The sequence below is a fragment of the Amblyomma americanum genome, chromosome 1 (genome assembly GCF_052857255.1).
Source record: "Amblyomma americanum isolate KBUSLIRL-KWMA chromosome 1, ASM5285725v1, whole genome shotgun sequence".
NCBI classification, from domain to species: Eukaryota; Metazoa; Arthropoda; class Arachnida; order Ixodida; family Ixodidae; genus Amblyomma; species Amblyomma americanum.
The window spans coordinates 157703250-157775338 of NC_135497.1; the positions used below are offsets into that span (position 1 = coordinate 157703250).

General features: G+C 47.9%; 2 protein-coding genes across 2 annotated transcripts; both read left to right on the plus strand.

The window, feature by feature from the left end:
• The first annotated feature begins 5207 nt into the window (after positions 1–5207).
• On the plus strand, positions 5208–6128 carry LOC144114451 (alpha-(1,3)-fucosyltransferase fut-1-like). The gene has a single exon (XM_077648198.1). The coding sequence runs from the start codon at positions 5208–5210 to the stop codon at positions 6126–6128; it is 921 nt and encodes a 306-aa protein (XP_077504324.1).
• A 28778-nt stretch (positions 6129–34906) lies between these two features.
• LOC144114460 (alpha-(1,3)-fucosyltransferase C-like) lies at positions 34907–39266 on the plus strand. The gene is made up of 2 exons (XM_077648209.1): positions 34907–36002; positions 39187–39266. The coding sequence occupies exons 1-2, from the start codon at positions 34907–34909 to the stop codon at positions 39264–39266; spliced, it is 1176 nt and encodes a 391-aa protein (XP_077504335.1).
• Positions 39267–72089: the final 32823 nt, after the last annotated feature.

Consider the following 72089-nt stretch of genomic DNA (forward strand, 5'->3'; position numbering starts at 1 on the left):
AGCCATCACGTGCTCATCCAACTTTGCCAATGATGTTGCCAGTCATGTTTCGTTGTGTTAACACTTGCTCACCGAAATATATGTACCCAATCCTTATGCAATACCGCTCGTGGTTCTTTAAGGTAATAAAATGAAATGAAATGAAAAAGACGGGAACGTTCTATTACACCCTGAATTCTACATATTAATAAGCATTCACTGTTGCAGTAGAACTACGGTTATATATAGGTACTATACTACGGCTTTATTTTTCGAAAATTCGGCGGTGTTTATTTCAGAACGCAGGTTTCGTTTTTTTTTTTTTCGGCGGATATTATTTTCCATGATTCCATGCGGCAATTGGCAATACTTTGTGTTCAAAGTTCACTTAGAGTCTGCCAGCATGAACAGTTTGATCTACCAGTAATGAACGTGCAAATGGTTGTACTTGGAATTTAGCTTGTCGAAGGAATTGCTATCGTCATTAAAAAAGTAACGCAAGTTAAATGAGGTAGCCAGCAGATAAAAATGCAAGCGGAAGTTTACTTCTAAGATCTAGGTTCACATGCTATCGTTGGGTTGTCGCGCAGGGTTGAGCGAGAGGGCGGGGCAGCACGCGGCGTGCATGCTGATGGCAGCGTTGGGACTGCCGCTCAACTGTCGCTGTAGCCACTGCTTCGTGACGCCCATGCACGGTTCCGAGTCAGTGTCCTACACGCAGTTGATGAACCAACTTAACCCACTAACTTCTCTAAGCGGGTGAGGATAGTGAACGAACCAACAGTGATTAGCTAGCAGGCGGCGAGGAGGTGTGGCTTCACGGCCTGCAGAGCCATTTAATCTAGCGGGTCAGTACCTCAAATTGAACAACTGCGCTGCTTATCCAACCATACCACATTCATGATGCGACGTTACTTGGTTAATTTTTACACTTTGACCAGGTGTAACTTGTACTCAGCAGCCAGCTAGCTATGTCTTGCATACCAAGAATACTGACTTTTTTCGGTTAAAACCAAATTTTGAAAACTGAATTCGGCGTACTTTTATCGTTAGTTTTTTTTTTCGGTTTACACCGTAAAGTCAAACCCCTAATTTATAGCAGACAAAGCTCCTCTACGCAGGCAGAATAGCAGACACTCATTCTGAAGTGGCATCCATGCCCTAGCTGTAAGCTCGTTACACGAGTGACCGAATGAGTGCCTTGTTCGATGGGCAGGCGATGAGGCCCTTGAACGGTCCCGCCACTTGCGTAAGAAAGAGGTGGTCGGCATGCAGCGTGGTTACTGGTTACTCTTTCGCTTCGTAGGTGGCGCCACGAACTCACACAAGTAGAACCAGTGTACATTTTACGGAATTCAGGTCCGTTCGAGGCGCTGGGCGCCGGGACCAGTATCGCCCCCCCCCCCCCCCCCCTTCATAGCACCAACCACCACCACCACCACCAGTTGTGTAGGGGATGTTGGGAGTGAAGCAGGCTGCCTTCTTTTGACCGGCTAAAGCCGGATGCCTTACAGGCTGTGCATTTGTGGAGTCTCACTAAAACAATTAAGGCGCAACGGGGGTGGAGGGGGGTGGTGTATTTGTCGCCGGTGGGAAGGGGGACTGGTCAATTCTGAAACATTTACAATCAAGATATCATTAAGCGAAAAACGGTGTTAATTTATTCGCCCGCAGTAATCATCTGTTGATCCTTCAACACGACTAACTGTATTCAAATTTATTAACGGCTTTAGGTGGGCAGAAGGAGCTTCTGTACGGACTTTTTGTCACTCTACCAAAATCACACTGTCATTGTAACACTTACCCCTAAGCCTCTAACTGACCACCACGATTATTAGCAATTCGTTTCCACTAACCCGTCTCATTACTCTGCACTACGTCAGCGACACCTGTCGTGGGCTTCTGGCAGACTTGTCCTTATTGCGTTACAAGCAATTGATTACTTGCAATACATTGAGTTTTCATCGAGTCTTGCAATGCATTGATTTCTTCTTGTAAGGTGCAACTTTCTTGGTAAAACAATTTTTTTTTTTGTAGTGGATTACGAGTAAGTAATCTGTAGCATTTCTTTTTCCGGAAACAAGTTGTAACCAGTGGTATAACTTATAAAACCTGAACTCGGTGGCAAACTCGGGTGTAGCACGGAGTTGCCGCACGTTAGAGCGACAACGGCCGAGCTGCGGAGAAACCGCGGGCATGCGCACATGCAAGCCCAAGCGGCTTCCAACTAACTAGCCCAGTGTTCCGCGCTCCACATTTTGCGTTTCGCCTCTACGGCACACAACGGTATGTCGTGTCTTGTGAGGTCGGGCTTTGTCCCCTCAGAGCGCAAACAACAGCGAAGCGCAGCGCTTGGCGTAACTGCGAGGTGGTACGTAACGCCACCGTATGCTAAAGCCATGCACTTCCCTCCTACACGTAAGTACACTATTCAGAGGCGCTACTAATGTGTTCACAAGGAAACATGCAAAACAATGCAGGTGAAAACATCGAAAAGCCACTGTAGGCGAAATTACCAACTTTTGTACTGCAACAGACTAAAGACCAAGGAAGCTTGTCCAGCTCATTCTCGTCCGTGTATATTTGTGCTATGCTAATAAAAGATCGATGGATGGAAAATAACGTAGTAGTAATCGGTTGCTTCTCTGCAAATGTTCAGTTACTTTTCGTGGTCTGTAATTGAACTCGGAAGACAGTTATATTTCAGACGAAGTAATTGCAATAGGTTGCTCATTTGTTTCTATAACGTGTACAAGACTGGCTCCGACAGCTTACCTCTGGGCGTGCACGGAGTGTGCAGCGCTTTCGTTCTCGTTCGGCAGGTTGAATTTCTCGGCGTGCCGCTCACTGCCTGATGCGCTGTTTCTAGCTGTGGGTGACAGCGGTTGTGCCCAACAAGTCTGCTCACCACAATGAGCGCACAAGTCATGGCGCCTCGTTTCCGCCGTCCCTTGCGACTTGCGACGAACTTGCGACTTGTTAGCATGAACCGGTAAGCCTGCACACTCAGGTCGCGCTCATGCATAAGCTGTCTCTCACACAGAGGCCGAGGCAGGAAATAGCTAACAAGCGCGTATTGATTTTGTATTGTCTCATATTTTATTACCTGTTATGTTCTTTCAGTGGGCCATTCTATATAATTTTATATACCAGCACTGATTAAGTCAGACCACAAGCTTGTAGTACGCAATCATAATAGCAAAAACACGAACACGAGCAAAATACCCACCACGGTGGCTCAGTAACAGTAGTTTTGGCGTTCGGCTGCTGATCCCAAGGTCGAAAGTTCGACCCCGGACGCGACGGCCATATTTCGATGGGCGAGATGAAAAATGGCCGCGTATTTTGCAACGCCAGCGTACAGCACACACCAACGTACGCTAAAGAGCCCCAGGTGGTCTATTTCAACCCGGAGCCCTCCACTACGGCGTCTCTCATATCCCATGCGTTGCTTCGGGACGTTAAACCTCACATACCACCAGAAAGAGATGATTAACTTTTGCTCTTTCAACTACCGATCATGAACCCTCTATTGTGTTAAATATGGCCGTGAAAAAAGCGCAGAAAAAAATTTTATAACGGAAGAAGCTTAATAAAGGATATCGATTCTAGCATTCGGCTTTCATTTGCAGCGCGAAAACATTTACGAAAACATTCGAGACCTGCGTTGAAATGTCAAGAATGACAATGAAGTTCTCGCGTGGCTGAACTGTTTGATCTTGGATAAGGGCACGGCATCGACAAGGGCCCTTGCAAGGAACAGACAACGCCTGCACTGTCATATGAGCTCCTTTGATTACATAGAAGAGGGTGCTTATCCACAAGGGGTACGCGTAAGTAGATAGCATGGCACCGCATCTGCATGCTGTCCCCTGCATGCGGTCTTTCGTTTCCAAGCGCTTAAAACAGCAGGCATCCATAAAATAGTGTCGTCAACGTGTGCGCCGTGAGTGCCGTAAATTGGCCGTTTGAAGCTTAGCAGACATCTAAAGGTGCGAATATTTATTCTGTTTCGTCGAATCCCATATTATTGAAGTGAGATTTTACGATACAAGTCGCACAAATACCCCGAGCAGTAGATATTGCGTGATGTATCGTGCACTTGATAGCGTTTCGCTCCTGTTTTCAGCTGCAAAGCAAATATCGTTTAATGTTATGTGCGTATGGTAATATCACAATCCGAGCTTTAAGCCTTTAACAGAGAAGCCAGACTGCCTATCAAGCGGTAAAAAAAAAAGACTAGAATGCCTTCCGATCAGTTACACAGACAAGCATTGAAGACAGTGACTGCTTACATTTTTCCTATATTGTTTCTTACTTTTTCTTTCTTACGGGCGCATTGATACAAATATAAAATAAAGATGAACACGTGACACGTCACGCCTTCTGAACAAGGAATAAGAGCCCCTTGCAATCGCAGGGTAGCCGCTAGTTCAGTGTCTGACGCAAGACAGACCACATCGGCTAGACCGCGTTGGATTGCAAGGATACCATAGCTAAGTGGGTGCTTACTGTGCTCTCGCACTGCTTCGGCCTGTCAGATATGATGTCAGTAAATCTCTTAGCGTCCCGCTTGATCTTGTATTGGAGGGTAACGCTGCATTGCACCAATAACAATCCTCATGAAATGCTCGCCCTCCTAATGTCTGTTTCCTTTTCGCTGTTCTCCAGGCCCACCAGCGGAAGAGGCTGCGCCTTCCCACAGCACCATGCACGAGCCTGGCAATCTTCGGAGCGACCCTGCTGCCCACCGCCCCGCTGCAGTGGAGCAGCAGTCGTGCTGCAGATCCCTCTTGAAAGCCATCGGAATCGTCATGTTGTTCGCATTGACTTCAGCGGTGGCCTTCTACTGTCTCTTGCTTCCGTCTACTCGCCAGGAGTTTCTCGGCGAATGGTTTCCCTGGCGACATCGCCCTCCCACCCTGGGCCACATTTATCCTCGCATCCTGCTCTGGACGCCTCCTGAGGACAATGACTGGCCGCCCACGGAACAGCGATTGTTCACGGAGTGCATGACAAGGCCAGAGCGAAAGCCGTGCTATATCACAAAGTACGACGTTTTCCTGTCAGTAAGCGACGCCGTTCTCTTTGACGCTTCTCGCATAGACCCATACAAACTGCCGAGGCGGCGGCATCCAGATCAGACATGGGTCTTCTCTACGCTGGAAGGGCCGCCAAAGCCACCATCGCCGGCCTTTCGAGCAATTTCTCATCTATTCAATTGGACAATGTCGCTCCGACGAGACGCGGACGTCGTCGCCCCGTACAAAAACTTCACCTCTTACGATGAAGAGCGGGTTTTGCCTGTTAACTACCTTGCCACGGCCATTCTGAGGAAACCGAAGACTGCCGCCTTGTTCGTAAGCGGGTGTGAGGAGCCTCTGCGTAATAACACGGATGGAATATATGTCTGGGATACACCCCACAGCACGGAGAACTACTTGAAGCACATCAATCACACCCTCGATGTCTACATTTTCTCGGACTGCGGTCGCCCGCTCTGCAATTCCCGAATGGATTGTATCGAAATGGCTGCTCGGGAATTCTATTTCATATTCGTGCTCGAAAGCTCCCCTTGTTTTGATCACCCCTTAGAACTTATATACGACTCGTTCGCATGGGACATAGTCCCGGTCTACTTTGGTCAGTCCAGCCTCGGGGACGTCGTTCCCCCCGGGTCCGTATACGACACAACGCCTGAAAGAACATCATTTCATATCGTCGACAAGCTGAACATCTTGCGCGACAACATAACAGAGTATTTGCCCTACTTGACATGGAAAGAAGTCTACTACCCCACGGAAGTGGAAAACCCGCTTTGCGCCCTCTGTGACGCTTTGTACCGAACCCCCGAAGCACACTCTTCCCATCACAAGGACGTTATGGAGTGGTGGGACCACCGCCAGAACTGCGGCTACGTCTATCCTAGCCCGGGCCACCCCATGATTGTAGTGGAGTACACCCAAGACGGTGCGTCTGTTGAGCCAGACGAGATCGCGGATATTCCGGGACGCATACGAAGAACTCCGCCTCCACCAAGGCCGCCTGTAACTACAAAATACTGCTGCGAGTATGAGGACAGCAGCCCCAAGAATGAAGAGAACAGCGCCGGGAACGCCGTCGAACACCCTCCTCACGAAATGCTCTGAAGTTGTGTATCGGAGCGAATGCGTCAGGGTCCACTTCTTGCTTCTTTTTCATCCTACTGTGGTGCAAACTGCTGACTACACCCTGTGCTGTAATAAGTTAATGCCTAAATAAACTCGCGCCTTGAAGTGCCCATACTACGAATTTATGCACGTCCTCCCCTATGTTAGTTTTCCGAGCTCTGCGTGCACCTTTTTCCTTCTTGCGTTTCGGTTGTCTAACCCGCGCTCTTGACCCACTGAGCGTCGATTATAGCGCAAGTGCCAGCGCTGCTTTAATCGCTCCACAAAAAATTTCAGCTGCGTGGCCCAAAAACTTGCCTTGCAGTTCGCATTCGAGCGTGTGTGTGCCTGCTATATATAACGTCCTTTCTTCTGCCGTGCGCCGTACTACGAGAACATTCGCAGCTAGCCTGTCACTAACACTGCAGGCAGTCGCGGCGGTTGTTCGAGCCAATACGAAAGAAAATTAGCCAGGGCGTTCAAAAGCAAGCACGGCATTTCTTTGGCGCAGAGGATATCGTCTTCATAAATCCCTGCAGTTTTAAAAGCAAAGCTGACGCTACGACTACACACCAAGCATCGGCCAATACAGGATGATAGCCGTTACCGCGTTTAGGTCATCGATACGTTATCTTTAAAGGTAGCGACACTGCACAACCGTGTGAATGGCTTTTACGCGAGTTCTCATTTTCAGCGCAGCTTATAAGGAGCGCTGTTCGCAACCTTGCCAGCAGCATTAAATATCAACTCTCCCACACTCGGACTGCTCTTGTCGCGCTGATTTTGGTTAGCGTCATGACCAGGCAGACTGCATGATAACGTTACAAAGGCGATGACACTTCACTGTATAATCAAAAATCTAGAGTATAGCTGCATTTGCGTAGCATCGTCTTATGTTGCTGTGGCTCTTCTGTCGTTCTTTTTTGCGAAGCGCGCCGGGCGTCACCAGGATCAAGAGGCAAAAAATTGCATCGCAATAGATGTACATTATAACGCTCCGCCCCCTGCACTGGCAAACTTTGTAGCTTCAGCGTGCCGTGACAAATCAATGCTCCATTTTATCTAAAAAGAGTAAAATTAACGCTGAAAACATGGCTGTTTCCCTGGGCTTTGTGTCGAGACAAACCTTGCTAGCTTTTTCAACTCTGTTAACACAAGGGTCACAGCAAGAGGCCAGGTGCATGACATATATTTTGACTTATGCAAAGCTTTCGACCTTGTCAGCCATGATCTGCTGTTGTGCAAAATTTGACGATATGGATTCTTACCATCCCTGTGCGAATGGTTTTCAAGCTACCGCTGCGAGTGCGTAGATATTGGCACCTATGGTGGATGCCTATCATCTGCATATCCTACTGAAACCGGTGTGCCGCAGTGGTTGAATTTATTGCCTTTACATTTCAAGCTGTTCATTAATGATGTTGTGGACTGCGTCGGATATTGAGATACTACAGTTTGCCGATGATGTGAAGATTTTTCGCTCTGTGAACGCCATAAGACTAAAAAATTCCAGGAAGATGTGAATTCAGTATGTGAATGGAGAGCGCGAAACGGGTCTAATGCTCAGTTGTAACAAAACGGTAGCTGTTTCCTTCACTAGAAAGAAGCAACAAGCATTGTGTAACTACAGTGTAGATGGTAATCTTGTACGCTGGGTTGATGTTGTCCGCGACTTGTGAGTGCAATTAGATTCCCACCTGACATTTAACGCCCGGGTTAACATTCGTCACAACCTCGAGTTTCCGCGGTTTATGTATCAAAACACGTGCGACAAGGAAATTCAGATCGAAAGACTGCCTCTTTCTCCTGTAAAAATCGCTTTCCTTTGTCAAGTTTGGATTTCAGGAGTGTAGTGCGGAACTCTGACAATGACGCAGTGTGCCGCGATTGAACGTGTTGCAACGGGGCTTTATTCAAATTCTTCACAATTTGCACTCAGGCACGCGATATCACTTAGACTACAACCGCCTGCTGTCGTCCCTACAGCTTGTCTTGCCCTCTGCACGACACGAGTTGCGTAACGCTGTTTTCTTGCAAAAATGTTTGCATGGCGCATTTTATTGTCCCACGCTAACAACAAAGCTTTATTTGAATGTACCTAGACCAAACGCGCGAAGCTGTTGGCCATTCTGCATAGTCTATGCAAAGTGTTTATGCCCAATGATGCGCATCCAGCACATGTTTACCATGTCTGCCATGCTTAAACGAACTGCTTTGTGAAAAATAGTTTTACGCTAAGCAAGCTTCCGTCTCTGTTCTCTTAGCTTCTTTTAACGCATTTTTATTTTTCTCTTCCTTGAACAGAGAGACAATCTCACCTACGCATGTCCCCATATATGCACTCTATTTTGGCGTGTGTGCAAAGGCATAAAAATCATTAGGAGCCGCAAGGCCAGCCAAAGTAAAGCAAAATTCATCCGGCGCAACTATCAGGCAATGGAATGCGGCAAAAGGAAAAACCACAAAATAGAGAAGAATCAAATGAAAAAGCATCACCCTAAGAGCGTGTTCTGCTTACCGAGTTAATCGCATCGAATCATCTGAGCGTCTTCATTTTTTTAATGAATATGATTTCACGGGCCTAAATTATGGCGGCACTGGTCGCGTTAAATGTTGACGAAAAGCGAAATGGCCTGCTTATTGCATACTACGTGTTAAAAAACCCGAAGTGTCCTAAACAATAAACTCTTGCCTAATGACGTTTCTTACAGCATAAAATTAGGCTTTGGCGAGGTGAAAAAGTTACAGCACTGCACTTAGGTCCGCTGAAGAGCGGAAATGCGAAAGCCTTTCCCTGTCCTCTCTCCCTCCATTTTTTTATGTTCTTTAATTCTGTCGTTTCATTTTTGTTACCTTTATTTTTTATTTTAATTCTTATTATTTTATATTGATATTATTATTATTATTTTATTTCTGGTTTTTTATTCCAATACATATATGTCGCTTCTAAACTGTTGCTTAATCAACTTTTACATTTTTATTTTATTTACCATACAACATATGACTGACAGTTCGTGCGAACAAATTCCGTCTGCAACTTTCTTCCACGCCCCTCATGAGGACATTTACATTTTTGTTTTATTTACCAGACAACTTATGACTGACAGTTCGTGGGAACAACTTCCGCCCACATACTTCCGTCTAATTCCCGCCACTCATGAGCAAAGAAAGGCTTACGCGTTAAAACGCACAATCAGAGACTATCTTGGAATAAACTGCTGCCTGTCGAGCAATGGAATCAAATTTCTGCAGCGCTTTCTTCGAGGCTTCAGATGTCCAGCCACGAGCAGTTGCGGAAAACCGAGCAGATGCGGAGCGACTTTTGGTAGAATTGATGGCGTATGCTGGCTGATATCTGAAACAGCGCAAGCCATTGATGCTCAGTACTTTAGTAGACGAACGCACTCGCGCAAATCAGCCGTGTGTGTCAGGCGTTACAACGCACTATAGTGCAGCCGGCGGTCGGATTTTGTGATCTAGAACCAGTGGCAGCGCTCTTTTGCTGCTCCTATTCAACCACCGCAGAGTGCTATTTAACCTGTATTGTATCGGTCAGCGTGGCCGGGTGTGCGAGTTCGAAGTTACTTGGGCACCGCATTGTGAGTGACGCTAATCCAACTCAGTCTGCAAATGCTGTTAGGTTTTCTTTCATTCCGCGTCAATGAAGGACTCGCTGCAGTGATCTGAGTTATCAGGAGCTCATTTCAAAAACACTCCGGGCAGCAGGTAAGCAAAGAAAGTATATTGTTTGTAATTTTTTCATCGTGAGAAAAATCCAACTGCAACAGGAAATAAGCGTTGAGTGAGCTTTGTTTACTCTCAGCTCACACCATGGCTTTGCACCATCCGTCTCACTTCTAGAACGCCCCAAGTCTTCAACCTGCAATAATAAATCAAAAGCTGGGCACAGGCCTTCTGTGTATCCATGGGCCCGAGTCTGGCCCGTGCGCGCAGCTTCAAGCCCGGATCAGGCTCAGGCCCGGTGAAATAGGACATTTTCTAGCCGGGCCGAGCCCGCGACGTAGTCAAACCCGTGTATGTTAACCCAACAGCGTGAAGGCTCCGCTCCTGTTCTGCAGAAAATCGCGTTGTCCGCGTTGTGAGAGAAAGCTGGTGACCCGCGCGGTGGCTCAGTGATCAGGGCGCTCGGCTACTCAGCCGGAGTACCCGGACAAGGCCGCGGCGGCCGCGTTTCGATGGAGGCGAAACGCAAAGGCGGCCGTGTGCTGTGCGATGTCAGTGCTCGTTAAAGATGCCCTGGTGGTCGAAATTACCCCGGAGCCCTCCACCGCGACACCTCTTTCTCTCTTCCTTCTTTCACTCCCACCTTCCTCCCTTGCCTTACGGCGCGGTTCTGACGCCCACCGATATATGAGACAATTACTGCATCATTCCTTTTCTTCAAAACCAGTTTTCAATTTTCTCTCCTGGCATCTAGGTCACGTGACATTATTACGTCATAACAACCTGCCCATCGCGGCAGGTGGCAGTTAATGGCTGCTCACGGGCCCCACCGGTGGCTATTTGAAACAGGTGCATGACACATATTTGAAACAGCCACCTGTCGGGGCAGTGGCGCATCGCTTAACCGCTGCACCACTGCGCCAGGAGTGGTATGAATTAGACTCCCCGCTATGTATGAATGTAAAGTACAGAATGGCCAATTCGAGCAGATATAGGCGTGTAGGCCCAACCTAGGCGAAGTGATATGAGAAGCCCAGGTCATTGAAGGGAGATATAAAAGCTATCGCGGCATACCCCTGAGCAGAACTTGTTTCCGCTCACATTTTTGCGGGAGTCGCAGCTGTTTCATTTTTCCTCGAGCATACTTTTCATGTTGTTGAGGAAAACCTAGGTTCTTGCTTTCGCCTGTACGTTGCATGTTGTTCGCCACTGCAATCATGGTGCACTGCTACATGGATATTGCTGACTGAAGTTGTAGGCTCACCTCCAAACTTGAAATAATAAGGAAAGGCTTTCACTGTGAGCCGTAAGTCCAATTGTGGTACCTCCATTATGAGCCAATGCCGGGCACGGTTATACCTGTATAAGCTCGGACGGGTCGAAGATGCCAGGGTGCATATGGAACACTCCGTCAAATTTCAGCTCGGGATATACTCTTTCCAAGTATAGTTCCTTAAGCTCGGTGACGCTGCGCTCGTCGTGTGGACAGGGCCGTGCCTCGATGGCCACTGCGCCTCCGCCTATGTGTATAAAATGTATTTGAAGCATACTGCCCGCGACGGTGATGTGGCGTTATGTGTTTGAGGGCGTCAATGAAGTGGGCTACTGAGAGGAGTTCATTTATTTTTTTTTATTCAGATAACTGACAGGTTTCATAGCGAGTATTTCCCCGCAGGGGGGCGTCTGCAGCTTGCAGGCGTCGGTGAGTGGCGACACCGCGAGTTCCCGAGCATCCGCAGGGACATCCCCGCAGGGGGATGATGGTGAACAGTGCATCACCACGTACCCGAGCACCCGCGTCTCGCCGTGCTTGGCATCGCCATGTCCGGGGAAAAGGGGATCCTGGTGGTTGAGCCGATGCCGAGCGTTTGGACCTCTAAGGCCCCTCGGCGGAGGCAACCCACCACTTTGGCCCCAGCTTCCTGTAGACGGCACCTCCGGCCTGACCCGACCGGGGGAAATCGGCAGTCGCCTTTTCCTGTCCTCCTCTACATCTTTTACTTTGCTATCTTCTTTCTGACTACTGTCCTGTCTCCTCGTCGTTTCTCGTTTTTTTTTCATTCTTCATGGGCGGCTAGGGCTAACCTTACGTGGAGAACTACCCTGGGTTCCGTCATATTTGTTTATAGTTGAGGTGCACAGCTGGCGTGGGCAGGACTTGCGTGCAGGTTGCTGTCCCGTCCCCTTGTTGGGCTCCGTGGTGGGTGGCTGGCATCGTGACTGAAAAACTAAATTTTTTTATGGCTCCCCTCTATTCCCAACCAGATCGCTCTCTAAAGAGAGGGCGGAACGATGAAGATTTTTTTCAAAAACGAAAAGTGTCATTCCCAAAATTTCATGTCATTCACAGCAAAGCTGAAGAACAACAAGCAAGACTGATTCCCCCATTCTTGGTAGCAAAGTGCCTGACAGACACCTTGGTGTTTGGGTACAAGGTATCAAAAATGGCTAGTGGTGACTTACTGCTCGAAATACGTGACACCGTCCAGCACTCGAAACTTGCAAACATTGTATCGATAGGGGAGATTCCTTTCTCCATCACGTCACACCGATCTTTGAACACAGTCCGAGGCGTCATATCAGAAATTGATTTTGTTCACCTCTCTGAAAAAGAATGCTTGAAGGCCTTGCCGACCAAGATGTCTTAAATGTTCAGCGGAAGATCCGGAAGGATAACAAGGAAATAGATACGAAACACATGATCCTCACTTTCAACACCAGCACACTACCTGAAAGCATTGAAGTCGGGTACCTGAAAATAAATGTAAGGCCATATATACCCAACCCACGCAGATGTTTCAATTGCCAGGGGTTCGGCCACGGCCCACAGAGTTGTCGTGGCCGCAAAACTTGCGCGAAATGCTCCTCGAAGGACCACCAGTCAGATGAATGTGTTGCTGCCCCGCGGTGCACAAATTGTGGGGGAGACCATGCTGCATACTCCAGGGCTTGCCCGTCCTGGAAAAAAGAAAAAGAAATAATTACTCTGAAAACCACTGAAAACATTTCTTTCAAGGAAGCAAGAAGGCGATACGCAGAAACAAACCGATTCTCCTTCACTGCTAAAACAACCTTCGCCGATGTGGTGCGTGGGCGCGGCGCATCACACCAGGTGTGGAGTTCGCTGACCATTCCGCGAACTCGTTGATCCTGTGTTCGCAAGGAAAGCTGCTCCAGCGGGGTCGGAAGTCCCCAACAAAGGGGCCCGTCCCATCCCTGCCGCCCCTTTGTGCAGCGGACGTCCTCGTTTACGCCGCGCCGTCACGGGGATGACCCGCCGGGAAAAACGCGAACCAAGTACAGCTAACGACATGTGGTTGTTAAGGGGTTGACGAGGTTTCGGGGGCGCACGAGATATTAGCCGAGTGACCGGAAGCCCACTATTCCTGTAACGACTGTCTACTTCCCTTAACGACTGTGTTCTCTTTGTTGCTGTCAACAACCTGAGTCATCGCCTCGTCGGCACATGTTTCTAGCGTCTGTGGTGCCGTGGGTGGCGTGGGAACGGAAGTCGCATTTGTGTTGTTTGTGTAGTTATTTGAAACCTCCTTCCCAAATGTTTTAATCAGACCTTTTTCCCCAATCTCTGATCAGTGGGCGGACCTTATTTTCCTTTCCCTAACCACTGATTGGCGAGATGGGTCGTTGGTTATCTTATTGGTTGCTGTCCCCGCTAAGGGCGGAGACAGAGGGTTTAAAACGAAGCGCTCTGGGTTGAGCGGAGGCTGAATTCGTCTGATCCACGATTTAGTCATGTAAATAGTTTTCTCCTTGCTTTGTTTCTTCTCGTTTTTTCACCTATGTTGTAAATAAATAGTTAACCTTCTCCTTTCCTTGAGTAATGTGAATGTTTGCGAGTAGAACCACCGGGTCATCAAGAAACCCCGATTTCATCATCAAGTAGTTTCCTCTCATCCCCACCTGAAGGCGGAAATTCAACTGGCACAGTCGACACAGGATCGCAACTGGCGCAGTCGACACAGGAAACTCAACTGGCGCAGTCGACAGGATCGCAACTTCTTTCTACTCAAGGCATTGGACGGAAGGTGAGAAGAACAAGTCGGTGGACAAGCTGTTTGTCCTAAAGGAGAAAACGTGAAGCTGCGTCGAAAGACTGACGTCGAAAGCTTCGGGATCACGGGTCGAGTTCGAGAGGACGTCGGAGGCTCAGGTCAGCTAGGAGCTGAAGGAGCCGGGCAACAACAAGCCATCGAGGGTTCGAGTCAGCGAGCTGCTGAAAAGAACCAGGCGTCCGCATCGAACGGGTTCGAGTCAGCGAGCTGCTGAAAAGTAACCAGGCGACCAAGTCAAGCCAGTCAAACGAGGCAGAAGTCAGCGAGCTGCTGAGAGATCCAGAGCTCAAGTCGTCCGCATCGAGGAGCCTGTCGTCATCACTGAGGACGACGAGATCACCGGGGCAGAGAGCAACCAGGAAGGTAGGAGACCTTTCTGCTTTCTCCGAATTCACCATGTCGGTGTAGTGTTTAGTGCTAGAAACGATAGCACGGAAAACGGAGATGGCTGCCGTACGGTATGATCAGGAGGGCAGGATGCGACGTGTTGAGCAGGAGGAGGCTGAACAGCTGAGTGAAATTGAAAATTTGAAACTGCAAATTGAGCTGGAAACGAGAAAATTGGCACAAATGCAGATGAAATTAAGGCAGGGGACAAAAGTCGATAGCGAGGCCTTATTCGCAGCAGTTCAATGTTTTAACTGCATGAAATTTGGGCATTCGATGATTGAGTGTTCGAAAAAGCAAGAAAAAGATATCCCTGCGTTGAGGAGAGAGGTGTGCGAGCTAGTAGCTCAGGTGGAGGTACCGGCGCCTGATAAATCAAGTTCCCAGTCGGAGATGGCTGTTGATAAGGTCAGTCAACCAGATAGGGTAGACGATTTGGCATGCCGCAACTTGGAATCCGAAGGTCAAAATTCTGAAGCCTGTGTGGATTCAGGGACCGAAATTACAAAATGGCAGTGTGCGGCTCCCCAAAGAGCACAAGCTGATCTAACGTTGTGTGCCGTGCCAGAACAGATCGCTGAAGGCATAGAGGCGTTAGTCACACCTGTGAAGCATTCGCTGTCAGAGCAAGCACATATAGAGCAGACCAAAGAGGGGCAGGAGTGTACTTCTCGTGAACAAGCGTTCAGCGTTGCCCAAGAGCAGGTCGGCGCTAGCTCTTAGGCAACGGGAACGCGCGAGGAAGATGTAAATCAGGATCTGATAGCGGGCACACTCCTTGTAGGTGATGGTAAGCTAGCTGCCAAAAAATAGTTGGTTAGCAAGCTGGAGCTGACACTGTGCGCAGTGACAGCAGATGTAGCTGCAGGTGTAGGGAAGTTGATAACACTTGAGACGCCCGCGCTGCTAGAGCAGCCAGAAAAGGTGCAGCTGCAGGAAGAAAATGAGAAAGCTGATATCAAAGAGCATTTCAAAATTCCGCACGAATCCGTTAGTGACAAACCTGAGGCTTCAGTAGAGCTTCAAGCAGATTCGGAAGCTGCAAATGTATCTGCGGCAGATTGGGAGTTAACCGCGACAGCTGCAAAGAGTTTCACAGCAGGTAGGGAACTCGGAGATCCGGAAACTGCATTCATCCCTGTAAGTCTAAACATGAAGCATGGTACCTCATTACCAGAAGTGCGGAACCAAGCTGGTCAAGGTAATTGTGGGGCAAGAATCCTTGAGGAGATTGTTTTTCTTCATGAGAACATCGGCTGCAAGCTCTGCAAAGAGCTAGCCTCACCTGAAACCCGATGTGAAGCTGCATGTGAAGTAGCAGATCTGACAACTAACTTTAGTGCGAGATTCAGAGAACGGGAGAATGCAGACGCGATGACAGCAGCAATCTTTGTGGAATTCAGGGAGCTGGTGAGCTCTGTCGATTTTGAGCAAGCTGACGATGTAGACACGATAACGGCGGTAGCCTTCACAACCAGCTCCGTGCCGGATAAATTGGAATTTTGGTCCAATCTTGTGGACAAAGCTAAAAGGAAACATCTTCTTTTTCGAGATGTAGGTGGCTAGAAATCATTCTGCCAATTTGGCGCACCGATCTGACATGGTGGATTCTGGAATGTGCAGATTGGTGTCCTAACCTTGTTTGTGCGTATTGAATTAACCGCAATGTGCGCGCGTGTGTACGTGTGTACGTGTTTGTGGACTGATGGAACAGCCGAGCATACATGGGCGCGTGTGTGTAATTTAATTTTGTGTTCCGGCAAATTGTGACTGAACTTTTATGTCACACTGACAGCAAGTGTCCGCGTGACATTCTTGGTTGGGAGGTGTGGAGTTCGCTGACCATTCCGCGAACTCGTTGATCCTGTGTTCGCAAGGAAAGCTGCTCCAGCGGGGTCGGAAGTCCCCAACAAAGGGGCCCGTCCCATCCCTGCCGCCCCTTTGTGCAGCGGACGTCCTTGTTTACGCCGCGCCGTCACGGGGATGACCCGCCGGGAAAAACGCGAACCAAGTACAGCTAACGACATGTGGTTGTTAAGGGGTTGACGAGGTTTCGGGGGCGCACGAGATATTAGCCGAGTGACCGGAAGCCCACTATTCCTGTAACGACTGTCTACTTCCCTTAACGACTGTGTTCTCTTTGTTGCTGTCAACAACCTGAGTCATCGCCTCGTCGGCACATGTTTCTAGCGTCTGTGGTGCCGTGGGTGGCGTGGGAACGGAAGTCGCATTTGTGTTGTTTGTGTAGTTATTTGAAACCTCCTTCCCAAATGTTTTAATCAGACCTTTTTCCCCAATCTCTGATCAGTGGGCGGACCTTATTTTCCTTTCCCTAACCACTGATTGGCGAGATGGGTCGTTGGTTATCTTATTGGTTGCTGTCCCCGCTAAGGGCGGAGACAGAGGGTTTAAAACGAAGCGCTCTGGGTTGAGCGGAGGCTGAATTCGTCTGATCCACGATTTAGTCATGTAAATAGTTTTCTCCTTGCTTTGTTTCTTCTCGTTTTTTTACCTATGTTGTAAATAAATAGTTAACCTTCTCCTTTCCTTGAGTAATGCGAATGTTTGCGAGTAGAACCACCGGGTCATCAAGAAACCCCGATTTCATCATCAAGTAGTTTCCTCTCATCCCCACCTGAAGGCGGAAATTCAACTGGCACAGTCGACACAGGATCGCAACTGGCGCAGTCGACACAGGATCTCAATTGGCGTAGTCTTCACAGGAAGGGGGAAACTCAACTCCAGGCTTCGGTACCTGTCCAGGCCGCACGCAGTGGGCCTATGGCAGGGCCATCCGCGCCCCCTGGTGGAGTAGCTGATACTACTCCGCCAACCCCAAAGCAGGCTGCGCAGACCCCCGGGTCAGCGGGCCTCAAGACCTCTTCCCACAGGTCGAGGTCTAACTCAAAAGTCAGCGTGCATACTGCACGGTCGTCCAGCGCCTCTGCTGAGGCGATGGACACGATCCAGGGCAGCCCCGTGCCGTCCACATCGGACGGACGGCGGAGGTCTTTGGATCGATAAAAAAAATGTGAGGCTCCGAGTCAAGGGGCCAAATCAAAGTTAATCTAATTTTATCTGCACACACGCACACAACATTAAGATGGCTTTCATAATACACTGGAACTGCAGAGGTCTCGTAAATAACTATAACGGCATAAAAGAGATTTTAAACACAATTTCCCCTATTGCTTTATGTGTGCAGGAAACCAATCTAGGCCCTCAGCACACAGAGGTGCTAAAGGAGTATACTGTCTTCCGCCGTGACCGAGAGGGGGCGAGCAGACTCTCGGGAGGCGTAGGCATCATTGTGCAACCTGGCGTAGCAGCTAGCGAGATCAAACTGAAAACTAAGTTTGAAGCCGTAGCAGCCACCGCGGTTGATTACAAAACCATTACACTTTGTAGCGTATATCTTCAACCACATCTCGAAGTAAGACAGCATGAATTAGAGAACCTTTTACAACAGTTACCGGAGCCATACCTGATAGTTGGTGATTTTAATGCACTCTCTTGTTTCTGGGGAAGTGAGAAAACCGATAGCAGAGGTCAGGTTATTAATGAAGATTTTATACTATCCAACAATATTTGTTTATTGAACACCGATAAACCAACTAATTGCTCCCCTAGTTCAGGAAAAATGAGCGTTTTAGATTTGTCTTTTAGCTCTCTATCAGTTTTTAACGATTTTAAATGGGATGTCTTAGACAACCCATACGGAAGCGATCATCTATCTCCCTGTTGAAATATGCCTCTCATCCCCACCATCAGTTACCCAGACAAAACCACGGTGTTGGAAGCTCAATTTAGCAGACTGGCAGCTTTTTAGAACAGCAACCATGTTAGAAAATATTACGTTAGAAAATCTTAACGTAAATGAAATAAATGAAAAGTTCACAAACTGCATTCTTGCTGCCGCACACTTGGCTATCTCCCAATCTTCAGGAATAGTACAATGCAACCATAAAATGTGGTGGACACGAGATTGCAAAGAAGCAAAAAAGCAACAAAATAAAGCTTCGGGTATATTTCGCCGATACCCCACACAAGAGAACCTTATAAACTTTAAAAAAGCAAGAGCAAAAGCGCGGTACAGACGTCGAAATGCCGAAAAATCATCCTGGCAGAGTTTCATTTCCTCGATAAACAGCCAAGTCTCTTCGAAAAAAATGTGGGAGGCAGTACACAAAATGGATGGTCGCTACTCTCCATTCACAGTTCCTCTTCTGACAGCCCCTGGTGTACAGACAAATATAAAAGAACAAGCAGACATATTAGGTGAACATTTTCCCACTGTATCTAGTTCCTCTAACTATACAGAATTATTTTTAAAATATAAAAACACAGCCGAAAAAGAAAGACTGCCGATAAAGGGGAGTGCTCACGAAGCATATAATAGCCCATTTACACTACAAGAAATTAACAGTGTACTTTCTTCCGGTAAACAAACTGCACCACGACCAGATGAAGTCCATTACAAAATGCTTGCCCACTTGTCCGAACACGCTGTAGACTCGCTTCTGAAATTTTTTAACAAAATATGTTTATCAGGAGAGATTGCAGAGGCATGAAAAAAAGCCATTATTGTACCATTGTTGAAGACGGGAAAAATACCTACCTCCCCTGGCAATTACAGGCCTATAGCCTTAACAAGCGTACTTGCCAAATCCTTCGAAAGCGTCCTTAACATTAGATTAATGTTTATATTACAATCCCGTGATCTTCTTGACATCCATCAGTGTGGGTTTAAAAAGGCGTGCTCTACAACCGACCATCTAGCCCGCCTAGAAAACACAATCCGAGAAGCATTTATACACAAGCACCACTGCCTTGTGGTCTTTTTCGATTTAGAAAAAGCCTATGACACCACATGGAGGTTTTGCATACTGCGAGACCTTGGAGACCTCGGAATCCGTGGTAGAATGCTAAAATGCTTGAGTGACTTTTTGACCAACCGTTCATTTCAAGTACGCCTGAGTGCCACTCTTTCTAAGAATTTCATTCAAGAGAACGGCGTGACTCAGGGGTGCATTTTAAGCACCACACTTTTTATAGTAAAAATGAATTCCCTAGCAAAATTAATTCCAAAGTCTATCATGTATTCTGTCTTCGTCGACGATCTCCAGATTGCTTGCACATCCTCTAGCGTTACATCGTGTGAGAGGCAGATACATATGACAGTAAATAACTAACAACATGGGCAGACAAAAACGGTTTCAAGTTTTCTACGCAAAAGTCAGTAGCTGTTCTTTTTTCGCTTAGAAGAGGACTGCACACTGATCCCTCCCTGTATTTAAATGAAGTCGCACTACCAATTAAAGATGAGCACCAATTTCTAGGAATAACTTATGACATAAAGCTCACATTCCTACCACACATAAACATACTCAAAAAGAAAGCTAAATCTCTGAATATACTAAAAGTACTTTCACGAAAACATTGGGGTTCCGATAGGACTTGTCTTTTACGGATTCATCGCTCTTTAGTACGTTCTCATTAGATTACGGATGCATAGTTTATGAATCAGCGAGGCAATCGTACCTTAAACGGCTAGACCCAGTACACAATTTAGGTTTGCGTCTTTCCACCGGTGCATACAGGATGTCACCGAAGAACAGTCTTTATGTGGAAACCAACGAACCATCACTTACAGGGAGAAGAGCCATGCTCACTTGCTCGTACGTTTTAAAAATCCGTTCACTACCTAAACATATCTGTCATCAAATAGTCACAAAGTGCCCATCTAGAACACTATTTAACAACAAACCATTAGCTATAAGGCCACTTCTCCTGCGTTTTGAAGATATGTGCAAAAACCTCGGCGTAATGGATGCACTGAAGCAGAATTGACATCTGAGCTAGTTGGTTTTTCATTTTCAAAAATTATATAAAGCGCACTTAGGACAACAAACAAGGGAGACCAAACAACGCAAGCGCTTACTCGCAACTGCGCATTTATTCGAGAAACACACAAAAGGAAGAACAATCACAAACAAAACAAAAGCCATCGCGCAGGCGTGACAGGAAAAGTGCTCATACAGGTGCGTCAAGATAACAAAACTCTCTTTCATGCAAAACCACCATAGGGTCGGCAACACACGTGTGCTGATTCTTACGGATGTGATAGGCCTCTGAAATCTCTCTGGTTAGCTGATTAGGGTGTCGGAACAAGATTTTAGTTTGGTCAAGCAAAGGCTTGCAGCCGCTGCATTTTGAACAGTGCTTAGCGAGATTAGATGAAGGCGACTTATTCAATGACAAAAAATGCTCTTGCAAGCGCACATTAAGGCAGCGGCCCGTTTGACCGATATAGGTCCGGCCACAAGAAAAGGGAATGTGATACACCACTCCTTTTGAACATCTGACATAGCGGTTCTTGTGATCCACAGTGCAGCACCGCTTTCGTTTATCACATACACCGCTGCTAGAGCGCGCAGCAACCTTTGCACAAACACTACTAACTTTCTGAGGGGCAGAAAAGAGAACATTAACACCATATCTGTTACCCACGTTTTTTAGTTGATGAGAAAACCGATGAACATAAGGTATGACTGCAATATTTTTCTTTTTCTCCTCAGAACCATTCAAAAGTGACCTATTGAACTCTTTTACTTTTTTCAGCACCTTGCTAGAAGCTAGAAACAGCATTGCTGGCGTTGCTCGAAGACGTGGTCCACTGCCTCCATGGTTCAATTTTCTTGCAATCTGTGACCTCACTCTTGCACATTTCCATAAAAAGCGAACTCCACAGCAACATATAATACAAGAATTCCGCGCCCTTGAAGAAAAATACAGTAGTTTTACAGAATTTTATACTGATGGATCAAAAACAGATAGTTGCGTAGGAAGCGCAACGGTGCGAGGGAATTCGGAGCAAATAATAAGACTATCACAGTGTTCCTCCATCTTCACCGCGGAGTGCTACGCAGTATGTATGGCCATAGAAAAAATACTAAGTGAGAACCTCAAAAATTCTATTATTTACACTGACTCCTTAAGTGTACTTAGAGCTCTCCATTCTAAAAATGCAAGCTCCCATCTGCTTGGTGACATCATACGCAACACAGTAACTGCCACAGCTCAAGGACAAAATATAAAACTGTGCTGGGTCCCAAGTCATGTGGGAATAAAAGGCAATGAGAGAGCAGATCTGTCTGCTGCTAAAGCTCGTGGCAAGGAAATAAAGAAAGTAGATATGCCGTTTAAAGATTGCATGAAATTAGTAGCAAGGAAACTAAGAAAAAAATGGCAGTCGGCTTGGAACAATGAGGTCAAAAATAAACTACACTTGGTAAAACCAGTTTTAGGTGAATTTAAGTCGTGTGTGCACCAAGAACGTTTCAAGGAAGTGATCTTATGCCGTCTCCGAATAGGCCACACCCACCTTACGCACAACTTCCTACTAACAAAACAAGACAAACCTGTTTGCCAAGAATGTGGAGATGAACTCACGGTTAACCACATTTTATTCTCTTGTGTGGAACTGGAAGAACTAAGAAAAACGTATTTTACTGAATTTTATAATAAATGCATTCCTTTTCATCCCGCGCTGCTTTTAGAACATGATGCAATTGTTGATATATCATGTGTTTTAGCTTTCTTAACGAAACGAGATTTCTCAAGAGACTAAAATTTTTACCCACTGGTTTGTCTGATTTTTAGTACACCTCAGCCAATTTCTCATGCCTGAGAAGAAAACTGAGGCTTTTATTTTGATTGGTTGGGAGCCTCGATGTCCTTCCGCAGCCAAGGAAGGCCAGTGAGGTTACCCGGCCCTCTTTAAAGCTTTTACTTGTAGCCATTTATAAAATTTTTGTATGTGTTCACTGGAGAATATTAATGTTTGAGGGCTTCTAGAGCAGGGATGATTCTTACATTTCTATAATATTCAACAAAAGACTTTTCCTATACCTTGTTCTTGGCGCATGATGGCCTCAGTTGCCTATGTGCCATAAAACACAACACAACACACAACACAACTCATAGGGAGTATTGCGTGATTGGGACATACATGAAATGGTAACACATAAAAGTAAAAACAAAGAAATGGAAACCGTTATACAATTGTTAGCAATATTTAATGAGCAGGATAAAATTCAATTCAAAGAAACCGTTATGCAACGTCTCTATATATGGAAACAGACCATACGTTATATATATACGTTTTATATGGAAACAAATCAGGGATTAAAATAGAATCAAACAAGAGCACAACGGGTGTACATTTCTTAAAATACTAAGTCATTTCTGGCGTAAAACACATAGAACCAAGATAACGCAAATACGTTATGAATGGGAGGAACTTTCTCAGCGTGTGCGCATCACACGGGTTTTCTTTAGTCGTCCCAATTTCGGCAGATCAACAAAGAAAAGGACCAGAGTTTTCTTCTTTCTGAGGAATGCCCCTATGCTCTTTGTCAGGAGGCTGAGCGCCACCCAGGCAAGAGTGCCACTCACTTGGATCGTAAAATCTCTCGGGTGTGTCCTGAAGATTTCCAAGCCGCCGTCATCACGGAGCAAGACTATTTAGGAGGTGAAACTCCCGTCAGCGCGAGCGAGCGCAAGCGACCAGGTAAGGTCACAATTGTATGCGCCGACGGTGCCGTATGCAGTGGCGACGCCATGCGGCGCGTCGTAGAAGCCGCAGCGAAAAAAAAAAAATGCAGCGCCCGGGCAGGCGGCTCTGGCGGCGCGCGCTCAAAGCAGACGACACGGGTGTTTGCTTCAGCGGGCACACCGTGACGTTGTATTTCTGCGTCCTTGAAGTGAAACAGCAACAGTTCTTGTCGGTGTCTGTTCGGGGGCCGTAATATTAACTGCGCTGCTACGCGCAGTGCGGCCTCCTATGTAATTTGCTAGACTAAGATGGTACGCGGGTGTTTTGTTCGAAATTGTAAAAGTGGTTACAAATGTTGCAGGGAGAAGGTGAGCAAGGTGAGAAGTTGTAGCCGCTTGTTGCCTTCTCGGCTGACGTGTAGTCATAAACGCTGCGCCGTACGACGCCCGCGTTCTCCTCCAGCAGATGAAACTTAGCGTGGTCACATGCTCGACGAACGTGAAGGCATGTTTGCTTTCCACGAATGCCAGCAGCGCTTATACCCATTCAATCAAAGCCATCGCGCAGGGTCTCAAACAAAAGCCCTGCGTACAACCAGAAGCTACAGATAATCTTATAGCGGTCACGGAAAAGAACGCGTTTTATTTTTTACTGTGCTCAAATGGTTGAAGCGTAGCACCAGTTGCTCTTCGGGCTACCAGCGGTAATGAAACGCGCGAGAGTGCCCTCAATAGAGGACAGGCGCGCGCGGCCGAACGGGAGCAACACGCTCGACCGGTTGCCTTGGTAATTTCCTTCCAGGCCGCCAGGTGCCACCAGCATGATAGTGGCTCCGCAGGCTTGTGACCTTTTCTGGTCGCCGCACACAGTGGAGTTTCCACTCCTAAATGGTCTTCCTCCGTGGCCGTCATACAAGGTTATCAAGTGGTCGGCCGTGCATTCGGGGAAAGCAGACAGAATTCCGGCAAACGATTCACAACCTATCTTTAGACCTCCATCTGCCGCTTGAATCCGCAGTGCCAGCTACCTGACCAGCCACTGATCCACGACTGCGCTTGGCGAGTCCTCGGCCACGGCGACCGTGTCCTGCTCGGCGTCATAGTAGAAGTGGCAGGACCTTTCGCGCAGAGTGGCTGCGCACATTGGCGCGCAGTACGAGGCCATCTCCTCACTGTCGACCACGGGTCTCTAGGTGGCCACCTGCTCGGGCGCTCGTCAGCTTGAAGAGCACTTGTGTGCGAGCATCTGCTGCTGCCTTGACGGTAGGTTAAGCTCTGCCGTATACATGACCGGCAAAGGGCGCATGAGCCGCCGTTCTGCAATGAAAAAATCAAAGGGCAAAATTATACATACATTTTCACGTACATGGGTGATGCAATGGTTGATGTAATGCAGGGCATCTCACCAAATGACCACAACGTAAGGTTTCGAGAAGGAACTGCACGGAGACAGCGTTGCAGCTGTTCGTCGTCGGCCTCTGTTGGAATGGCACACACACTCTGGTCGTTGTTGTTGTTGTCCTCGTACTATGGAAAATGCCCACATACGGGGATTGGCAAAGAATTGGGGGGGGGGGGGGGCACAGAGAGTTTATCAGGTAATTATTTCCTGGACGAAAATAAAATAAATGGTAAGGAAGGAAGAAGTATACAAAACGGACCAACGAAATGAAACGGGAAATGCATAACGCACGCAGGAGATCGACACTGAGGTTTATAGCCGCGTAGTTAAATGGTAATGATAATTGCAAGAATAAAAATAACATTGAAAAAATTAAAAAGAAAAGAAAAAAATTAACATGGTAGGCGTCTTGATTCCATTAAAAAAATTTTTGACGGCAGTAAAAACAGTCTTGTGGCTGTACCTAAGTATGGTGGCTCCAAACGACAATATGACTGGGCTGCTCAAAGAAAGGCCAAGCTGTTGTAGTGGCTTCTCTAAAAGCCGTCTTCTCATCATGGTGTATCGGCGACAAAACAACAAAAAATGGTCTATGGTTTCGTGCTCACCACAGAATACACAGACGGGATTAAGCGCCAACCCAAACATGTGCAATAAAAATTTAAGGATGGGATCCGGCAGCGGAGCCTTGATAGAGATACCTCAACCTGCCGTGAATGGCATGATTGCCTGCTCCACGAATACCTCAGGCGCAGGTAATCATCAGATCTTAAAAGAGATCCAGTTGTCATTCTTAACAAATTCTGTCTCCGGAACCTCGCTGCTGTAATGTACGCTGTAGCCGGAACGATAGGTAGCACGGGGCCATTGAGGAACGCCTTTGCCAGGCAGTCCGCAACTTCATTGGCTGTCACGCCGCTATGACCTGGCACCCATATCATGTGAACAAGGCTCAAATGCGGAGGGAGTAATGAATGGAAGGTGTTTAGGATTGGCGAATCTACAGCCAAAGCAAGGGGCGAACACAAAGAGAGTCGCGGTCGCGGAACAAAGCTTCTACCTCTTCTTCTATGCCTCACCTGGCAATGCTACGTGGAACCTCTATACCAAATGAATAAAAGAGCAACGGAGAGTTGATCACGAAAGCAGAAAGGGAAGAAAATAGGATCGGACGTTTGCGTGAAAATAGGATCGGACATTCGCGTGAAAATGATTGTTTGATGGCTCTTGAAGCACGTGAATTTTCAGGTGTGTGTCAGCTTTAGTAAAACCCGCGAGAGGGATCTAGGCAGTGATCCATTAGAACCCCCCTCGTTTCATCCTTTATGCTCTCGCCTGCTGGTCTTCGCTAATTAACTGCATTCATTGAGACGGAAAAGGGAATAGTCGTCAGTTATACTTGGCGGGGGAGGGGGTGCGGTACGTTTTAATATGAGGCGAATAAAAGACAAAACTGCAAGAGACTAATTTCACTCAATTCCACGTGGTACAACAGAGTATAAAATAATAGCCAAAGGCACCTCCTGCGCGCGCCACCCCTTAAACGCTGCTGACTGAGACCGGCGGCCAATGTTGCCGCTTTTCAAGCTAGCGCTTGCTCTCAGCGTTGGGTGTAGCTTTATCACTAGAAAGTGCATGGCTAACTGCGACGGAAGGAATTCTCTCACGGTGTCGTTCATACGCGGCGGAATAAAGGGAAGGAAGCTCATTACTTGCTTGTTTCTCTTGAAACAATATTATCCAGGTCGTTAGCGCTGTTTCCCCGAAAAAGAACCGACATGCGAGCGCCGTCTGAGAGGAAATCGGCGCCGTGTCGTTGGGCACTTCCTACTTCTGGGCAACGTGTTCGTCGGACTGCTCGCTGTCGACTCTTGGAGAGCGAGGGCTTACGCTCTGTCTTCGGTACTGCGACCATTTCCGCATTGTATCGCCTCTGGGTGTGGCTCTTTAACGACGGCCTCCTTACGATCAGCCCGTCAGACGACGGGAAACGGTTAGGTGAAAAGAAGCGTGAGCATTTATACTCTTTCTGGATCAAGATTAACAGCTTGTAAGAAACACGCACCACCGCCTTTTATTTTTTTTTATTTAATTTCTGTAGAAGAGGAACAAGTCTAAAGCTGCTCTTTTTTTCGACCAACCCGCATGTGTTTTGCGAAGCAATCCTGCTAGTCTTGCAAATATAAACAAGAGAGAAAGCTGCTCATTTTTGTTATTCAATAATGGCCCATGCCTACTAAAACCACGTCACCTTCGCCCATTCTGCCTGGAGAAATCCTGGTGTTATCAGTTCGTTGGGGAAAAGGCAAAAAGTAAACGTATTTTTGCCTTCCTGCCACTGTGTGCTATGCCCAAGTCGCATCAAAACATTGTAACAATGTTATTTTTTGTTTTGTTTAAACGCTACTACATTGTTCTTTATGCCATTTTTTTCTAGCATTTCTCAAACGTTACTAACAAATGTTTCAATAACGTTGACCAAACTTTAATTAAAGCATTTGAACAACAAACATGAAACTTTCTTTAAATGGTAAAGTAATCTTGAAAGAGCACGCAGGCCAGCCAATAGTGAAGGTACAAACTAAGTCAACGCTTTACAAGGAGCAAAAGAGGGCGACGCATGACTTCTGCACTGCTATACACTGCAACCAATACATGCAACTCACCTCCGAACTGATGCCATGTAGACAAGCTCATATCATCATTATTGAAGGGTGTCCCATGAGTGACAGTGGTGAAGGGATAATAAGCAGTTTTCTAACGAAACAATGCGGCTCTGTATGTAATCAATGGCTGGTACAGTCTGTTGCAAAAGTTTACAATCCACAACGCTGTTCACTTGAATGACTTGGTTGACTGTAAACTTGGGCAACAGACGGTACATTCGACGAAATTTATTGCAACGTATGCACTGACTGTTGCCGAACATCTTTATTGTAAGAACAGTCGAAAAAGTTCTGCGACACAATGCTTGAAATGCATTTGTAATCCCGCTCTATAGTAATCACTTAAAAGTAACAATAATAACACTTAGAACAAAAATTACAGCATTTAGCATTAATGGTGTAAATACAGACACAATAAAGAAGGGAGCCGATATTAAAGTCTCGAAGCCACCGCGGTGGCTCAGTGGTTGTGGTGCTCGGCTGCTGACTCAAAAGACGCTGGCTCGATACCGGCCGCGTTTCGATGGAGACAAAATGCTATAAAGTCCCGTGTACTGTGTGATGTCAGTGCTCGTTAAAGAACCCCCGGGGGTCAAAATTATCCGGAGCCCTCCACTACGGTGTTCCTCATAGCTTGAGTCGCTTTGGGACTTTAAAACCCATAAAACCATTTTCAATACCTCTTTTTTTTTCGGGGTGCTGGCTCTTATTTGTGGATAAGACCATTTCTTTTAACCCACTAGAGCCCAAGTCAAGTGAAGCAACAATGCACGCTGAGCTGATTCGTCGCCGAGACAGGTCAAATAGTTATCTGGCTAATCAATGCAAAGCGAACAGCGCACGCTTCAGCGCCCATTGTGTGCCGCCGAACTATGCGCGTGACATGGTGAACGGTAAAAAGCGACCTCTGGCGCCTGGCGCAGCACATCACCGGCATGTTCGCCGGAAGCAAGAAAAAACTTGGGAGACGCTTAAGCTCACCGTAAGAATTAAACGCGATAGCGCGCGCTCTTTATACCATCCATGTCACGGCATCAGTTCGTTCTGCTTCTAGAGGCCCCCGTGCGCAATAAAAACTTTTGACTCCACTTCGTCAGTAACAAACAATGACGTCACACTGACTCAAAGCGCTCCTGGTGGCTTGCGCGAGAAGTGGAAAGCTTCCGTTCTTTCAGGCAGCGCAAGGCCTCCGCCGCTGGCGCTCCCGGTATTTTTCAGGGACGAACGACACGGCGGAGCCGCTGCAGTCAAAGACTCTGGCGGCAAAACTGGCTTCTCCACCTCACGAGCTTAACGCTCTCAAGTTAAAAGACACGACCGGGACCACGACAGGACGTGCATGCACACACCAAGGTCTCGACACCAGGCGATGCACTTTTATCAGTTTTCTTACGGCTGTCACGTGACCGGCTTATTTTTGTCATCGGTTGTACACGTGTGGTAGGGAAGCCGCATTTCCATATAATATATCCGCGATTCCTAGTAACCATATTTATCGATTCCCTTGGCCTAGTAGAGATGAACTTCAGCGCTGCACCCGCAACAACACAGAATTACGATGCCTAAGGTAACGGCGCGTGAATAATGATTGCCATCGCATCTTGTGACGTGGCGGGAAATAGAACTGCCGAGTGTCAAGCACTTGAACAGTGATCAGCCCGATTTTTTTTAAGCAGCGATAATTACACATAACATTGCTGCCACATTTTTACGTACGGGCATAGGCGCCGGCGACTGCGGGGGGGGGGGGGGGGCGGGGGGGGGTGGCTCGAGACCCCCTTCCGAAATTTTTCCGGGGGGCTTAGCCTCCCCCCCACCCCCCTCGTAGAATGAGCGATGGGATCAGGGGGCAGCATATCTTCTACGGACTTGCATATTCACACGGGCGGCGGGGAGTCGCCGAGAGCGATGTCGCTGTTTCCAGCCGCGCGCTTCAGGACAGGAACGGCGAAGTACACTCGAGCGGGAAAAAAAACGCGCAGCAAAGTAAAATAAACAAACTCGTCCCGTCAATCACTTTGTATCAGCACCAACGTATCGTTCGTTAGTTGTTGATCACCAACGCACAGTTCACGTGAGTCACTGCCACACAAACACTTTTTTTTTATTCGATCATACCACTTACGTCAAATGAGTCGAACCACCTTCCCGTAGACACTGTGTAATAAGCGATTTTTTTTTTTTCGCCAGTCACTGTCTGCATTTTTGTTTCGTGATTTGATTAAGTTTTCTTCTCAATTAGCCCATTTTATTCTTATTTTTTGCCATGATGCACTTTGTTCATGTTTGCATGGTGTCCTAGTTTAGTGGTCGAAAATTTGTGCTACTTCCATTACCATCAGCTTTGTAATGTTTGTATTGTGTGCTAGTTCACTGCTCGTAAATTTTGTACCGTTCTGCGTTTGTTCGCAAAAATTCCCGCTATTTGTTTTGGACGATTTATTTAAACGCAATTCACTCTATAATGCTTCGGAGACGGGACGTATAGAAAATAAATAAATAGATAAATTTGGCCAAAACAGCAGAGCATGTAAGCGCGGCACCACGCCACATCGCCATTATTACTTTTTTGGGTGCTTAGAAAAAAAATCGGGTAAAATTAATTGCAGATCTCTTCTTTCCAGTCATCAGGCAACAATATATAAAAAATTGAAATAAATTTAAGTGATCGAGCCGCAATGCTTTCTCCGATCTTACGCGAAATCACCCTATCCATTTCTCCAGCATAACTAGCTACCAGGAGCCATCTTTCATATATTAGGCAACATCGGCTATGCCAGATCGTCACACGCTATCTTATTTATTTATTTAAAATACCTTACAGGCCCCATGGGGGCATTGTGTAAGGGGGGTTACAGAGTAAGCAGCCTTCTAAAGTGGTATACAAAAGATACACCTCAATACAGGGCTCATCAACATTACTACCAAGATAAAAACATGAAACAGGAACAACTGTAGTAATGAAAGGCCACAAAGGTACACTTAAGGAAATAACATGAGTAAAACTTAATGTAAGGCATTAATACTAGAAAGTAAAATGCACAAAGAATGAACATATCAGGGAGTACAATTCTTGAAGTGATATTCAGGGAAAAAGACGCAAAAAAGCAATAATATATACAGGTCATACAAGTGAACACACGACGCAGCACAAAATAGCAATTCACAGGAGCGAGATAGCAATGCATCACAAATATCACAAGAAGTTCGAAGCAGATTGCCAAGTGTAAGAAACAAGATAAAGTTATTTGTAAGTGCTATTATGAACAATGCTCGTGTAGGAGATGAAATTTTCCTTGATCTGACTCGGAAGCAATGTGATCAGGCAGATTATTCCACAAGCGAATGGCGGTAGGGAGTGCGGAAAAGGTACCATATTTAGGGTACCTGAAACCAGGGATCATTTTCGATGTCAATCCGTGTTACGAGGCTATACAGTTTTAAAACCTGAAAAAGGGGACATTTTGCTGTCCTGCCGTATGCAGCATTGCATAATACTCAAACGCGCTATGAGGCTCGTGTGTCATGAATACCGGCGCACATTTTTTTTGTTAAGCCGGCGCGGCGGGCAGGAAGCGCGCGTGCGCCGCAGCATGGACTGATCGAGGACCCGAATCTTGGAGAAGTCTTCCTTTTTAACGCGTTGGGAGTGTGTAACCTCGCGCGCACTTGGCTTCATCCTCTCCTCATCGCTCGGAGGCGGCGGTGACTCACCGGAAGAGAAGCCCCTAAAAGGTTCCAGACGTTGACTTTGCTAAAGCGTTCGATAAAGTTTATAGCTCACTGTTATTACACAAACTAAGTGAGCTGAACGTTGACCCTGCAGTTCTTAACTGGATCTGTGGATTGCCTTCTTCTCGTGTTGAATTTAGAACATTTGTCTGTATATAAACGAAAAAAGGCAAGCTCAATGGTGACGAAGATCGAACGGTGCTCGAGCAAGTTGGCAGATAAACTGCCACCATTACTCTTAAGCAAACACAAAAGCAATTTTCACTGTTAAATCGACTTAACGGCAGTAGCGTAACAGTAGCGAACTGTATTATCAGCTGACTCCGAGCACCGTTACACTTCAGTCGTCGATGACGTCGTCTTTCGTCCAGCGTCATGTAAAGGCATGGTGCTGCTTTATTTTGGAGGCAACTTCGTAAATAAATGGGGTCCTAACGTGAATGCCACAGCCATAGAAAAATCATGGTTTATGAGGCTTTAACATCTCAAAGCGACTAAGGCTATGAGGGACGCCGTAGTGAAGGGCTCCGGAAATTTCGACCACCTGGGGTTCTTTAACGTGCACTGACATCGCACAGCACTCGGGCCTCTAGCATTTCGCCTCCATCGAAATTCAGCCGCCGCGGCCGGGATCGAACCCGCGTCTTCCGGGCCAGCAGCCGAGCGCCATAACCACTCAGTGCCTCTGCCTCGTTGCCTCCCCGTACATAAAATGCTTTTCACATGGACCTTGTTACGTACAGGCATAGCATAGAGGCGCTTGGCGCAACTTTACCATGTCAGGAGAAATGCACCAACTAGCCCGACAACATGTACTACCTAATCATACCGGTTCATGTGCTCAGCAGGCTGGAGGGTTAGCATGACGACAAGACCGTGAGAGGGAGCTAAAACTAGCTACAATAGCTAGTATAGTAGCTTTATGGCTACAGTGTTAGTACCGTTAGTACTACTAGTACATTATAGTACTGCAAACAATATCTCGCATCAGTGTTTTTTTTTCAGCCAAGACAAAACAATCATAATTATTTATGCATACGATAATACTTACGTTTTTTAAAATCTTACATAGTGTTAAGTTGCTCTTAGTTCGATTTTTTGCCCTCAACTCCCAGAAGTCCTTCTAATCACTTGATGTCGCTGGCATATAGTATGGTGGAGCTGCCATAAAAAGAATGTAAACCAATAAGCTCCAGCCTGCACCACTGACGTATAACAGGCTTGACCCAATCGTAAAATAAATGAAAAGGCCCGAAGGCAATCCATCGTTTTGCCACCCGTAGGTGGAAAAATAAAAGAAAGGGGGGAGGGGGGAATGCTACAAGCGACCCATCGCCGGGGGAACGGGCCCGGGGAGACTCCCCTGATCTCCCCTAGGACGTAGCGGAGGGGGTGGGATGTAGGTGATGGGAAATTGGGATTGGGAAAGGGTTATGGGAATTGGGATGGGAATGGGGACAGCGAGATTTTGCTCTGATCCTTCATTTGACATCGACTCCATTTCTGGCCTGCCTGGCCATGACAGGTAGGGCATCGAGCTTTTCCAATGATGCGGCTCCCCCACGGGATGCACGACCACCCACTGGCTCCGACCGTCGGTGACAGGAAAGAAAGAAAAAAAAATTCCTAACTTGGGGTCCGCAGCCACCTGCTCCTCCACGATTTTAAGGGTTGGATCGGACCGGCCGGTTACTAGCCGTCGACTGTGTTTCGCGGTTTTTCAGACTCCGGAAGTGTGTGTGGTGTGGTCCGGCCAACAGAGGCCCAGGTCGTCAGCCTATCGGCGCTTGGCCCTCGGCACCATAACCCGGTAACACTGGGGGACCCACCTGTGCTACCTTCCAACCACCATGCACTTATTTCCTCCCCTTGCTTGCTCCACACCTACTGAGGAGGGAGTATTCAAGGCCGGGCGCCCGGGCCACGAACCAAGAATCGGGCATAGGGTGAGATAAGCCGGGCCTACTCCACCGGTACTCCACACATCGACGGTTTTCGCACTGGTCCTACTGCACACCCTCTACCTCGGCGTCCCCGGTGGTCCCCAAGACCGGGTCAGCCTCGGCGTCCGCAATATGCCACCCATCATAAGCGATCCGCAATGAGACTGCTTCCCCGAGGACATCGATTCCGAGGAGCTCGGGCTGTCGGAACCCCCGCGCGGACCTGGCCTCTATGTAGCCAGAAACCGTGCGTCGGCACGCTACCGCGCGGACCTGACCTCTTCGTAGCCAGAAACCGAGCATTAGTAGCCGTGCACGTTCCCGTGAGCGGAGGTTTTGACTTTTGACATTCCTTTACCGGATTTCGTGGGTCCAACCTGGTCTGCCTCCAAGCCTGCCTCCGCACAGACAACGGACCTCACGATTCGGCTGGCCCTCACAGCCGTGGGAGTCGCTGCAGCTCCCAAGAGGATGGGCCCCGGACAACCCATCCCCACCGCTGGCGTTGCACCGGAACAAAGCCTAGTAGCCGAAACTACACCGGCCCGTATCCGGCGGCAGGGGGGGCCTCGAGCAGGCCGCACAGTCGGATTTCTCCCCTGATGTCGCTGGCAGTAGGTTCTGGCTCTCTTTTATCTCTTCTAACACGACCAGTTGACGGGCCTTGCAGGCTCTCCGCACTGAGCCTGCGGTGACTAGCGGCAGTCAGCGGGTTCCAGATCGGTTTACCAAAAGGGCCACCAGTGTGGCAACTGCCGTATATATAGAGTTTGTTAATATAATTAAAGGGAAAACTAGTGGCCTACACTTCATCCACCATGAAGAGGCACAAGAATGCCGGGAAGACGAGGTTTCTTACTTGGCTTGGCTATTGTTGGGCATGACAGGTGAATGCAACCGAAAACAATACGACTCTTATCAAGGCAAACCTCGGAGCAATGCTGTGAAAGTTTCTGTTCCAAAGTAACACCGAACTTTCACTAGCGTTAAATCTATTGAAGAAGTGAAAGACGCACTATCGAAATAACTTAATCTGCGCACAGAGGAGAGCATTGCGGCGAAGCTGCCAATTTCGAGATAAATCGCACTTTCTGCCCAACAATAGCCAAGCCAAACACGAAACCTGGTCTTCCCGGCATTCCCGCGGTGGTTGAAGTGCTCTAAGAAACTCACATAGACGGTGGCACCAGCTTTCCCTCTAGGTATTATTTAGGGACTCCATGGACGCTGCGGCATTTGCGGTAGATGAAGATACAGGCCTGCGTGATTAGCGGGTCGGGTGCACCAGCTTATCATTGAAAGAGCGCTACCAGCTTAGCCACGAACGTGCCACACTAGCGCCGCACTTTCGCCGCGTGCACGTGTGCGTGCTTTGCGATGTGCATTCGCGGACCACTCACCAGTGCTCTATCAGTCATACAGAGCCGGCGCTCACGACCTGCAAATCACGAATGCTAGTATCTAGGTACTCATGGTGGGTGAACAGCGCAATAAAGACGTGACAAAGGCAAGACAACAGTTGCAAGTCAGCGCTTGTATTGCCTTTGTCCCGCCTTTATTGCGCTGTTCACCCACCATGAATGTTTACCAACTCGCCCAAATTTCAGCTTTACTCAATGTAGTATCTAGGTAAGCTGCGAATGGCGCAGCATCCAGGCTCGTGGCGCTAGTGGCCAAGCGATCTCGAACCTTGTGACTGCCGCCATGCGTCGCACACGCAGCTCGCAGCGCCCGTCCGACCACTCCAGGCAAGGGTGATCTACTCTGTACTACGTGGTGTAGCGCAGCGTGTTCAGTGCGAGTGCAGCTGCGCTGCGAATAAACACGGGAAGGTGCCGGAGTGAGTAAAGGTATGTGGTCCGCTGAATTCGTTCTTTCGAGCTCTAAAGCTGTTTGAAACATTGGTGCTACTTTCTTTTTTAAGCGTCATAATGTGTTCGTGGAATGCACATTGTTTTCACATTGTAGGAATGTTCATGTTACGCGCACCAACCTGCCAGCTTATTTCCCAAGGGGCGATCTCAAGTCCCTCTCTTTCTTGGCACTTTGATTAGAACACTTCTACGGTTTTACCGGCCACAGCTTTCGTCTACGTACTTCTCGGTACTGTTAGGGGACAGTTAAAATCCAACAGCATTCAAGTAATGACCTTCGTATTGCAATGCAGGCAGCTTGCAGCAGGGATCCCATGGACTGGCGGTGGAGGCGAGGTCTCCCACGCATTGTCTATTGGCTTCGTTTTATGCTCCATGAAGCTGGACAGTGGTCTGACGTCCTTCCTTTCATTGCCTGGGCGCTGCTAATCGGCATCTCCACCTTGGTACCTCTCGCCATCATGCGCTACAAGAAAGAGGTCGAAGAGGCGTCTATGTTCTACACCCGCTGGAGACCGTGGTATGGACGTGACCTGCCGGGCGTCTACCTGGACGATGAGGTAGACAACCCTCGTATTCTTCTATGGTCCGTACCCACGCTTGAGTGGGAAAAGGACGAGCCGTTGCCGGCACACGGTGAGCGCGTACTGCAGGCCTGCCCTGATCGGGATGACGGCAGGACTTGTTTTGTCAACAGGAAGAGGCATTACCTGGGACGGGCTGACGCAATCCTTTTCGATGCCGATAACCTGAACTACTACGATTACCCGGCACTTCGACACCGAGGGCAGGTCTGGGTTATCTGGACTCGAGGTAAACCTCCGCTGAACCCCTCATACGACCTGCTAAGTATGGCTGCGAAATTCAACTGGACAATGTCTTACCGCGGCGACGCTGACGTGACTGTGCCGTACAGCATGTGGGCACCTCCGCCTATGGGGCTCTCCTACGAAAGCCTCAATCAGACAATCAGGAAGAAAAAAACTGTTGGCGTGTGGTTGGTCAGCGAATGCGAGGACGACCGGCTCGCCGAGCTGGCACTCGTTAAGCTCGAGGAGATCAGGAGCGACTTCGAATTGGCCCGTTTCGTCGCATTGGCCACGTCCTCCAGAATAATAAAAAACTGCGGAGGTGACGAGTGCAAAAACCGCCACGAGTGCTTAAAAAATTTCCAAAACCAGTACTTCTTCCTGTTTGTCGTCGAGAGCTCCCCATGCTTTGAACATCCGCATGAGATAATGTTCGACGCTCTCCACTACTCCATCATACCCATCTACTTTGGAAGCTCAAGCCTCGGAAGCACGGTGCCACCGTTCTCTGTTTTTGACACCACCGCAGCTGCTTCAGCTGTGGAAGCCGTGGGGGCAATTCTCAACATTTACGTCCGTTACGAACGTTACCTCGATTGCATGAAGTGGAAAGAGAAGTACCGAATCGCCGCGCCCGGAAACGACCTGTGCGCGTTGTGTGACGCCCTGTATGAAAATAGGAACCGAACCACGAACGACGATGTCGTGCAATGGTGGAAACGTGGTTCGGATTGCAAGATTCTGCCTGGTGAGAAGGTGTATCCCCCTTGCCACCAGAGACATGCTTCGTCCCTACACATCCTCTTAATAAATAAAACACGCTTCGTCGCGACATTCGCAGCAATGGAAAGGCGTGAAGTGAGCGTAACCGCATATTGCAAAATGCAATACATGGTGGAGCAGATATAAATGAGCAGTTTGTTCCAGAACGCACATCTGTCTTTCAAAAATGTGACATTATGTTGGGGAAGAAGCCCATATATGCTGCTTTTTGCGCGAGTTAATGTGTTTCTGTGTGCAATGTTTTTAGTGCTTATTAAACAATATCTTACGCCAGTTTCTACATGACAAGTGCTTGTGTATGCCTCAATGAAAGAAAGCAATTTCCTTCAACATTAATAATCGCAATACAATGGTGCATGTTCAGGCAGCAGAAGGCAGCCTATAACAGCGGGTTGCTTTTAGACACTCATGTAAGTTCTGATAGTGATAGTGATGATAGTGATAGGGGCCTGATGCGGGGTGCAAACGAAAAACTGGCTTGTCATCTGCAGCGATGATCGTTTGCGACCATTATTCCGCTTGCTGTTATCATAGCAGATGGTGCGGCAGAAAGTTGGCATACATCTCAAGCAGGAGCCATTTGTGAGCAAACATTCGGGAGTGTCCTATTAGCACCTGTATTGTCAAAGAATGGCAGATCCGCCGAAAGTGGCGAATCACTCCATTTCCTCTTCTCCTATCTCGCCGTTTCCCGCTCGCTAGCTTTTCTACCTCTGAAGGCTTAACCGCGGCGCTGTTGCAGAAGGGAGCGCAGCGTGGCACCGTATTTTGAATAAAGCCTGCTAACTGACGAAGTGACGTAACGCGGGGCTCGCGCAGCAACACGCTGATTCGCGGATGTCCTGTGAACAAGGCATCCGCATTGCCACCATTGGAAAGAAAATGACCAGACAGGCATAGATAATAGAGGAAGCTTCGGTCTTATCGGGCACTATCGGGGGGACGACTGACCGCACCGTGCTGCACTAAAGTAAATGTAACGGGAAAAGTACAGTGACCGTCAGCGGGGTGCCGGCACGGCCGCAATATTTGGCCCAGCAAGGGTAGAGCGCCGGCGGCTTAAGTAGTTTGGCGTGGATTCTAAAAGGAATGACGCGTGTTGAACGACTCGAGTGCTTCTAGGGCTGTAAATAAGGCATTCCGTTACTCTATTCATAATTAGGTAACAGTGCACGGCAGTTATTTCCTAAGCGAGATCGCGGATTTGATCTCGGCAGCGTGTCGTTGTGGGAATAATGCAGAGCCATGCATTTGCCGTAGTGGGGCGTGAGCAGTTTCAACTATCACTAATTAACCCTTTTACACATGAGGTGGCATGAAAGATAGGTTGCAAATAAGCAGTGGTAAGACAGATACGAGTTGGCTCTGCATCTCTGATTGTTGAGCACTATTCAAACACATACAAACTCAACATAGACACATACTACTTAACAACACATACTCGCACGAATAAAGCACTTTGAGTGCGCAGTTATTGTTCTGCCTTGTGCGCCGTGACTGTCTGAGTATCGTGCAGTAATAAGAGATTAGTAACTGCAAACGAACTAATTTGCACCTTTTTCTCCCGAATCGAAAACGATAAGCTCTCGGAAAATTGGTCGCACGAATGGTACGGCAAAAAGGTCAGAAATTCGGGGGGAAAATAACTTGACCGATGATTACGGTACTCCCTATGCGAAGATTGAGCGCAGGATGATTTTACGATATATTGCGGCAGAGAACTTGGGCGACGCGTAAGCCACCCTTAAGAGTACAATGCGAAGGATTGCCGCTTTGTTGCACAAGTCATCTACACTATCGCAGTGAACGAACGCTCCTCAATTGTGCAGAGCGGTGCGGTGCAACCCTTGCCCGCTGGCGGCGTCCTCTCCCGCGCTTGCTGCTCCCGGCGAGAACGCATTGCAACGTGCTTTTTTCACTGCTTCACTGAGGAAGGCTGAAGCCACAAAAGACGCGTCTTTGTTTAGATCCGGCCGCGAGAAGCGTAACCCGTCCGTTCAAAGTAGCGCGGGCCCATTCTAACGGTAGACGGCATGGACTACACAAACAGCCCCCTTAGACGCCCATGTATGTGCTGGTTCACTGTTCGACTGCCGATTCATGAACTAGCAGTTTTGTAGCAGATCTTCCGCTTAAGCAGCCATGAATCTGTGCGACAGTTAAGGAACCCACAATCTTTGCGCAAGTAATCGCCTCACTTGGGCAAAGCAGTGCCTAGTTTTACAGCGATAGCTCTACTAAATGCAAAAGTCGATCTCCGTGTCGGTGCGATCCTTGACTTCGACCGACCTTGATAAGCAGCTTAGCAATAGCCTTAAGTTCAACGTCAGATTTCCAACCATAATTGACCATGCCTGACACGATGGCGACCGGCAAATTAAGCCCGGGTCATTTCTAAAATTTGTCCCGGGTTACCCAAGAAATCTGACCTTGGCCGACTTGGACAAAATTCGATGTCCAACCATAAATTACAGTGCCCGACACGATGGCGACCCAGCCCGGGTCATTGCCAAAATTGACCTTGGTTATTTGGGAATGCTTTCGCGCTAATAGGTTTGGTTTACCTAAGTTAAAACCTTATGGTGGACCATGTCTACTAAAGGTACATCATGGTAGAGAGAGTATGGTCAGACGGTTCTTGATAATCACAAAGCGAACAAGAAAAGGAAAACCCCTGGGTGGGGCTTCTCAGGGTGCTTGCCAACGTCTCGACAAGAGCGCTCGTCTTCGTCTGGGACTTGTCCTCGCCCGGACAAAGACAATTCCTCTTGTAGAAACGTTGGCAAGCACCCAAAGGTACACCATGGTGGCTTGCCCTTTGACCCTTTACTTTGACATTCCGCCTAAAATAAGCCTCGTCGAGCTGGCACTTTTGTGAGGTGATGTCATGTGACGTCAACGTATGGGGCGCGTATAAACGCCGCGTAACCGCGTTTGCCTCATTAGCCATGAAAAAAGAGGACTCGGGACCATCTGTCTAGCCATGCCACAGCTATGGTTCGACTTTTGAATATAACTGTGGTTAAGCCCAGCCTAAATTTTTCATAAATCCTCCAATGTGTGCGGCTTTAAGGGAGGTATTGCAGGAGTATCTTCCTGCTACCTACTTGCTGCCCGCTGTGACCCTGCGAGTCGGTCCTGTTTTCAAGAGTCCAGGCGCCGCGCCTTCACCAGTGCCCCGGGCAGCCCCTTTTCCAGCAGTCCCAACCAGGCGTCTCGGCTCCAGTGATGTCGTCATGGCTGGCGCGGGCCCTGCTGCCACACCGGTTTTCTGTTGGCAGCCCCCGAAGGCGCATTGCTTTTCGTTGCCCCTCAGCACTGGCTCCTCGGCCGACGATATCGTCGACGCCATCGAAGCAGTTGTCGGCCCGAAAAAGCTGGAAAGCCTCCATCACCAAGGAGGGATGAATGCCTGCGTCGCCATGCCCTCGCGCTGCGGCGGCCCGGAAGATCCTTGCGAAATACGCCTTCAACCTGAACGGCACCTCACTATCTGCAGCAGCCTGCGTAGGCCTCTCCGTGGTCCATTTCGAGTGCCGCTATTCGTGGGAGATGCGGTGCTGGCTTCAACAGTGACCCCCTATGGCGAAGTGCTCGATATCGCCCAGCCGGTCCTCATGGGTTGTCGCCACATCGGCGGTGGTCAACGGCTGGTCCGGAACGAAATTAAGCAGGCGATGCCGAACTTCATGGCCATCCAGGGCCACCGTGTTATGTTCGCCTACCGCAGCGTCCGGAAGGTGTGCTCTCGCTGCGTCCAGGACGATCACATCGGCGTGACGTGTCGAACGCCGTGGTGCGCCCGCTGTGAAGTGTTCGGTGACACCGCTGGATGCGGAGCGGCGCGAAGTACGCAACGGCTGACTGCTTGCTGCCGCGGTCTTATGCGGCGGCCACCGCTTTTAAGAAAAACCCGAGCGAGGACAACGTGGCCGTAGAACCACGGACAAAGCATGCCGTTCCAGCATCACCTGAGGACACGGCGCTCACGAATAGCAGCCCAACGGAATCCAAGGTCGCCCCCGCCACGACAGAGGCGAGGCCTTAAGTGGAGCGGGAAAGCCCACTGAAGACTTGCCGCCGTATCCCGTCGTGTTGTCCTCCGTCAGCTCCAGCAGAGCAGAAGAGCCGAGCCCAACATAAGGCGACATGGAGGCGGTTCCTGGCTGCGACATGTTGCTTCGCCTATCAGGCGACCTGACGTGCGAGCAACGTGAACAGCGCAGCAATACGGCGGAAGGCCGCCCGGAGGAGCAAGCATCAGGGCTGAAGACTCCTGATGGTGTGGATGAAGCTGTCCTACCCTCGTCGGCTGGCCAGCTTATCCCATCAGCGCCCCAGCCAGCCTTCTCAGCTTCAGTTTTGGCCGTTAACACGGTCACGCAGAAACCGATGAACACTGCCACAAACACCGTCGAGGCAACGGGAAGAACAGACATTCACAGACCGGAGTGCAAACGCACCCACCCCCTCTCTTCACAATCGGAAGAACCCCACGATACGGGCGAACCTTCAATTTCAAAATTGCCGCGCGCGACAGAGGCCGCCTGTGGCGGGGCCCCGTAGGTTTTGCCCCAAAATGTCGGCGCTCCTGGTTATTGCGATGGCGGCTGTGAATTTTCTCTCGCTGAATGCTTAGAGATTTCGATTCATAGACAGAGAGAGGTTTTGCTCTTCTCTCGGGTGAGGAGCACCGACATTCTTTTTTTACAGGAGTGCAATTTTCGCTCCTCCCTCGGCTTGTTAGTTTCACCTCCCGGTTTTCTGTTTCTGCATATTTTTCATAAACTGGATTTTGTTACGTCTGGCACCGGAGACGTTTTTTTAAACCCTTGCCTGCGTGCTGGTGCGCATTGTACTTTCGGGCTGGATGGTCGTACTCTAGCCATTCTCCAGCGGTTGATTTTACTCTTACCCAGCGACGGGTGAGGGCTTTGGTTGTGTACGCACCGGCGCAGTATTGTAGTAGTTCAGATTTTTTTTTTTGACCGCCTTGATTCGTTTATGTTCTATTCTGCTCCACTTTCGTTGCGGGATATTTTGTGATTTGGACGCGGGGGGAGTTACCTACGCGGGCTAAGGCAAAGTCGGCGCTATGTCGGTGCCCGCGCGCTACGCGATCTCGTGGTTTATTTCCGCTTGTCCGACGCATGGATGCAACTGCACGGGGATACGTTTGAAGCGACGTGGGAGAGAGGGCGGTCAACCAGACGGCTCGATAAGTTTTTTTCCGCCAGAGCTGAGCTAACTCATTTTGTTGTCAGTCGTGAGTTTCTCTCGTTCCCTGCAGGCACGCCACGCATATTCAGTCACCGGCCTCTGCCATTCAGGCTGGACTGCGGTGAAGACACCCCACGTACTGGGACGTGGCGTATGGACATCAACCTACTGACGGACCCGAAGAGCGTGGCGACGCTGCGCACGGCGCTGGTAGCTTCGTGCAAGGGCTTCGCCGCAATTGATTCTTGGGACACGCTTAAGGCTCGCTGGCACATGAATCTGGTAGCGACCGGTCAAGACTTGTCAAGACGTCGTGTCAAGGCCGCCGAACGCAGGCACCGAATGACAACCTCAGGTGCATCCGTTTAGGGCAAAGTGCAGCGCCTTTAACCTTTGTCATGCACGATTACCCACTGCCCTTAGAGCCTGTTATCACGTGTTACTGCGCCATTCGCCGTGGGCAACTAGCCGCGTGGTCCAGCTCGAGCGGCCGGTATTGGATCCGGCTATGCTGAGTCACGTGCGCGCAGGCACAGCTGAGGAATTCGCTCCCGCTTCTGCCTTTCGTGACGCTCCCAGACAGCACACGGAGTGAAAGCGCGTCCAACATGTGCGCAATTTTTGCGTGTAAAGTTTGAGATCTGAAAACGTCCAACGTCTGGCCTCCTCAATTAGCAATTAGCAATTAGTGCCGCCTCAGCCACTGGTCCTTACGGCATTCCAACAAGCTTTTACAATACCTTTTCCAGAACAGCAAAGGGCGCGCTGCTACGAATGGTAAATGGATTCTTGATGAATGGGCTGCGGCCAACTTCTTTCCCTGAAATCCGCATTATCGTCACCGCGAAGGCGGGTGGAGATCGCTCCGACCCACAAGCATGGCGCCCTATATGCCTTCTCAATGTCGACTATAAGATCGTAGCGTCATTGCCCGCTCGAAGGATAAGTGCGACTCTGACTTACCTAGTTCACCACGCTCAAAGTAACAGCGTGCTTGGACGTTCCGTACTTTCGGCCCTAGAGCTCACGAGGCACTTATTTACCTTCGCGAGCAGGACGGGTCCTTACAGACTGTTTCGTTCGTTCCATCAAGCGAAACCATTTGATCAGGGGGAGCAGCTCGTACCTACCTGTTCGGTATCAACGAGTCATTCGCGTTTCCACTAGGAATAGTCAACCGCCTTCAGTTATTTTATACCGACCTAAGCGCTCGATAATTTGTTAACGGTCAGCATAGCTTCCCTTTCTCAGTTACAAGAGGGATTAGAGAGGGAGCACTCTCTACCCACGCTTATTTTATGCCTGGACACACGCCTCCGGAGAATCGCGCATGGCACGTCAATACAGTATTGTGCGATGTCAGTCCCCAGGCGGTCGAAATTATTCCGGAGCCCTCCATTACGGCACCTCTTTCTTCCTGTCTTCGTTCACTCCATCCTTTATCCCTTCCCGGAGCGGTAAATATTCACTTTGCTTCAATACGCGGCTTGCCTCTGCGTGGCCAGAGCCAAGTCAAAGTCTCTGCCTATGCCGACGACGTGTCCCTGTTTCTAAGGGATGAGGATCGCTGCGCAGCGTTTTCATGGCTTTTTCCGCGGGTACGCAGCGAGTTTTCCGGGTCCCTGTAGAACAGGATCAAAATCAAAGCGCTGCGGTTTGGCTCCTTCGCGTCGGATCTCGCAGGCGAAGAGGAGTGGGTACAGGAGTTAGTCCCGGGCGTTAGTTCCTCCAGGAGTCCAGGAGTTAGTTCCTCGCGAGCGGAGCAATAGCCCGCGAAACGTGGACGGGCCTCCGCAAAACCGCTGAGAAGGGCCTGTCGGTGGGGGCGATTTCCCGCCTTTCGCTGGTAGAGAGCAGCTATCTTATCAAGTCTTCTATCTTGTATTCGTTTCTTTAGAGCTATAGCTCTGCTCAATACAAAACTCGAGCTTCAGTCCGTGTGTTCGCATTACCTTAAAATGCCCTTCGGACTTGCAAATATCCTAGCAACAGGTTAAGTCCTCTGCCGAACCATAATTTGACTATGGCCAATGTGATGGTGTCTCCAAATTAGGCCCGGGTCGTTTCCAAAATGGTGCGCATTCCGCCCCCGCCACCACTTTATATTGGCCCATACACCCTCGAAATTTGACCTTCATCGATTTGTGCCAAAATCGATGTCCAGACTAATTTTAATGTGCTCAATACGATGGTAGTCTCCAAATCTTACCCGGCCAGTCCAAAAATTTGGAAATTGGAAATTGATTTTAACGGAAAGGAAATGACGCAGAAACTGTCTCGTGTATCTCGGAGGCCACCCGAACCGCGCCTTAGGGAACGGATGAAAGTGGGAGTCGAAGAAGAAAGAGAGAAAGAGGTGCCGTCGTGGAGGGCCCCGGAATAATTTCGACCTCCTCGGGATTTTAACGTGCACTGCCATCGCAGAGCGCATGGGCGCCTTTTGCGTTTTGCTTCCATCGAAACGCGGCCGCTGCGGCCGGGTGCGAACTGGGGAACTCCGGCTCAATAGCCGTGCGCCCTAAACACTCAGCCGTTGCCGCGGGTTTCGAAATTCGGCCCACTTCCGAAATTTGACCTTCATCGATCTGAACCAAAATCGCTGTCCAGGTTATTTTGAACGCGCTCGATACGATGGTAATCTCCAAATTTGGCTTGGGTCATTCCCTAAACTTGGTCCACCCACCCCCCGAAATTTGACCTCCTTCGATTTGGACCAAACCATGTCCAGCCTAATTTGACCTTAGTCATAACGTTGGTTTTACATTTGAGATCCTTGACATTTAAACGCAATCTAAAGCAAGTCGTTTAACAATATTCGCTAAAAACAGCTATCGCTCGACCATTCGGTGTAACATAGTTAAACTTCTGCTATATATATATATATATATATATATATATATATATATATATATATATATATATATATATATATATATATATATATATATATATATATATATATATATATATAATAGCAGTTTAACTATGTTACACCGAATTGTCGAGCGATAGCTGTTCTGGCCAGTCAAGCGAATTTTTATATATATATATATATATATATATATATATATATATATATATATATATATATATATATATATATATATATATATATATATATATATATATATATATATATATATATATATATATATATATATATTGCTTCTCGTGTCACGGATGTTTGCAACGCGCCTGCACGGGCACACTTGTCTGTGCGACGAGTTTATGAATATATTGTTGTTTGTTGGCGGGTTTGTTTTGTGACGACAGCTCAATATGGCAGCCCTACAGGCCCGTCCGCGAAGGTCAGTGTTTGCGCCGTTCCGTTGAGCAGGTGGTCCTGGACGCATTGTCACTTAAGCTGAGTTTCTCCGCAGATGGTCGACATACTTTATCGTCCTGCGTGACGGTTGCGCGTCGGCCTTATTGCTCTCATACTGACACATTGTTATCTGTTGCCGTATTGTACGGGTGGCGCGTGTCGTGCTGTAGTCGCTCTGAGCGAGATAGTTCCGTGGGCACTGCGCGGCTAACAGGTGTTCGCGAATTCGTGGTGGTCGGCGCGGAGCACATCCGCGCTCTTTCGTACACCCAAATTCCAAGTACTCTGCCAGGTTATATATTCCTTGACGCACGTTGTTCCTTTCATGAAGTCAAGATTCAGAAGTGATTTTATTTGCTTGTTTCAATAATGTTACCAGTCATCAACCGCTGTCGCTTTTGCGCAGGCGGTCGCGGCACAGGTTCCAAGCATGACGGCTATTGTAAACGCGTTCAGGAAGTCACTGCTCAACAGCCGGCGCAAACTGAGCATGACCGCTCTTGCCCGTCCCCGCCATACCCTCCTCCACCGCTTTCCCCATTACGCTTCCGCCTTCCTCTCTTTCACCCCTGCTCTCTCCTGCGCCTTTTCATTCTCGCCGTCCCTTTCATATCGCCCTACTTCCAGCCTTCACCATGCTCACTGCTTTGCGAGAGCACGGTGAAAAGTCTCCGAATATCCGCACGTTGTTCCTGGCTGCAATTGGAATTAACACAGTGAAAACTCCGCGTTGTCTGTTTCCCTTGCCGAAAAGAATGCAAAGTCGTTTCTATAGAAAGGGTTCTTTTCCCAGCTCACGGTTGACTCATTCAGCGTATGAAGCTGCAAGGAACGAATTCAAAGGGCAACCTGCCTGACATGCCCGGTCGAGTTTCTGTTCATTTTCTTTCCGCTTTTGCGTCCAGCCCCATTCTCTACGTGAAATGCCTTGAACCTAAAAAAGAGCAGAACCGACGTCAGAGCTTTTCGCGGCTTTGTGAGTCAGATTAATTATCAAACGAGGTTACTTTACGAAGTAAATGGGGACTTTGTGCACTGGCCGAGGCTTGGAAACTCAGCAGAGGCTCTAATTCTAAAAATTTCAATCAGTCATTATTTGTTATCCTTCACGCCACTGTGAAAAGAAGTTAAGGGAAAATCTAGTTTATACAGTACCTTTCTGGTGCAGTCGGTGCCGCAAGGAGACCACTAAAGTAGCCTTAACCGTGCTTCGAAAAAATCAGTGCTACAAAATATTCTTAAACTGCGATATCCGCTGATGTTTAAGAAGTGTTCGAAGCGAAGTGGAAGAGCTTTTGCGCATTGCATCGCCAGTGTGACAAAAACGGTCAGCAATAACGATCAACATAAATGCAGCCTGCTTACGACAGACGAAAGGTATCTGCAAATCTACTTGGCATCACAGCCGCTTATTATCTTTATGCGGAATTTTGTGGAGGCAAACAACGAGGATCCAAGCGGCACGTCGAGTTTCGCCGATTTTTCCGTGCGGAATCACTGAAAGAAGGTCTCAGTTTCGGCCGAGATCTGCACCCTAATGCTCAACTCCGAGCAGCTTTCGCTCTCGTACCTTCAGCGTAGAACGCACGCGAACTTTTCAACACATTGTCGGAATGTAAGAAGTAAACATCAGCAGCGACGCGCGATTAGAAGCTGCCGCGCCCAATGCAGACTATGCCAGGCGTGAGTTGCGCGGGCCAGCGTGGTCCATTCAGGCAGCAAAGTCACCACGTGACCAACAGCAGCCAATGGGTGTCGCGGCGGCTTCACTTTATTCTGTTCAAAGACAATACCCCCTCCAGGGGTTAATACATAAGGTATGACTAATATATTCATCAATACAAATATAAGACATTGCCTTGAAGTATAAGCGGTTACATCTAAAAATGCAGATGGGCATGTGATGGCGGAAATGTCTGTGTGGAGGGCGTTCCAGTCCACAACAGTTCGGTGAGAAAAGTATAACCTGAAAACTTTGCAGTACGTGCTGTGCGATGTCAGTGCACGTTAAAGAACCCCAGGTGGCCGAAATTTCCGGAGCCCTTAACTACGGCGTCTCTCATAGCCTGAGTCGCTTTGGGACGTTAAACCCCCATAAACTATAAACCACTTTGCAGTACGGGACAGAGTCCGGGCATTCTGAAATGAATGGGCAGTGCAGTGAGATATGCGGGTCACATTAGCAATGTCAGATGTTTGATTTAAAGAAGTATCGAAACACTTGTGGAGCAAACAGAGGCTGGCGATGGGGCGGCGAGCTGCGAGGCTTTTAAGAGCAGAATTTGTCTTCAGAGAGGAACCAAGGTGGCAGTCTGGGCATGTTGTTGATTCATGAGGGAAACCTACAGCGAAATAAAGACGAGGACACAAGGAAGACACATGGAACACACGAGCGCTGACTTGCAACGGTTTATTTCGAAACTTGTACCAGTATTTATAGCTGAAAAACCAGGCATTTATCACACATGCGCAGTAGGTGACCCATTCATATGTTGGCGCAAATATAACAGCTCCTTACTAGTAACAGCAATAAATGGCTTGGTCACGCAGGACCCACCCCACCGGTCTATCATTTCAGCCTCTATTATCTCTCGAGTGAGTTGGCAACGGTTTTTGGCGATAACAGAGCATTCTTGGTAAGCAGGCTGACACAAAAACTCTTCATCTGAATCGCTATCATTTTCATCTTTACCATTTTTCTTACATTTCTTACAGTGTGCGTCCAGAAACCCTCCTCGCCGTTCAGACACATTATTGCAAAGCTCACGGAGGCGGTCGTTCAAACATCTACCGCTTTGTCCCACATTGCTGTTCCGAAATTTCAAAGGGATGCTGGACACAATAGAATGCGTACATTCTACGAACTTTGTTCGGTGCTTCTTTTTGCTGTTCTGATTATTTGAATCACTGGACCTGGACAGTCTGCATAATTTTTGCAGCTTATCGGGGGCAGAGAAAAGAACTTTTACGTTCCCGCGTTCATCGATCTTTTTTAGGCGATGAGACAGGCCACGAATTTACGTAAGGGATCACAGCAATCCGTTTTGTTGAAGGCGATAGTGAAGTACGAGTCTCTTTTGAGCACAGGCACTTAAGATGGGTTTCCGCGACACTGATCAAAACATTAGTAGGATACCCCGCGGCTCTGAGACGAAGAATCTGTTCATTGAAGCTAGCAGCCATTAGCTCAGGACTAGATTCACAAAGCGCATTTTTCAAGCATAACCCTACAATTCCCCTCTTTACCTCGTCCTCGTCTTTATTTGCGCTGTACATTTCCATCAGAGATGAAACCTTGATGATATGCGAAAAATTGGAGGTGGCACTTGGAACTCCATGTTAAAGATATGACGCGATAGCATTAATGCGTTAATGCCCATATATGCGGAATTAGACATTCTTATCTTTAGAGTCATATGTCCCTGGGAGTCCTCATACCACTCCTGACGCAATGGTGCTGCGGTTGAGAGATGCGCCACTGCCGTGCGATGGCAGGTGCTGTCACCGGAGGGTCTTGTGCGACCTAAGTCGCTCTTTCCGAGCAGCCTCTCGCAATCAACCATTTATTTAAGAGCCACCTGCCTGGGTGGTTAGTTTGCACAGAACCCGGTGGGTAGGTTGTGAAAACCCCATAAGGTCACGTGGGCTAGCTTGCCCACCTACATTGCTTCTCTGGGGGTGGCTGCTTGAGTCACCCTATTGATCGCTCACAACGCCGCCGACGCCGGAATTGCTGCGTGACGGAGCTTTTAACTCTATCGCGTTCATATGCGGAATGAATGAAGCGAATGGCTCGGTTTTTAACGGATTCGAGCGCATTTGTTAGATATATTTGGTGCAGGTTCCAGAAGGAAGTGCAGTACTAACGTTTAGGTTAGATTAGGGTTTCGTCAGTCAGAAGCTTCACGTTTTGCGGCGCTTGACAAAGAAGACGTTTCATGAATCCTAGAGATCTGTGGGCAGATGATGTGATTGTTATGTGTGCTTGCCTAGGAAGGCTGCTGCAGAGGACGATACCAAGATACCTAAACGATTGGACGCTTCCAATAGAACAGTTAGGAACTACATAGAAAAAATAAGGGACGATGATGTTGACGATGAAAAGAGGCGAGTTTGAATTTGTTAGCGTTTAGCATAATTAACCAGAGGTCACACCTTCAATGACGCGCATGACGGAAGCCATTATCCACCGAAACCAAGAAGCATAAGTTTTTTTTTATTTGTACTATTGATTACCTGGCAATTAAGTGTTATTTATTACGGCTTAAAGGTATATGGTAAAAAGGCAGAAGAAAAGACAGCCACATTCCACCGGTGGGATCCGAACCCACGACCTCAGAATTTCGCGTCCGGTGCTCCACCAACGAAGCTATGGGGCATGTTACTACAAGCTGTTCCTACAAGAAAGGGGACATAGTGAACTGCGAAAAAGTACAGGACCTGTTATTGACACGACGTCTTGTGGAAGGCAGTTCTAGTCAGGCAATGTGCGCGGGATGAATCCACAAAAGAAAGTTGTTGGAGCAAGGAACAGTATGAACTTTGTGAACGTGATCGATGCGCAATGAAATATAAAATGGACGAGGAATGAACTGACGATTTAGTTGGTGATGATAGGCTTCATGAAATAAACGGAGTCGAGACACCTTTCTGCCGCGCTCAAAAAGTGGGAGTGACGAGATTTTTTTCATGGCCATGACTTTGTATGTGCGGTTATATTTGGATAAGATTTAGCGTGCCGACTTATTCTCAATCAGTTCGAGATGAGATGTAAGTGTCGAAAGTCGATGGTCCCAGATTGATTACGCATATTTTAATTTAGGCCCAACAAATGCCTTGCACGATCGTTGGTTTGGCTGCAGTAGGTGCGTTAAAAACTTCCGAAGGAGATAGCCCAGAGTGCGCTTTGCATTGCTCGTATGTCGATGACGGGATGATGGATGGAAAAACTTTATTTTCGTCAGAGAGCATGTGTGGACGATTCCGTGTCAGATGGCCATCAACCCATGGCTGACGGCGACCTGGGTGGCCCACTCCACGGCCCTGGTCTGGACGACCGGGTCTGAGCTGGCCAACACGGCCTCCCACTGCTCGAGGGAAGGATCACGCATAATGTCCGCCGGTGGCGGTGCTATGCTACAGCTCCATAATATGTGGTCATAGGTTGCCAATTTGTGACACCATTTGCACTCCGGCGGAATGTCCGGGTAGATTTTGCTCAATACGTATGGGTTGAAGAAACATCTAGTCTGCAATCGTCGCCAGACGCATTCCTGCGCCTTCACCAATTGCTTGTCTGGGGGTGGGTAAATCCTCCGCTCAAGTCTGAAATGATTAGTAATGTCATGAAAGGATACCAGCCCATCTCTCGTGGACCTTCCCGGGACGTCCAGCTCACCTACTCGGCTGACGAAACCTCGAGCATTCATGTGAGCCGTCTCGTTCCCAGGGTTCCCAGAGTGTGCAGGTACCCAGACAATTTCCGTCTCCGTAATCCCTCGCTCCGTGGCCCGATTCAGCAACCGCGCCGCTGTGACAGATATTCTGCCCCTCGCCAAATTTCGGATGGCTGTTTTTGAATCGCTGAAGATCAGGTCAGCATTACTACTAGTCATAGCTAGTGCTATCGCCGCTTCCTCAGCAGTTTCTGGGGAGCGGGTTAGGTGTTATGTGCACGCCTAATTGATTATAGCATGAAATGGGTTCTGGGTTACTGTTATTTAAAACATATTGAGCAGGGAGAGAAAGGACACCAAGCATTTTTATCCCACGCTACGATTTAAAAATCCAATGAAACATGTAGAAGATTATATTGACAGCTATGATGCAGTAGAATTTCGGAACTGAGCAGGAATCAGTAAGATTATAGATTTACGAATGTTTCATCTTGATTAGGCCTTTCGAAATTAAAGCGCATAACTCATTTCAGAAGAAAGAGGTCGAATCAGATCTTGCTTAGCACCCAACCATATACGTATATATTGTAAATTAAGATCCCCTCTTGTTTACCATCAGGACGAGTCCAAAGTCACTAAAATGACATCTTTTTTTAACTTTAAGAACGCATCATGACACGGAGCTTGATGCTGTGGAGAAGAAAATTTCATCAGTTTGTCACAAAGATGACGAAGCTGGCAGCGGCGAGGGACGAAGCGCTCGCGCTATAGACGGCGGACATTAAAATCATCTAATTGCCATCAGGCATCACGTCTCATTATTCGGCTAGCCGCCACATAACAAGTTTTCTAGAACAGCTCTAAATATAGGATATAGGAGCAACGCATGAAGCAACAACTCATGGCAAGTCACGATTTCTGGATAGAACTCTGGACCTTGCCGAAAGTCAGTTACGCTGGCAGTATACGAGCTGCGAGCCAGAAAACCGTTAACCATGCTTTTGTGTGCACATGCAAAACTGATAAAGCAAGAAACGATCCAATTCTGCTTCATGACTACTTTGAATAAGTTTGTTCTGCACGGGATTACGAGCAGTCTGTCAAAGCAAGCAGTGCGCTTGAGGGACGCTAGCTACGGGCAGCATCCCATGTGATCCGTGCCAGAATGCGCATTAAAGTGAACAACAACCGGGACAAGTTGTCTGGCTGTGTGCAGAAGAAGGCCGTAGACATTCCCTTTTGTGCCCATATGATCGTGCATACCTTGAAGAAGGTTGACAACACATATCAAAGTGGGCAAGGGTTGACGAGGAGCCTCAATCCGCTAGTCAACGTTTCGACAAGAATAACTGTCTTCGTCTTTTGTCCTCTCATCGAAACGTTGGCTAGACGACTGAGGCTCTCCCTCAACCCTTTTTCATTTTTTGTTTGTCTTGTCAAGAATCCCATCCCTCTCTGTCATCTCTCTAGCTACAACTGAATAAGGTTGTAATGAACGTTGATGTCGAACTCATTTCTTTCGCATTTAAAGAACTCTATCAGCTGTGCTGGGTGGCCAACACTGAAAGTGAAAAAAGCGGCTGCATCAAGAAGCACCGTGATCGCTTCGTGGGCTGTGTAAGAGCGGTCGTTAACGCGACCTCGCTATCTTGTGGAGCTAGCAACATCGGGCGAACTTCTCGCTGCCATAATGAACGCTCAGGGGTGCATAAGCCCTTACCGCAGCCGTGGCTTCGTGGCAGAGCACCCGCCTCGGCTCCGGGAGGTGGTGGGTTCGACTCCCGCTGCCGGCCGGTTACCCACCGGTTTCCTCAAAATGGGCACAAGCCATGGCCCGGCCTGGTGCTCGGCTTGCTAGGGTTATACCCCTGTCACACGGGACTTCTTCTCGGCCTTTGCCGTAAAGTTGTCTTATTGCACTAAAGGAGGAAAACCGAAAAGGAGCAGCGACGCTGCTACACGGCAAATCCAAAGGAGCTAGAACACGGCCTCCGTGAATGCCAAAAGTCACCGCTGTGTGTGCAGCGGCGCTAATAACATTATGAAATTAAAGCAGACGGTAGCACTTTAGCTGAGTGCTTTCATTTATGTTGGAAAAAGTAGCTATCACGATAATAAACGAGCGTTCTGACGGTGAGAAACGGATATTTTGAAACAAAGTTTCTTTTTTTTTCATCGTTCTAGGTCCGACCACGGTAGGCGCACTTTTCCGTTCGGCTCCTCGTCGTGTTCGAGGAGCGTGCTTTGTTGCTTGTGTCTTTGTGCACACAAGCAAACTCAAAACACGCACACAACAAAAACCAAACGAAGAAAAAACAGCAAAGCGAGATGCGCAAGCACGTGTGTGTCGATGCGGCTGCTGAAAAGCGTTCAAGTCCTTTCTTAGCAGTGTGGATGTCTTTAGTCGTAGCCTCCTCTACGGTTAAGTGCACTGTAATGCAAAATTAACCTATAAATAAGATAAATTAGATATTTTTTTACGGTTTCAAACTAAAAATTGCGTCAATTTTTTATTCTTTGAGCTCGCTAGCTGGCGCTGCCGTCTGGGTTGCTCCTTTAAAGGGACACTGAGGAGAACTCTATCATTTTTTTTTGTTAGCAAAATCTGATACTTCGGCATTTCATGGCTTTGCTGCCGCTTGTCCGGGCGCGAAAGATGCATTTATTTCAAAGAAATTTGGATTCGAAGTTGAGAAAGTTTTTCCCGCCGCTTTGATTCAAACTCGAGAACTCTTATGACGACACGGAGAACTCTTATGACGTCACAGAACGGAGTGACGTGATACGTGACGTAAACGCAGACTCCGTGATTTCTGACGGCTAGCGGTGCGGTGCGCAACCTTCCTTTGCTAGCCTCAGAGATTTGTGGTTTCCATAAAGTAAGGAAAATTCCTCCAAGGTGGCGCCTCTTGTCCTAGGAAGTCATCACGCTTGTACTTGCGAGATTGGCCTGTGGCGGCGACACCTGTATTTTGGTTCTTGCTATTTTCTACATTACAAGAGCTTTGTTTTCAGTAAGAGGGGCGTTTTTGGGATCAGGAGCTGCTATTCTATCGATACAAGCGAACTTCAATTTCTCCTCAGTGTCCCTTTAAGCAACTTTAAGGCCGCTGACGGCCGCCTTTATTGCTACGGACCTTTATCGCAAAGGTCTCGACGCTTTGCCGTGTAGATGCGCGTCACGCGCCTTTGGGGCAAAGTACCTTAATTTCTAAGGACTTACAAGTGCCCGTGTAACAGGGGTATTACATGGCTTGGAAAAAGAAGCCTGCGCCTTCAAATCCCGTCACTGTGGGCTTTAGAAAATGTCATCCGTGGCAAAAAAAGGGCCACAAATGCGCTTCTACCGCACGAGGCGGTTTTAACGTTGTTGACGGCAGAACATACAGCTGATCCGTCAGAGAAACTGTGGTTTAAGACCCCTTTCCCAAACATCTCACCCAAAAGAGCCGAGCACCAGGACGGGGGAAATCTTATACCCATTAAAATCCGGTGGGTACCCGGCGGCACTGGGGATCGAACTCAGCATTACCCGAATTCGAGGCGGATGCTCTACCACAAGGCCACGCTTCGATTTAGAGGTGTGGCACAGCACCTTTACACGCAGTGTCGGGATTGTGGTTGCCATACTGCGTTTAGTGAACGTCCTGTTTTTCAAAGCATGAACCAACAGGCCCAAATTACCACTCTTTATATGTGCTATCACAGACGCTTGCAAGTTATAAACATAAAGGAAACGGGACCTCCGTAAGTTCTTCATCGCTCTCATCGTATAAAAAAAATCTGCTTCCTGATCGCAGAATCAACTCTGACTTGGGGAGCTACTACTTTCTTGGTTTGTCTTTAAATATTTCAAACATGCACAAGCGTGTATATGAAAGACTTGATCCGTGTAACGTTTTTTCAGTAAACGCTGCTTGAAAGTTAGCGTTGCAGCGCTGTTCTTTTTTTTTTTGTCCGCGTGTTCTGCGCTGCGTTCTAAGCTGCGGAACTCTATATATAGTGTCGCTGCGCTCATCGAAGGCAGTAGCGATGACATTGTCTGCGTATTTGCACCGAGAGTAGTTGCGTTTCCCGCCCCTCGTGTCTTACTTGTGAACGCGTCTTTCCACTTTCTACGCATCGGAAGGCAAGGTGAATACGATTAGCTGGTCCGGCCCCAAGGTGTCGTTATCTGCTTTTGTAAACTTAATAAAGAAGAGTGATAGCTTTCAGCTTGTACTATGAGTTTGGACCAGCATTAGGAGGCTCCAAGTCAAGGCTGCCTGTGTGGCTGTGTAGTAGTGAACCAATTTAACTGTTGCCTTGAACTAAGAAGGAGTTTCTCAGTAACGCAACTGAATGCTCGCTCTATTTTTAATAAGTTCATAAGTTCTACGACCGGACTTGACGATTTGAAGCATAGGTATGACGTTATTTTATTAACTTAAACTTGGGCTGTATGCGAAACAGAGTGGTAAAACTACGTGGTTACACGCTGTTTTTATTTAATCGCCCGTTGCTGCCTATGCAAGAGAATAGTAGAACGCTTAATTAAGACCCGAATTTCCCATCACAACGGCTGAGTATGAAATGGTAACACTTAAAGTTTCAGACAAAATTGTTCCAGCTATCTACAGGCTACTACCTGAGAATTGTTATGAATTTTTGAATATCTTTGAAAGTGGTCTTAACTTCTGAATTGAAAAGGGTTCCTTGTTATACGTGGCGATTTTAATATCGATGTCAAAGAGTCGTGGTGTATTACTGGTGGTTTTATCGAAACAATTAATTCAAATGTTCTTTCTAAACCTAATCACGACACCTTCAGTGTTCACAACTGTACTGCTTATTGCATTCTTGACCTTACTGCGTATATTGCTTCCTCGATGACATGTTCTTTAACCATTGTTTGTGATATTAGTTATCTACGCCGATCACACTTTCTGTGCCGATTCTCCATGCTGATTTTTTCTTCAGCTACAAGCTGTGAAAGCGAAATTTTCACTTTTGTTATTTTGGCTACTTCGACGAGTTCCGTGCTCTCGAGAGGTTGCTTTGCCTGCTAGCTTCTCGGAAGCGCATCTATTTTGGCGCGAAGTAGCCAAAATTTAGGCTACAGCACTGAGGGTAACCGCGTTTTCTAAATTCTAGTAACTGATATGGATATTACTTACGGTGGGTTAGACGCCTCTCAATAATTAAGGAACCTAACAGTACTAGTTAAAAAGTTAACTCAATATTAGTTAACCAGCCTGCTAATTAGCACGTCTTAGCTGTACTGTGATGCATTAAACCGCTGACAGTACTATTCCGAAAAAAAAAACGCTTTTCTAATTCAAAAGCCTATTTTTAAAAACAGCAAAGACCTAGGTGAAACACTCACCATATAAAAACTATTCCACTTCACTGGACTTCTTTGCAGGTGTCGATAAAAATTACTTCAGAATATAAAACTGCTAATCTGTAATGCAATACATGTCTACACTGCATGTCGCGCATCGTATGCAACATACGGAGGTCACGGGTTCGGATCTCACCGGTGGCATGTGTTCGTCTTTTATACAACTTTGTTTTAATTATTTCGTGTCAAACAATTCCACAAAGTAATTATCTCATAAGAAATGTCATAAAACAAAGTAACATTCCCAAGAGCCTTCCCTGACCTCTAGTACTGTTAGCTAGTTTCTGAGCATGTTTTGCTATGTGCAATTGTATATCCGACGGCTGAATTAGAACGTGATGCTTTTCACATTACCCGTCGCGGTGGCTCTGTCAGTGGCTGTGGCGTCTTACTGCTGATCCCTAGGTCGCAGAATTTCAACCCGGCCCAGGCGGCCAAATATGTATGGAGGAAAAATACAAAGACCTTTCTACTTTGCGACGTCAGAGAATTTTAAAGCATTCCATCTGATGATGATTATGCATTTTTCTGGCGCAAGGGCACCTCTAGCCAAAAAGTGCCATGGCAAACGGTATTTTCGACTTCTGAAGGTGGGGTGAAAGACCCATTTCCCAAGCATTTCACCCTAAATAAGCCGAGCACCAGACCAAAGCACTCCATATGGCCTAAACTAATTTGAATCCCTCCACTATGGCGTCCCTCATATCGCATGTGTCAGTTAGGGACATTGAACCTCACATACCGCATGCTGCCGCTTTTCCCACTAGAGCAGGCCCTTCGCTTTCTCCTTACAGTGGTGTTGTCTTGCGAAGCAATGGCGAATACGTTCTAGGCACGTTCTTTGCGCCGATGATGCTTCGTTGCTATTAGATGCGAAATTTGCTTTACCTGCACCCACAGACACGCGGCCTGCCTCAAACAAGCTTTCTTTCCTGCGTTATCTTCATCATCATCAGCCTTACTACACCCACTGTAAGGTCAAGGCCTCTCACATATCTCACCAATTAACACTGTACTTTGCCCGCTGCGCCCAACATATGCCTGAAAACTTCTTAATCTTATCCGCAAACCTAACCTTCTGCCGCCCTCTGCTAAGCTTGCCTTCTCTTGGAATCCACTCCGTTACTCTTAAGGAACAGCGGTTACCTTGCCTTCGCATTACATGCCCTGCCCAAGCCCGTTTCTTCCTCTTGATTTCGTCTAGGTAATCATTTACACGTGTTTGTTCCCTCACCCACTTTGCCCGCTTCCGGTCTCTTAACGTTACACCTATCATTTTTCCTTTCCATACCTCGCTGCGTTGTCCTCACCTTAACCTGAACCCTTTTCGTTAACCTCCACGTTTCTGCGCCATACGCCAGTACCGATTATCTTATTCCTGGTTAAAGTGGAGAACGGTGTCTATCAGGCGCTGCACATGTACGCGTGTTTTCTTCGCAGCCCCATCAGATAGCACTGATTATGCTTCAGACCACGCCCGCGCTCCCGAGTTCCGGCTAACAGAAACTCTCGTTTCTGTTCCGCTTTCTGCAGTTCAAGAATATTTTTTTCCTTTAAGCTTGTGATAACAGAAATCCAGAGAACTCCGCTTCCATGTTTTTATTAACTTTTCAAGAATGCATTCCATCCTTCCAGGTTTGTCTCAAGTAATCAGGCGCACACATCATGCCTGAAGACTATGTTGGCGATAACACGTAGATTCAAAGTTCCGTGAACGTGAGTTTACTTCTGTTCGGCGATAATTTTCGACAAATAGTACCCTTCCAGGAGCCAAGAAAGTGGCTCCTCTAGCCATGAACTTGTTCAGTCTCGTCAAGCATAGCGTTTAATTTTGTTCCTGTCCTGAAGCAAAGTGTCATCCGCAAAAGTAACAACGAATTTCGATCCGTCTTCATTAAGCCTACTTTCCTCAAGGGTTCGGTAAGCATCGCAGCCCCATTTTCCCAGCCTGCCGGCACTGTGTCATGATCAGAGCATTATACTGCACCTTCTTCAGTGCCTGAAAAAACTAATTGATTCCGGAATACGTAATTAGATGTGTGCGCAAACTAGGAATCATTAAGACTGCAAGGATTTCTATGCGTTTATTGAATGCACGGTATCAAGCGGTGTTTACTATCAGCGCAAAGCCTAACTGTGACATTTTTTTCAGGGTGCACCGCCTGTCATGGAAGCCTTCTGCGAAACCATGCTGGACGCTCGAGACAACCTTGCAAGGCCACTTCGACGCGCCAGAGATCATTTGCGGTCATGGAGGGAGAGACATCCCAACAATTTCTTTTTTTGTCAGTCACTCATCATTGTTTTCGTGCTGTTCTGGGTTGGATATGGTGTTACCCAAGCCATTAAATTCTACAGCGGCCCGAAGAAGATGCATGAGAACTGGTTTCCCTGGCAGACGCGTGGTGAATATGGCAATGCATCTCATCCCCGAATTTTGCTATGGTCGCCGGTTCACCAAAAAGTGGGGAAGTCGCCACGACACATTGACTTCGAAACGCCCCGATGTCCGTCTGAAAGCAATTCCGACGTCTGCCATGTTACCAGCGACCGCAACCTTCTCAGTAAGAGCGACGCCATTGCGTTCGATGCCTACAAAGTTAGTTCTGCTGACCTCCCTCCTTTCCGGCACCCGGGCCAACTGTGGGTCTTCTGGACGACTGGTCCGCCTCTCGGTGAGCCCTCGCAGGACGTCAGAAGGGTTGCGCCGCTCTTCAACTGGACGATGGCTCTCAGACAAGACGCCGATGTCGTGATCCCTTACCCAAGCTGGACGTACACACCGCTTGCCCGTTACCCGTCAGATCTGCGCAGCATCATCTTGCAAAAGACTAGAACAGCTGTCTGGATAGCGAGCGAGTGCGAGAACAAGGAAATCAATCCCGTTCAGGATGATGTGCCTGCAAGGAGCCACTGGAGGGGTACTGAACGCTTTGCCAAAGGTTTGATGAGTCATGTTCATGTTGACGTGATCCCAAACTGTGGCGTCGAGCTCTGCTCGTCTCGAGGCGAATGCTTGAGCATCTTGGAAGGTGTGTACTTCTTCATTTTCATAATAGAGTCCTCCCCCTGTTTTGAGCACCCGGCCGAAGTGATTTACGAATGCTTGAAGTACAATATTGTACCTGTATACTTTGGCACGACCAGTTTGGAGAGTTCGCTTCCGCCGTACTCTTTCATTGATACTACGCAACTTAAAACTGAGACGAACATCTTGAAGAGTCTATCCATAACCCAATATTCATACGACCATTACTCCACTTTTCTTCTGCAACGACGCCACTATCGGGTCACCGCGGCTCCAAACAAACTGTGCGCGTTGTGCGACGCGCTGTATGTCCCACCAAAGAAAAGCGGGCATTCCGATTTTGTGTCGTGGTGGCTAGCCCGCAAGACGTGTGCTGCTACAGCATCTGTGCCTAACCCAGATTCCAACAGCACCGAACCTAACGATAACAGTGGGCGCAATGAGCCCACTTAGAGCCCATAGTCTGCATTTTTTTTCTTCAAACCACGTCTTTTACACAATCAAAGGATTTGAGGCTGAACTCTTTGTCTCTATCCTTCACTGTTGATTCTTATAAATGGGTTGCATTTTCATAGTTCATTGTTTTTAAAGTTTTTTTTTAAAGTCGCGTTGACCATCTACTCTCCATGCGGACAGCTTCACCACACCAAGGCTTATAAGCGCCATGTGAAGCTGACTTCTCGGCTTGTAAGTATGCTCGCTGCAAGCGCTCGTCGTTCTTCCATGTTATACGTTTTTTGCGTTCTTGGGGCGCTTTATGCGGCATCGGTCTGAATAAAATGCCACCACCATTGGTCATATACCCAGAATCGCTTGAACGGGAGCATTTCCAGGCATTTCTTGGGAAAATAAAGCAAACAAAAAAAGCAGCTCCTCGACTGGTGATTGGCTGGCGGATGATCTCACACGCTCTGTGCATTGCGCGGGTCATGGAGCTTTTCCTCGCAGCACGCCAGCAATGCCCTGTAAGCAAGGAAGCTACGGCGCCAACCTAGTGTTCGAACGAGCTCAGTCTGGACGAGTTTACAAAATACGACAGAGGAGCTGGGCTCTTTTATGAGGGCCCCCCGCAACCTTTAGTGGCATCTTTCCTTTTTCATACTTTCTTTTGCGCATCTATGGAAGAGAGGAGGAATCTCTTGTAGCGTACCAAAAAGCGAGGAATAGTGACCAAATCGTGTCCCGCTCAAACATAGTATTCTACTCAAATACAGAGGTCGGCGTAAGGTAATGGCTGCGCCTGAGTGTCTGACCGTGATGTACTTGGCACAAAAATGCAACTTCAGCTTCAAACTCAGCCTGAACCGCGGGTGACGGGCAGGATCGTGCAACAGCGGCGATCGCTGACGACTAAGCAGGAACCAAACGATTCTAGACCAGCACGCCTCCCAGCCAGTCCATCGAAGATGAGCTCCGTCGCAGCGGCAGGACGAGCGCGCATGCGTGTCGCAGCGATGTCGGCTGCGGCTGTTCGAGGTTAGCATGCCCAACGCGAGTGGTTGTTTCCGTCGTCAAGCGGGCTGCGCGTGCGCGACAATTACTCCGGTGATCAGGCAGATGTGAGGAAAGGCGTCTGGCATACTCAGGCGAATTTTTCCCCCTAAAAGGAGGCATTTCTTTTTTTCCCACAAATTAATATACGCACAAACATCTCATTAAGGCGACCGCTCTACACGGGGCATTTCCCGAAGAGAATGGAGCGAGTGTTGGCGTCTTCGCCGTGTGTCGTATCTTAACACTCGAGCGTTCACGTTCTAGACGATGCGAACTTCGCCCGGGTGGGGCGGAGAGTAGACGTTCTCGAGAAGGTTCTTTAAGCGGTCACTTTGCACTGGTGACTTTGAGCTTTTTTTTTTCATTCCACTGTATCTGCTTTTAGTTTGTATCAATTTTCTTGCGAAACAAATTTTGTTGAGTCCGTCCATGATGTGGTTGTTGGAGATGACAAGCAGTCGATAACTGATTACATATTTATGAATTTTAATATGCGCTTGGTAAAGCCTGTCACACCATTCTTGTTTCAAAATTGCGCGTCCACAAACTCGATGAATGAGTAATTAAGTGGGTTGTTGAATACTTGCTACTACGGAGGTAATGTGTGGTTGTGAATGGTGTTTCCTCCAAGTCCGTCCACGTAACTTCTGAGATACCAAAGGTTCTGTGTTACGTCCCTTTTCTATAATTACACACTAATGACATCACGTCAGGTATAGGTGTACGTTCACAATTTCGCATATTTGCTTTTAGTTCCATTGTTTATCGAGTTATCACAAATGTCGACGATTCTTAAACCATGCACAGTGACCTCGATAATGTAGCAGTTTGGTGTACAAAGTGGGAAATGTCACTCAACCCAAAACGGTCTATACATGTCAGATTTACTAAAAAAAGAAACCATCAGAAGCACGAATACACAGTAAATAATGCTACACTGATCACTGCGGAGCCGACGAAACCTTTCGGCATATTTCTTGGCTCAGATTTTCACTGGAGTATTGTAGGGACCTGCCCGCGGCCCCTTTTGTTGTCTTTGCGGCGATGGAGCATGCAGCAACAGCATCGCCTCGATACGGGCGATACTAACAAGAGAGGGCGCTGGCGTCGAAGCGCGAGGGATGGCTTAATGCGCGCACGTGGGACACACCACGGCTCTCTTCGCCTGGGGAACGTCGTCGGGAGCGGACGTATCGCCCGCGGCGCTCCATCTCCACCCGTGGGGCAAGGCCTTGTGGGGAGGACCTTTCTCCCGCACCTTGTCCCGTCCGGCTTCGGAGTACTCCCTGCCCTAGCATGGGCAAACATTAGCTCGTAACCTTGCTGGTGAGTCGGACGACCTCGATACCTTGGCGTATTTTGTTGCTAGCTGGTATTATTTTTGTTGTAGGAATAAATAATTTGTGTCAGCCAATGCGTCGTTCATTTGTTTCCTCAGAGCAAGGCCCGCTGTGGTCGGCGTGCGCTCGGTAGCGTACGCGATCACAGGGTGGGGTCCGGGCGGTTTTGAACTGCGTAAGCGGAGCAGCGGAGGGGGGCGCGCGCATCGAAGCGTCCTAGCTCATAGAGCGCTCAAAGTGGAAAGCAGTGGGGCTGATTTATTCAAAGCATTGGGGGTTAAGGACAGTGAAGGAAAAATAGATTTTAAGCCGGTAGAAGTAACCAAGCGAAGGTTATCTGATTGGGGGCTAAAATCAAGACAAGGGTAAAATTTTACGATTCATGGCTAGTTGGCTTGAGCCACCGCCCGATTTTAAGGATTCGGCCTTATCCATCCATCCATCCAGCCGTGGTTGAGTGGGGAGAAACTATTCATCTCCCTCGATTAAAACACCACAACTCGCAGCCCAACGTAGGGCCTGCTCCTGGAACATTGAACGACGGTGTCCGGTTCGAGGAACGCTTTGTCCTGACTTGACGAGTGCTAGGGCCAGTGTAAATTTTGACCGCTAGGACCTGCGGCATGCTTTCTTCAGTGTGAGGTGTGTTGCGCTGTAGCATGTTTGAACTTGTCGACATGCTCAGCACATTTTCTTGAAGTTTTTTGTGAAGTATCTTCAACACGAGGTCCACTTGGTCCGCATCGGGGGAGCTCGTAGCCTGCCCGAGGAACTGCCTTTTTAGCTAACTCGACGTCGCGCTGACGCCGCCTTGATTCCTTTCTTGCCGCTGCCTTCGCCCAGAACTCCCGAGCCCCCTTACATTTGATGGAAGTGCTGGGTCTCCATCATGTAACTTCGTAACAGAACCGTCGTTCATCACATTGACACCGGTACGTATGCTCCATTACGCAGCGCCCGTATCGCCCGCGGAGCGGCAAGTGATCAACACCCACGTCACCGACATGCTTTGAGCTTGGTGTCATACAAGCTTCTCACAGCCCGTGGACCTCCTTTGTAGACCTTATTAAGGAGAAAGATGGCTCCATCCGGTTGTGCTCCGATTACCAACCGCTGAACAGGATTACTCGAAAAGACATCTACCCGCTTCCGCGTATCGATGACGTTTTGGATTGTCTGCAGGGAGTCGAGTTCTTCTCATCCCTGTACTTAAGATCTGGCTATAGATACTGGCAGGTCCCGATGGCCGAACCTGACCGCGCGAAAACAGCCTTTGTCATCGCAGACGGCTTATATGAATTTAGCGTGTGCCGTTTGGGTTATGCTAAGTGCCTTCCACATTCGAGCTCATGATGGACACTATTTTGAGCGGGCTCAAGTGGCACTCCTGCCTTTGTTACCTTGATGACATTGTTGTGTTTTCTTCGAACTTTCCCACACACCTCCGTCGCCTGGAACGCGTCCTTACTTGTCTGACTGGTGCTGGCATTCAACTAAATTTGAAGAAGTGCTGCTTCGCTGCTAGGAAGCTCCATATACTGGGCCATGTAGTCTATGAGGCTGGTGTTCTTCCTGATCCCGCAAAACTTCTAGCCGTTGCTGCTTTTCCCATACCATCGAATCTCAAAGAACCGCGCAGCTTTATTGGTTTATGCTCATATTTTCGGCGCTTTATTCGAAATTTTGCTTCCATAATCGCCCCGTTAACACGCCTCCTCGCGATGAGCGACAATATCTCGACGTGGACACTAGCTTGCAATGATGCCTTTACTACTTAACGCCGCGTTCTCGTCTCACCCCCGATTCTATGGCATTTTGACTCCACTGCAACGACTGAAATCCACACTGACGCCAGCGGAGTGGGTCTTGGCGCAGTGCTCGCCCAGCGGAAGCCGGCTTCCGGTGAATACGTGGTGGCTTACGCGAGTCGCACCCTGACAAAAGCTGAAGCTAACTATTCGATGACAGAAAAGGAATGCTTGGCCATCATCTGGGTGATCGGCAAATATCGGCCTCACGTCTATGGACGACCGTTTTAAGTCATGACAGATCATCACGCACTGTGTTGGCTATCTTCTCAGAAGGATCCGTCTGGACGTCTTGCTCGTTGGGCCCTCCGCCTGCAGGAGTACGAAATTCAAGTCGTTTGCCGCTCTGGCCGCAAACATTCTGATGCTGACGCCCTTTCCCGTTCCCCTACACCGAGTGACCCGTCTCCGCCATCCCTTGCCGCTTACGATTCGTCGTTCCTTGACATCTCGGACATGCCGACCGAACAGCGCAAAGACCCTTGGATCGCCTCCATTATCGCTTTACTGTCTACTTCCCACCTTTCAGCTTCGCGAACTCTCCAACGCCACTTCGCCGTTCGCAATGATCTGCTCTACTGCCGTAACTATCTCTCGGAGGGGCGCACATGGCTTCTGGTTATTTCCCGCCACCTTCGCTCTGACATCTGCGGTGGTTTCCACGCCGATCCCCAGGGTGTTCATGGCGGTGTGTTGAAAACTTATGCACGCTTGCGTCTGCGGTACCACTGGCACGGTGTGTACCGCTCTGTGCGACATTATGTGCGCTCTTGCCAAGTTTGCCAACGCCGGAAGACACCGCCTCGCCTTCCCATCTCACCCATGCAGCCACTCACATGCCCTGCCTGCCCATTCGATCGTGTTGGGACTTATCTTTACGGTCCCCTTCAAGCGACTGCGGACGGCCATCGTTATGTCATCGTCGCCATCGACCACCTCACCTGTTACGCGGAAACTGCGCCGTTGGCATCTGCTTACGCGCCTGATGTTGCACTTTTCATCCTTCGACATTGAGCACCCAAGAAATTCTCAGTGATCGCGGCCGCGTATTTCTTTCGGAAGTTGTCGAGACAGTCCTCAATCACAGTCAACTCATTCATCGCAATACCTCTGCTTACCGTACCCAAACTAACGACTTAGTTCAGCGTTTCAACCGCACTCTCACAGACATGCTCGCTAAGCATGTGAACTACCACCATTCTTATTGGGACAAAATCCTTCCCTTCGTTACATACGCCTACAATACCGCTGTGCAAGCTACCACTGGGCTCTCGCCCTTTTTCCTCCTCTACGGTCGGGACCCTACGTGCACGATGGACACCATCCTTCCTTACCGCCCTGACGCTTCCAAGTCCTTGCCACTTTATCAGGCTGCTCAGTACGCCGAAGAGTGCCGCCAGCTTTTCCGTGCATTGACCACAGAAACTCGTCAACGCCAGCAACTCAGCCGAGACAGCTTCACTACAGCACACTCCTATGCTCCAGACCCGCTTGTCTGGCTCTGGGTTCCTTCCTCAACCCCCGGCCTTTGCACGAAACTTCTATCCCGCTATAACGGTCCCTACCGCGTCATTAAGCAAACTTCGCCGGTCAACTACCTCGTCGAACCGCTCGCTCCCTCATCGGATCTGCGTCGTCGTGGGCGTGCAATTGTCCACGCCAGCCGCCTAAAGCCTTACTACGACCCCCAGCTTGTGTGCTCGTCTTGAGTCGCCAAGATGGCTTCTTCATTGCCGGAGGGCGATTGTAGATTTTGATATAGCAGGCCAGCGCGGTCCCAGTGCAGGCAACTGCCAAAGAGGAGATAGACGGATGTGTTCAATGCGCAAGACCTGCCTGCGGAACTGCCTTTTTGAACTAACTGGACGTCGTGCTGACGCCGCCTTGATCGCGGCCTTGCCGCTGCCTTCTGCCTTCGCCCAGAACTCCCGAGCCCCTTACAACAGCATCATTTGTTAATTTTCATCTACTAAAAAATGTATTGCCCAACTACAAAACGTTTAGCGGAAAGCAATACTTTTCAGTTACAACAAGTACCATCGTTGCAATTCCTCTACAGAAATGTTTCGTCTTCCGATCTTCCAACGATCCAATATCGCATCAAATGCCTGCATCTTAAATTTCTTTTTCTTACTTTAAACGATGCATTTCGAACTGATGGACAAAAACACCACACTTTTTCAAACGCTGCAAATCAAGAACAAAACGTAGAAAGCACTTGTAGGAATACAGACTTCACAGTGACACGTTCAAGCTTTCCCTCTTTTCTCAAACAATCTGAGTTTAAAAACTTGCTGCCGAATGATGTCGTTTCCTGCACATCTTTAGATGTCTTTTTGGACGGCTTGTTGACCCTAAATTGACAGTGAGTGCTGTGATTTCGACTTGTTTGCTTCTGATTAATTTTATTGTGTGTATGATTAAAAAAGGATTTTTTTTGTTGGTTTCGTTTTCCCCAGAAACCAGAATGTATGCAGTTTTTAGTGACATTCCTGCAACAGTCTCCTGTGTGAGGCACTGAGGCTAGCAGTGAGCTCAAAATAAAATAAATACACACAAACTTAAGAAACTGCAAAAAAAAAAAGAGGAAGTGCGTTTCGTTATTGGGAACTACGATCAAAAGTTAAGCGTGACCAGCAGCAAACGAACTCTTTGGTGGAGTAAATTGATAGACCGGCGGGAAAACCTTCGACTTAAACTTTCCATTCCATCTATTGCTAATACACACATATCGCGAAAAATACATTAAGCCTCCTTCCTATGTTTCACAAATAAGCGGCGACGTTAAAAAAATCTAAGAAAATTCATGCCACAGCCATCCGTTTTGTTACTCCTTTTTTTACAGACGGCCCGCAAATGGAATTTTGCCGGCCGAGGTTTTTTTCCATTACTAATTGTAGTACTTTTTCACACGCTTTATGTAGTAGTAGTACTGGGCGGATGAGATTAAGAAGTTTTCAGGCGTAGGGTGGGTGCAGCTGGCAAAGGACAGGGTTAATTGGAGAGACATGGGAGAAGTCTTTGCCTTGCAGTGGGTGTAGTCAGTCTGATGATGATGACTTAAGACTGCTTGCGTGTGGGAATGCGACAGCATGTCATGGGCGCAATACGTCGGCGTTTGATTGCGGTGTGCTACCTGCGTTTATTTCAAGCAATAAGAATCTTTTTTTTTTCAAAGCATGAAACCACCGACCCACACACGCGTGCTTATGACAAAGCCCGCAACGCTGTGCCACGAACGGTTGCATCACAATTTTGAAACGAAAAATGTTTTTTTGAGGAAAGTAAATGCCGCGGTAACTGTCTCACATATTGGTGGACACCTCAAACGCCCTTAAGGGAAGAGGTAAAGAGTGTGGGAAGGCACACAATTGCATATGTCGTCGATTCGAATCCCTATCATAAGCTAGTCTCCAACTTGACTAACACATGTAAGCTGTATGCAACGAGAAATCGTGTGGCACCACCTGGAGCTCTGCACGAACAAAGGTTGCGGCACAATTTTGGAACCAATGACATCACATGAATAGCGCCACAATGTGGTCGACCAGTGACGGGTCTATATAGACAACCAACTTATACAAAATAGTCTGAATGGGGCAGTGATCGGCTCGCTGTGCGCGTCATACGGCCCATTGATGATGTCAACATTTTTGCTTGATACCGATGAGATTTTTTGTACCATATGCGAGTACACACAAACAGACACGCCGCCGGCTTTTCTAGCCATAGGACTATTCTCACCATAGGCCGCTCCAAGCGGCGACGACTTTAGCAGCCACGTGAACTTAGGTTTTTTTAACGGGACAGCGTTAAAGGCTCCTCTCACAAGAAAATTCGTTGGTGGCGTTGTGAGCGCAAAGACACGAGTATCGCTATGGTAGGTGGTCCCAAAAGTGTAACCTAGGAGGCAGGTAGGCCACTTATGTCAGGTGCCTTGCGGCATCATTACAACCTGCCCACGATAACAGGTGACAATTAAATTAATGATTGGTCTCTGGGGAAGCGCAACATGAGCCGCAAAAGGCCCACCCTTGGAAGCACCTGCCATCGCAGGGCAGTGGCGCATTGCTTAACCGCTACACCACTGCCCCAAGAGGGGTATGAGGGCACGCTTGGACCTATGAGCGTAGAGAATGACCTTCTTCACATATATGAATTAACCCAGTACGCTGTCGCGTCGCACCCTTAAGGCGGAGCTTTAAGTGTCGCTCCAATTTTTTGAATGACCCACTGCATTCTCTTTGGGAAGCACCACAAACAGCTGTCTCTGCAGAAGTGACGAAGGTGTTAACAGAATTCGTTGCAATTAAAACCAGTAATCCTGGTAGGTTTGCCGCCGCGATGGCTCAGTGCTTATGCGCTCGGCTGCTGACGCGAAAGACGCGGGTTCGATCCCAGCCGCGGCGCTGGAATTGCGATGTAGGCGAAGCTCTAGAGGCCCGCGTACTGTGCGATGCCAATGCACGTTAAAGAGCCCCACGTGGTCGAAATTTGCGGAGCCTTTCACTACGGCGGCTCTCATAGCCTGAGTCGCCTCGGGACTTTAAACCCTCTATTAACCAGTAATGTCGATAGAGAGCGCGCTGTAATAAAACACGTTCTCGGGCTGGTTCGTGTTGCATTGTTTCTAGAAATATCAATATAAAACGCATCAGACTCGTTCCAAAATCTAACGCCCACTGCCGCTCTCGCAAGGACAACGATGAAAATTGTGAGCCATGACTTGAGCTAACCAAAATTCAAACGAGAGGTAGGGATAGATATGCACGTGAACTATTTCAAGAATTTTTATCAAGGAGAGAAACGACACGTGCATCTGCACTACTTCAGTCTCTCTGCGAGCAAGTGAAATCAGTCTGTTAAATAATAGTCGATAAGAAGAGGAGATATGCAGCGCAAAAAAAAAAACGCTCGCATGACAGAAGAAATACAAGCGCTGACACTACCAAGTGAAAACGAATTTATTTGCACGCGCAATAAATAGCGCCTAAATAAGGAAAGATGAAGCACAAGGTGATCGAGCAGGATGTAGAACAAAAAGGAAACCAGAAAAGGCCGGGCTCTAATCTGGGAAAGCGAACTCAAGATTTCATATAAGACAGTTCCTACTTGAGGAGGGTGATGGATGGTGTGCCGACGCAAGTCTCTGCCCTTTTGTCTTTGATGAATGCCTCGAACATTTCTCTCGCTCCTTTCTCTTTACACCTTCGTGAAACGCCCGTTCCGTGCAGCTTTGGTCTAAAGCTCTTGCAGTTCTCGCAGTGGAATGGAAAATTGCTACCTGTTCCAGTCCTCATTGAATTTGCGTGTTCACGCAGCCGGTCATCGAGGCAACGGCCTATCTGACGGACGTACTCGCGGCCACAGGTTAGCGGATTTTCGTAAACGACTCCATTCTTGCAGCCAACAAAGCGTGCTTCATGTTTTTGACGCATGACATCTTTTTTCTTTCTTTTTGGTTCACTTTTCGGCAAAGGCCGCCCAGCTTGTTCGGTGCTGAAAACACAACTCGGATGCCAGCGCAGTTTCCAGCCTTCTTTAACCGATGCGATACGGAATGCACGTATGGAATTGTGACAGTCTTATTTTTATATCGTGCCAACGGTCGCGCTTCAATTTTCCTTCTCGGAACTCTGCCAGGAGCTGGCATCCGAGTTGTGTTTTCAGCATCATGCAAGTCTGGCGGCCTTTGCGAAAAGTGAATCAAAAACAAAAAAAAATGTCATGCGTCAAAAAAACATGAAACCCGCTTTTTTAATTACAAGAATGCTGTTTACCAAATTCCGCTAACCTGTGGCCGCACTTACTACGAGACAAAGTCAAAAATACGAGGTCTTAAATTGAGATGCTCACTCTATAAGCTCCCTCTGGGCGCTAGCTGCCTTTTAGATTGACTTCAAGTATTATGGATCAATGTGGAGTGCGTCAGGCTTATTTCTCTAGAGAGCGCTTAAGCAACGTATACTATAGAGGAATAAATCGATGCCTGACCCTATAGCTGGTGAGTTTCAGGGACGATGCGCGCGTACAAGTGCAGCAGTAGCCGACATAAGAGCGCCGCCGACAGAGACAGGGTAGGTCGAGCCCAGCAGCTGCTACATTGCGAGGAATTCGAGTCAGCTCCCTGCCAGTGCCGATAAGCCTGGTGGCCTATCACGTTCTGTTCTGCAGCCACTCTGTCATTCTCCTCCTTTGCCACCGGGCTATTTTCAATTGTTCAGAGCCACGCGCCACACGGTGGCACGCAAAGGAACTGGAAGCGCTTGTCCCGAATTCCTAGTAATGATTTCGTTTGCTCATCCCGAGATCTGCAGGTCAGCCTGGCACGCTGATTGATTTTAATTTTTGCAGGTTTCCGCGCAAAGTTTGTTCATTTATCGACTTACTGAAGCCACCAGCAGATTTGTGATCCTCGCCCTGCAATCACTGTGAAAACTCTTATCTATATTGTAGTGAAGAAACTGAGCTAGAAGTGGTCAACTGTTGACAGGGCTACCATAAAGGGACACCAAAGGGAAATATTAAACCAAGCAAGACTGATAGATTATTCCATGCGAACGCTACCGACGCTTTTTCTGCGCGGAAAGTGGCTATGTTGCTGAGAAAACTATCCACACCAGTGCTTTCTATGCTTCGAATATATCGCTCCTTTACAAGAAAACACCAAGCACCAAGAAATGCGAAGCTCGCTGCTGACAATCGTCACTAAACATGTTGGAAAAACTTAAAGCGAGGGTCGCGCTCTGGCGCCAAACACTCGCGGTTTTTGAGAATGCGCGATGATTGCGGGCCTGACACTCTCGGTACAAAAACAAGTACTAGCTCACTGTAAAGAGCAGTGTAGTTCCTTTTTCAGTTCTTTGTTGACGCCAATTAATGCTGGTACGTGCGGGGCAAGCAAAATACGGAGTGCATTAAACGATGCTTTTGTTCCACTTGCCTGCCAGAAAAACGACTGCACCCAAAAGTGAGCTGCTTCTGCCGCAGTTAAAAGACAGGTAAATCACGTGATCAGAAGCTCATTTTGGATCTTGTGGCTCGCTTTTTACTCACAACGCACCAGAGAAAGGACAATTGACTAAGCGCAAGCATATTTGGCTCATTTGACAACCGTGCATATTTTGTTAAGCGTGGAAAAATTTCTCTGAGATGCACTTTTTTAATTTATTCAAGACAATGTTTTTTTAGTTTACGCACGGCTAAGAAAACGCACCCCACGAATACTCGTTAACAGAGGCGCTCTCGCATTTGCACTAACAAAAAATCGGCAACTGTTTCCCGCATATGTCCTCAGCTTCAAAGTAACAAGAAGTAGTAAAATAGGTGACCATAACATGTACAAAATCTAGTGTGTATTAACAAGTCCAGGCTTATCAGCAACGCTAAGGAGCAATAAATACGTTTTAAAAAGTGACTGATTTTGACCTGAGTGCGAAAACTGAGCCATAGCTTTAATATCATTAATCAGGTAAGCATATCTGTCCCTCATCCAGCAACTGTACGTGTCCTTGTACGAGTACACGGTCATGCGAGGAATTTAAGGTAAGGAGGTAAGTAACTGGCGCCATTTTTGCATTGCTCCTTCGAAATTAAGCTCGTGGCATTTGACAAGAAAAACATAGTAATTGCTTCCCACATATGTTGCTAGGTTCTTAGTATGGTGCGTTGTTGTACACCCGGTAAAAACATTTAACTGGTGTGATTTCTGCGTTCCTAGTTGCACCCTGTAAAATCGTTCTCTCTGCTAAACCATTGGCATATTCATGCTGCAGTTTAACGCGTGTGGTGGCATTTAGGGGTTCATTTCTTTTCATATTATGCTGAGTAGAGTATCTGGATGAGTGGGCCAAAATTATCGGAAATTCCTATTGTATCCAGCTACGAAGAGCAAAAATAACCGGCACAAGAAGCGATGGTTCTGGTTCACCTCGGTTACACCTCTATGAAAACCCTCGCCTCTCATGCTAGACAAGCCATTTACCTAGAGTAGGCAAGGTAGAACCATGAGAACCGTTGCTAATCCCCCCCTTGTTATGCCTCTTCGTAGGCGCAGGCGATGGCAATTGCTAATAATTTTCATTTAATCAGGCAATTACTATAAATATAATAGCATGAATGTAAATGGACCACCAGATGCCAAAACACGCGTCAAGTTTCAGCATGAATATGCAAGCCGTTTAGCCGAGAGAAGCCTTTTACAAGGTGCAAATAGGAAAGCAAACATGACGCCAGTTAGAGGCTTGGCCGTCTGTATGGTGTAAATTTTGGCACAGTTACAATATTAAGCAAAAAAACAATACATTCAGTCTGCTCAGAGCCCGACACCAGCGACAGCGACTTACAATTTGCACATAACAAAAGAGAGTAACGTAATTTCCTGCCTACAGTCCATGGCCCGCAGAGTACGAATCTGGCAGGGTGTTCTTTTTCTGTTATTCTGCTCGCACCAGGATTTCGCCCATACGGGCCATGTGTCGAAAAATATTGATTGTATTCGTTCCAACAAGAGCCCCGCGTAATGACCGCTGCTGTTTTTGAAAGCAGAAGGAAAGCTTTTCTGCCGTGCTGGCTTCGTTATGTTTGTTGTCTGCGTTGTGAAGTACCCAGTAGTAAACGCCTTATTGAAGTCAGGCGCCTATCATCAGACACGTTCGTGCTTTCAATTCATTTCCTCTCTCGGCCTATATTTTTTTAGACCAGGGGACCGGTAAGTGCAGTAAGCAGGCTTAAAGTCATTCAGCTGTGTGATTGCGGCTTCATCATCATCCTGACCACGCCCACTGCAGGACAGACAGATGCCTCTATCATCATCCAGTCAACCCTGTCCTGAGCCAGCTGTGGCCACCTTATCCCCCACAGCGACATACAAAAAGAAATGCGAATGTTAACCAAACTGGCGGTACAATAGCAAGAAAGATGTTAGGCACGACATTGCAGTAAGAGCAATTTCGAAAACAAAATTACTGCACAGTCATCATCGCTATATAAAGTCCGTAAAGAACAGAATGTTAACAGTTATGCCAACTTTAACCTGCCGATTTTCACAGGCATTGAC

Bases quoted from the DNA above. Each gene is read 5' to 3' on its own strand.
- LOC144114451 (XM_077648198.1), top strand. From the start codon at position 5,208: ATGTCGCTCCGACGAGACGCGGACGTCGTCGCCCCGTACAAAAACTTC.
- LOC144114460 (XM_077648209.1), top strand. From the start codon at position 34,907: ATGCGCTACAAGAAAGAGGTCGAAGAGGCGTCTATGTTCTACACCCGC. The intron at 36,003-39,186 runs GTGAGAAGGTGT...CCTGTTTTCAAG, and splicing joins GGATTGCAAGATTCTGCCTG to AGTCCAGGCGCCGCGCCTTC.